The following is a 72,089-nucleotide window of genomic DNA, read 5'->3' on the forward strand; positions in this document are numbered from 1 at the left end:
TTCCTTTAATGCCATGACTTTATTTCTCTTTCTTACAGAATGCAAAATAGAAAACTGCGCTGACTGTTTCAGTCGAACATTTTGTGCAAAATGTAAGGAGGGCTTATATTCATACAGTGGCAGGTGTTACCACAGCTGCCCTGAAGGCTTAATCACTGTCAACAGCACCATGGAGTGTGTAGGTGAGTGACACTGTAATTCAAAAAGCTGACATGCATTTCTAATCCTCATGTGTATATGTATATTCCTCAGCTGGATTCAACTGATGCTCTTTAAGGGCCATGTCATTTAATTAACAAAAACTAATACAAGGACACAAGTATGCCAGGCTGAGGTGATACAGTATAAATGCCAATTGGTGGTAATCTCATATTTTAACGATTCAGTAGATTCAATCCTCCTAAACTGTGATAAATATTCTGTCCATGAAATGTTGTGGACAAATGGGATGACAGATAGTATTAGATATAGTATCACGTTCATATGAAGTGGTATTTGAGATTGGTGGACAATCAAGAAATGAAATTGCTTCCAAACATGGGGAAGGTAGACATGGATGTTATGAAAGTACACAGAATGAAATTTACTTGGGATTCTCCAGTCCTTCTTAAAAAGTATTTCCAACTTGCATTATTTTATAATATCACCTTTCCGTCACTGCAAAGCAATCATGGTATTGGCAAAAGAGGAAGCCTGGTGGAATACTCTGTTCTCCCTTTTTTCCCTGTGGTTTCTCAATCACCAGCAAACAGAACTTTGGAGAGAGGCCTGCTGGCTGATAAGGGCTATATTGATTCGTTCTGAAAATTGTTCTGTCATAAGCAAGCAAACCCAGTGCTAATAGTATTACTCTCAGAGACTGAGCTCTGGCTCCCCCAAGATGCTTGGCTTTTACATGGAGAGCTTTAATTCCTAAGGTAACATTTTGGCATCAGGCATGGCGTCTTATCTTAATCAATACTCATGAAAACCTCAGTAAGAACAAATGTTCAAATTTAGTCTGCGATTGAAAACAGCTGAAAATACAGGGAAGTCTTAACCAGAACTTGACAGTGTGTCATAAGGTTGGATAAAACGAAACCTGCCACAAATAATCATAACAAAATTTCTCCCGTTTAGTGAAGAGAAATGAGACTATGAGTGATTCTGGATATTACCAATCTGAATCTCTGCCATGAAGTCCTTAGGGTTCACTGATATGTTTTCCTCCATATTTGTTAGAAAACCCCTGACCTGGAGCTCAGGCACTGAGTCAACCTAACATTGGAATAAAAGAAATGTTTGGCTCTCAGGAACAACGCTTATATGATTCACTTTGTCCTTGTTATTCATTTTAGTGCGATGTGAGCTGGGTGAATGGAGTCCATGGGGCCCTTGCATGAAGAAAAACAAAACATGTGGTTTCAAAAAGGGCAGCCAAAGCCGTAGAAGGGAGCCTACACAGCCCCCTAGTCCGGCCACCATCAGTGGGTCTGCATCTCTTTCAATCTGCGCTCCTGAGACTGAGACGCAGAAATGCAGTGTGCCGAAGAGGATCCCCTGTGGAAAAGGTAAGCTCGAGGGAGACAGCAGGGGACCCCAGATAACATGACGATTCACACAAAAATGAAGATACAAATTCAGTTTTAAGACTTGGGCATATTTAAGACTGAGCCCTGGCTTCCCCAATCAAAGCAAATATTTGCTTTCTGAAACTCTAAGAGAGTTCAGATGTATATCTGTTAGCAGTCAGCGCGTGTAACCATGGCCACCTCCCCAAGGACCCACAAGCATCCCAAGCAAAACTCCTTTTCCATAAAATGGGATAGAGTAATAGAATATTTTTACTGCTATACTGTATAATATTTATACTGCTTGGCACATCATCCATAAGCTAATTTGAATTTGTGAATATAAGCAGTAAGCAAACTGCAATACAAATGATTGTATTGTACAAATCTTTAAGGATAAGCTTATTTTTATAGTTTTCATTTCACTGAGATCAACAATATGTTGATAAACTAGACCTAAAGGCAACTTTTTATGTAAGTGATTCCACGATTCACCTTTAAACTGATTCCTCAATTCACCTTTCTTGCATTTCAGAAGCAAAACATGTTTCAGTCATTTTCCAATAGATATCTTATTAGATATTTTTTTCCTTATAAAAGGAAAAGATATTGTGCATTTATATGAAAAAATATCACCTTTAATTGGCCAGTTTGCTGTAACACGCCAGCAGCATACGTCGGCACTTTTACAGAAGGTGCTCTGATGTCTTTGAGTTGGACCATTTATTAACTCATAACATTAGCTTGACCACTCATTAACACACAATGCACTAAACTGCAGCATTACATAAGTTTCTTACTCTTTCTTCTTGTCGGCTGAGGAGCATGTTCTTCTTCAGGGGAGAAGTGGGCTCCATGCTCTACCGGATATGACTGCACCATCTGAGAAATGAAAGGCAAATTTACATTGCATGACGCCCTCCTTGTGGAAAGAATTTCAACCTTGGGTCCACAAGAATAATTAACGGTGAAATATTATAAAGTACCCCATAAAAGTGTTACAGTGCCTGCCAAATTTCTAAACTTGGTGACTACTTTGTCGGAAAGTGAGTGGTAAGAGACAGGACCATGTTGCTCAGATGGGGCTTGACATGTGCAAAGCATTTGTTTGCAGTTATTCTTTTAAAAAAAATGTAAAGTTCAGATGTGATAATTTAGAGCTGTGTCTGTAATTTTCCTCTCCCACTTGTACTTTTTAACCCAGATTTGTAGTGTGAATGTGGGAGAAATCATTCTGTTCCGTAAATTAATGTGTAGATTTTTCATGTGTGTAAATGTGCACCATGTGTTAAATTAGCAAGGCTGTGAATACATCTGCTGCAATTGGCCGACATGGCTGCTGTAAAAATCACAGGGGGGGCAGCTCTTGTATAACATCAGTGATTTACTGGTCTGCAGATCTCACGCTTTGTGTCGATTTGGCTGAGCTCTCTCTCTTTTCCCTCCCTTTTCCTGTAGCGTAATAAATAGGTTTGCACGAAAACAGAATTTGCTGAGCGAGTCATTGCCTTTGTCAGGCACCAGTGTTTAGGTTGGATTGAGGGGAGCTGTAATCACTGCTGTCATAAATAAATAGAGCCCCATTAGTGCTTTATCAGAGGTGAGCTAATGACTGTCCTACATGCTGAGCCGGAGGCTAGGATTCCACTCCTGCTTAGTGATGGGGGCTTGCTCTCTTTAAACTCATGTTAGACCGCAAAAAATCATTATCCAAATCTAAGATGGAGGCACATTGGGAACTTATTGCTACTAAATTCCTTTCGTGAGTAGGAGTGTTTTCTACAGAGTGAACAATATTATTAAAGAGACCCTATTAAACTAGAATAAGTTATGCAAAACCACACGTACATGGCTGGAACTCTCCAGGTTAGCAAATCTGCAGGAAAGTAGCCCAAATAATCACACGCAATGTCTTATGGTTTACTTTTGTGCCAGTCCCTTGGTCATACAATCATAAGTAATTCAAATTATTATGGATTTTGTTGCAAGAGTCAAATTCCATTAAACTGCTAAATGTTTAGTATTGTGCTGCCAAACTAAGCCTTTAAAAAAGAAAACTTGATTAGACTATGCGAGTATGAGATCACTAATGTTCAGTGAAGTTCTTACCGTGAAATTAAAGAGACTACAGGTTATCATTTTTGAAATATTAGAGTCCATGTTTATGAAGATATAAAATCACACTCAGAATAATTTTATTACATTGTGTGAAAGTAATATTAATTTCACAAAACCTTGATGCTCATACAAGAAACATTTGTGTGAACATGGTGGACTATTTTCAGAGTTGGCAAATTGAGTCCAAATGTTATGTCAATATTTATGCGGGAAAAGTTACATGTATTCAGAAATGGGTTAAGCACCTGCTTAAGTCGACTATCTGGTGCGCCTTTGAGATTACGCAAATCACCTGCCAGAGTTTTATTGAGTGGAAGCGTCTGAGACGGGGCTTTTCAATAGCTTCTAGACCACCACCTTTAAACACAAGCATTTGCCTTAAAGCCTGAAAAAATCACAGATAAAAAATGCAGAGGGAAGCAGGAAATAGTGTTTTTTTCTTTGCTGTCAAATACTATTATGAGGCAACATAAAAGCAAGAGGACTGGTGTCCTAGCCAGGGTGCCCAGTGTTCCCAGGATAGGCTCTGTATCCACTATGACCCTGACTAGGAAAAAGTGGTTATTGAAGATTGAATGAATGAATGAATGATAAACGCAAGAGACAATTTAAAAATGAAAAATAAAAAAAAGATGATATATGAACGAAAACATGACAAGCATTGAAATAAACATCTAATAGGTGTCTAGTATATTGCCAGCATATTGGCAAATTCTGAAACAAAGGAAGCTGAATGTATTGATTCATGAAAGATCAGGGCATTTATAAAGACATGCATAAAAGAAGTCCATACGCATGAAATGAGAGTAGGCAATGCCCCCTTTAAAACGTGTGTTGGCTTGGGAAAACCTTCACATGGTCGAATTTTGACAATTTCTGCTATATGAAGTTCTGAAAACTGCACACTTCCCTGAACTGAGATAGCTGTGAAAATTATATTATTACAGTCTGGTTACACCTGAAAGAGAAAAAGAGAAAATTTCAGTGAATATCTAAAAGCATCTATTATTTATTGATTTCATGTGCATTTAATTTAATATGCAATAAATAATATATACAAATATTTAATGTTATATTAATTATATTAATATTAATTATATTAATTACATTATTCATGCATCGTCAGTAAACTCTTCATCCTAATTAAGGTGAAAAGGAAAAGAACATTGAGGCAGCTGAAGGGGCAGAGGATTCATCATTATGTGAGAGGCAAGCTGTATTTTTATCTAAACAGAAATTGCTGCCACTTGGGAGCAGAAATTCATTATATTTTATAAAAGGTAAATGTCAGATAATAAAACATTGTACTTATAATGAAATATGTGATAAGCATTTTGAATTTAGGACATTTTCAAACATTATTTTAGGAATTATGTGTGTGGAAGTCTGGAAAAACCCAGAATTCTGGCAGACAGCCAAAAAAGGCCTTTTAGTGCCAAAATAGAGATTTTATGCGTATAACATTCTTTGACACCTCAAGTTTAAGAAACCATAAATATATTTCTCCAAAACAACATGGAAATGTTTCTCATTTACTTTTTAATCTTGCCTGAGAAAATTTCCTACAAACATCATGTTGTGTAAGGAACCAGTTTAACATCCACATTGGTAAAGATATCTAAACCCTTGCTAAGTGTGATTTCCTCACAATTTTTGGATAGCTTTGTGCTGTAGCAAAATGGAAATAAACCTAGCCAATTTAGTTTATAATTAGATACCTGCTGTCAAAATGTCTTAAGTGTGTTTTTTTTCCCTCCCTTTTCACTTTTGGGCGTAATCAGAAATTAAAGATGCTATAACATAACTTCTAGATGAAATACATGCAAAAGGAAAGCATATGAAGTATCTAGATTTCAAAACTAATGTATAGTATAGAGTAAAAAATGGCTAAATTTGAGAATGTGAAAGGCTTTCCCACACATATCATATTCCCGTTATAGGAACTTCTATGTTACAGGGATGTAAAAAGCACAGATCTGGAATAACGACCCAAAGACATTCATGCTTCACATCCTTATCACTTTAAGAAAAGTAGATACTGTTGGTGCTTATATAATGGTTTTGTGAAAACCATTCCCCACCACCAAAGTGAGCAGACTGCTATCAAGACACAGAACAGACAAATTTTTTTGGCTATGTGCAATATAAGGTCTTAAGATGAACAGTACACTGGGTTGAGAAGTACAGAGTAGCTTTAAGGCTCATGTCATCAAACGTGGAGCAAATGCTCTCCAGCCCCGTACGAGTGTTGACTTGGTTTCCAGGAAACATCTAGAATCACAACACCAACTTCATAACAAACATCAGTCAGCACAGAGGCCCTGACTTCCCTTTACAGTAGTGCTGGTGAGGCTGGGGCCTATGCTCCTTTCCCCCGTGTATTTGATCACATTGTGACTGAAGTGATTCTTGGATCCTAACCAGCCTGGTTCAGATGTTACATTGTGCATATGAGTAGGCTTCTACATGTATGACTTCTGAGCACCATTGTAATAACATTTAAAACAGTTAATCTCAGACCTGCTGAATAACTTACGTTATCATAATCAGGCCTTTCATCTGTGACTTTTCACATTCATACTTGGTGTTATTTCTCTTTCTGACCCTATGACTCTGAAAGCCTTTCTAATGGATGTTTATACTGATGAAGTGGTTATGCACTTAAAATAAGTGACAGATGCATACACACACAAAGCTTTGTTGAAAGAGAGTGTGAGAAGAAGGACTGTTGGGAAAGCAGCTCACCTCTAGCGCAGGGTATTAGGGTGTCAGGTTCTTGATTATTATCGTCTGGGCCACGGTTATGGCTTACGGGCTGCTGTTGTACATCCGCTGTCAATTTTGAACTGTGCTGTCTTGCATCATGATGACATTTAGAATTATGCCTATATCTTTAGAAACAAAGTTGATTGAAGTTCAAATATTTTACATTTGGCAAAATGTCACAGTTAATTAGACTCATGCTTGACTAATATATAGTTGTGCTCTAAAGATATGAATTTGCTTGTTTTATTCAGGAGACAAGGGGACAACGCCTAAGAACCAAGGAACATTAAATGGCAAAAACCGTGGTCGGGACTCAAAGGAAAGTAATAAAGGGGGAGGGAAGAGGAGAAAGGCCCAAAGTCCATCTACTACTGCTCCATCAATGATAACAAGCACCATCACTTGACCTGATGGTGGCATATGGGGGCTAAAAGATGGAAAGAAGATGGTCCATCCTGAAAGGCTGCTGAGTGTTACTTAATTGTGACACTATCAGACTGATATTGAAACGGAATAATAATGCTGCTGCACATTCATGAAAATGCTCAAAAGGAACTGGAGGATTGCTGCAATAAGTAATAAAATGTGTACTGTTTTATGTTAGACATAGAGAAAAGATGTTTGTTCGTGCAATTGGAAGCACTTTGAAAGACTGCCCTTATGAAGGATCATGCTTTTGTAAACAATGTTTTGTGGGTGAAATGCATTGTATGTCCCGCTTTTACATTTGACTAAAGACGTCTATGCCCACATTATGAAAGACAAATGAGCTCTTCCTTCCGTAAGCTGACTTATGCACATTTACAACACATTAGCCTGTTGCTCTTTTCCAAATCTTACATTGATTCATTTTCTAATGTTGGCTCTGCTTTATTTTGTGAAAGATACCAATCAAAAGCAGGAATTGATAGCCTTCTTCTCTTAATATTTCTGTTGTATAATGATACCGAAGCAAATCACTGGAACTAATTTCTGTTTTTATTGTAAAACTTAGTTTTTTCTCTTTTTAAAGCAATTTTGGACAAAAATGATTCAAAACCAACTATAATAGGATGTCTAAAGATAGGACAAACTTAATCCTTGGTTCTTAGACAAAGATCCTTGGTTTCTTAGACAAAGCTTTTCACTTTTCACTTTTAGCTGTCTATGTATAACAAAAGGCTGATCAAAGAGAACAATAATCCACTCAAATAGAGTTATGAATGTATATTTGATTTGGTTGGGAGCAGTGAGCCGTGTTTGTGTTCAGACAGAATGATCAGAAGAGTTTGTAAGGAATTGCATGTAACATACACCTGTATTGGGTCAGACTATGGGTGAGTATGTGTGCATGTGTCCGTGTGTGTGTGTGTGTGTGTGTGTGTGAGAGAGACAGATAGCAGGCAAAAGGAAAATTGTACGAGCACATTATTTCACTAGCCTGTACACACAGTACAGCAATCTACATACCACATGCCTCTTCAGTTATTATACATATCTTTGCAACAGGTTCATCTATATTTAGCAAATAATCCATAAAGTTCAGAAATATCCAGCACTATCAGAGAAGGCAATGCTCTAGCACATAAGTGATGCATTTCTACTTACACTGACAGTTTTTGTAGCAAATTTTGACACAAGAATACTCGCTTCTTCAGTAGATATTGAGCGTGGACATTCCTGATGTGGTGTCTTACTGAAATGGTCTACTTCAGTGTATGTTGATCATGATTACTTAATACAATATTAATACAATATACCTTATGTTATTGTATATCTTATTATTTGAAATTCCTGCATAAAATAAAATCTAGATATTACATTTTGCAAGATCCCAGTCTTCAAGCCTACTCATTCTGCACAGCCACGTACACATCCAGTTTCCTTCTTAGCATATTCTGTTTTTTTTTTTACAATTATTTAAATTTTTTTAATATTATATTTTCAATCGTATCAGTCGATCGAAATTTAATTTTGCACTGCATGTCACTTTTAATATCAAAACAATTGATGTAAAATATTATTGCGATTATTTATGGAACAATCTGTATAGCACATAAATCAAAATCCGGGCCGAATCTACGATCAACAGAACGATTATTAATAACAATCTGTTTACTAAAGCATTCCAGAGATTGTACTCCTGTATTTCCTCAAGTTTTTATTTTATGAATGGCGACCAGGGTGGTACAGCGGAGGAGAAGTGCATCCAACTGATACATTATCACATTAAGCTCTGGTGATTTGTGTTTCCAGGGCTTGAACCTGAGCAATGGGCCGCCATCTTGGGAGGTGTGTATGTGCGTGCTGTATTAATGTAACGCAGTGGTTGCGGGTTGGAATGTACTGCACTAGTTGGAGTTGCTGCAAAAGCTGTAAAAGTAGAGACAAATAAAAACTAATGATGTGTCATCGCCAGGGGGCTGCGCCTGCGCCCTGCAATCTAGACAGCCGTTTCTCATTATGCAAGGGAGGGCAGGGCAACGGTAGAGAGTTCAACGTAAATTACACTTTCATTCCCCTTCCTGACCATAAATTCTTGAGTCGACTCCGTGGGATGCAGCTTTCCCTCCCAATCACCCTATCTTGCTGTCGTTTTCACTTCTCTTGCGTTCCTTCATGTCTCCTTCACTCACCCTTCTCGTTCTTTCTCTTTATTTCTCCCCAGTAGTCGAGTGATGGTACATCTGGTGAGGTGCCTGTCCAGGATGGACACATTTTGATATGTTATTTACTTCAACAGAGCCATTTACAGCATTCCCATTTTTAAAACATTTAATCTAATTTTATTTTACTTGTTTGATTTATGTAAGATGGACAGTCATTTTAAATGTTGATTTTACCTTAAAGGTAAATACAGGTACATACAACTTCAGTACCAACCCTTTCCAAGAAGCTACCGTTGAATAATCTATTGTTCCTCAGAATTCAAATGAAATGTGTGTCATAATTACAATTTCACATTGGAGTGTAATGGTAAGGGATAACTGAGCAGATTGTTGTACATGTTCTTCTATCCTCAAGCAATCTATTCTCTTCTATCCAAAGCAACTTACAATTCAGACAGGATGCAGTCGAGAAGGATTAAGGGTCTTGCTTAAGCAGCCAACAATGGCAGCTTGTCAGTGTTGGGAATGAACTCATAACCTTCCAATCAGCTGCCCAAAGATTTAACGACTGAGCCATCACCACTTTCATACATCACAGCTTTCATACATATCATAGATTTCCTACAGATTTTTATATATAACCCTTACAGATTTCATATAAGGCCAGCTAACAACAGAAGAACATGACTGAATTCATTCAACACTATAGGTGATCATTCTTCTGTCTCCTTTCTCCTCTTTTTTCCAGGGTCAATTGAGGCAACCAGTCTCAGGCAAATTACAGTTCTCTCTGCATGTTAACCCCTTTTAGTACTTTTTGTTTTGGCCCCCCGTTTTCCCCTTCTTCAGATCTTGAGCCATGCTGCCCCAATGTTTTTCTCCTCCATTCAAATCATAACCAAATCCAGCTCTCCTCAGATGAACTCAGGGATTCCCCCTGAGAGAAGCGTGCTCCTTGCTTTCCATCTCTCCCACTCTAAAACACAACAGCTATTCGCATGGCTCAAGATCTGAAAGAGGGGGGAAAGGGGGCCAAAAACGAATAGGTTCAAAAGGGGTGCCTCTGGAACTGTGTGATGGAGTGAAAAGGCAGGGGATTTATACACTGGCAGCATGTTTGTGTTGTCTACCATCAGACTATTCGTGCCTGTGGAGGGGATGATATCTATAATCACATCTAGAGGCTTTTATAATTTATATTCAGTAGAACCTGAATGAACTTAAATACTAGTCGTCTGTGGAATTTTCTTGACTGATAGTCCGAAAATAAGCATTTGCAAAACAAACAAAAAAAATGTGTTCCTTAAGTGACATGAGATAAATGTATGTATTTGTATGTATTTTTCTCTTCATGTTATTGGCTATCAGGTGTACTCTTTAGAGCTTCACCTGTGATAATGAAACGTGATGCCTTCCTTTAGCTTCAGCAAACTAACAGGGTCAAGAGTTGCAATACATGTACATTTACAGGTTACAGTAAGGAGACTCTGGCATACATTTTATACAAATTGACCATCATTAAACAGAGCAGTCCAATCACTGACACTTGCCTCTTATTCTTCATTTTAGGACAAGAGAAAACAAATCAAAAGAGATGGCATTACCTCTTCTGCCAGTCAACCAGTCTGCTAAAAGAAATATAGAAATGGCTGAATAAAAAGCAATCTGTCCTTAAACCAAAGTGATTAGATTTAATGTTGGCTCTGCTGTCAGTAATTTCATATGAAAGACATGAGCTTCTGGCTCAGACCAAGAATAAGCATGATACAGCAGTCATCAGGCAGCAGGTGCAAGCAGCCTGCGGGACAGATATGCATGTGAGGCCTCCAAACTGGGCCTCTCTAGTGCAGTGGCTGCCATGCACTTTGGCTCTCCCAGGCACTTTATTATGTTATTACCATGGCCAAGAAGCAGGCCAGATACAGGGAAACTGGAAGTCCCACAAGCATCTGTGTATTGCCTATTTGACTGTTTGCTAATGTTCAGAAAACATTCTTGTTAGTTAGCAATACTGAACAGTCAGAACGCTTATAGTACTTAAAGGACTCTGTTACAAATGTGATAAATTGAGTGTCAGTGGGATTCACCTGGATAAATACATAATAAATGAGGACTTAAATATACACCCTGACTCATTGGATGTAAGTGCTAATGTGTTTTCACTGTCCTGGTCAGAACGACAAAGACTTGTCATGGATTGTAGATCACAAGCTGTCTCCTCAGTAGGAAGGTAGGACGTAGAGAGAAAAGAAAATATTACATCAATAATGATTAGGAAAGAAGTATTTGTTTTATTAAATTTGACATTTGGGCATGTAGGTTGGTGTTGCAAAACACACATGCGGAAAACGCCTGTTCCAAGGCTGTTATTCATAGAGCATCTGAATGTCAGTGATGCTGATTCATTGTTTGTTTTTGGGACTCAATGATCCTGGATACAGTTTATCACTACTGAGTTGGCACTGACGTGCCATGTGTTCAGGTTTCTTTTTCTGATATATGCTGAACAGGTGAAATGCTAATTGGTGGTACGTGATTGCCACCTGCTGTGCTGGAGTGGAAATCTGAGTACTGCCTTGAACACCACAAACTACAGCATGCTAGAGATGATGAGATAGAAATAATAATTTAATCAAATCATTTCATTTTATAAAATTTGAAGATTTCTGGAGCTTTCTGGAGCAAGATGGCATGTCTTAGAATTTAATTTTTTTAAATAATTAAAAACATAGCAACCTCTTTTTATTAGAGGCAAAAAAACAAAACAAAACAAAAAAATCAGCATTGAATTTATTTGTGATGTCACATTCCACAGTAGTGGTTAATGGGTCACATGAAGGTAGACACTCAGGGCTTTAATAATTTGCAGTTTTTCGTAAGTATTTCTTTTTTTTTTTAACCTGGCCTACTAGGTTTAAATGTTAGAATTTTATTGTGGCTGTTGTATACAATATTTTACTATCAGAAAAGCTTTAGTTGTGCTATCTGTTTTATCTCTGTACCAATGTTATTGCGGAGAGGTGTGAATTGTTTGCCCAGCAGGGGGCTCACACCCTTCCCTTTTTCCATCGCCCTGCTCACCAGCTAAACACAGAGTCAAGATACTCTACTCACAGAAACCCAACTGTGTCCGGACTAATCTTATAACAGACTGGTGATGCTAAAATAATTCATTTGTTTATACTGATTAAAAATGTCTGATAAGTCAATTTCCATTCCGCTGGCAGTGTACTGCTAGAAAGGGTTAATCCAAATGACATTCTTTGAATAGTATGCAAACTAACCACAGCAAAATGTGGATGTTTATTATATATTTATTTAAAAGTTAAGCAATGCTTCTATGCACATTTGTAAGCAATGTGCAATTCCCCATGTGACTTTTGCTGAATATCATGTGATGAGATGACTGCAACCACATGCTGTTTATTAATGACTCTTTGAAATATGTTTGAAGAAACTGATGCTTTATGGATTTTTCAGCATGAATTGCCTGTTTAAGGTTTCTGAGACATCTCAGTGATCTGTATTTTGACTCAGCCTCACTGCCACATTCATGTTCTTCCTTTGGAATAATTTTGTTGACTGACTTGAACTGATTGTCTTTGTGCATGATACTTTAAATCATGGATCCTCAAGCTTATCCACAAATAGTCAGTGTGGCTGCCAAATATGAGACAGAACTATTAGAAGTTTAAAGACCAAGAACAACTAATAATACTGACCCTTTGTGGATAAGATTGGGGACCCCTGCTTTAAAAGTTAACCCCTTAAACGCTGAGCTTTTCATTCATTTCTTCATACTGAAGCACATTATAGTAATTATAGTGACTGAGAATCACAGACAGTTGATGTTTCTCAGTGATGACAGATTCTTTCACAGCAAGGCATTCCCAAAACCATGAGTCGACCTCTAATAATGATTTAAATCAAACATTTGATTTTGGTGGACAAATGTGTCTTTAAAATGGTCTGCTGTTGATTAATTTCCCCAACGAAAATTGTTCAAGAAATCCAGAGGATGAATCAGATGATTACTGGAAAGCTTCAAAAGAATATTTATGTTTTGCTTAGTTTTCAGTTTTTCCACATTGCTGCCCTTATTTCAGCTTTACTAACACATCCTGACTCATTCACTCATTTATTCACTCTCATACATGTGCATATACCCGCTCACACTCACTCACTCACTCACTCACTCACTCACTCACAATTTGTATGCATATGAAGTAAAAAGTCTGAAATACAGCCTACATGCAGACCACAGTTAATTCTGCAGCTGTTTTGTTTTTACTGATCGCAGCTAAAAATGTTCACTTGGTCAGAGTCGCTTGAAACTCACTGAACTACTGTAAGTATGTATGTTATGTTGGGCCTAAATCATTATGAGATATAGAAAAGGTTCTATGTAAGTAAAGATTGAACAGCAGATAGAATCTTATAATACCATGGTCAAAATCTTTGTCATCCGAGTGACGCCACCACTCAAATATTCAGGCCAGGCCTACATACTTACATGGCTGTGTATAGATCCACGCTACTATTTAGAGGTAATGTAAAAAAAGACCTGCCAGTGTTTTACACACTTATTAAATATTACAATAATACTAACCCAATGAAAATATATCAACGCTGAAGTCCCATGGCAGTTATTTTCAATTTATACAATAGAAATATAAACAAGAAGATGAAAAAAAAGAATCATGGTTCATCATAAAAATCAAAATTGCTAGCTTATGATTATACAAAAATCTATATAAAAAAAACCCAATATATTTTATCGTTTTGTTGTATTGTAAAACAATCAACTGACACAGCATTAGCTAAAATTAACTTAACAGTCATGACCTCACGCTAACCATAGCCAACATACATATTATAGAATATTAAAAACATTAGCTAAGAACCTAGGGCAAGTATTACAGTATTGTCTGGTCAAATCTAATATAATTTTGTAGCAGTACAAGAGTAAAATTTACATGAAAATAACAGACATTTCTTATGTTAATTATTGTAACAGACACACAAAAGCCTGTTGCATTATATGTAAATATATATATCAGCACGTCCCACAGACGCTCGATCGGATTGAGATCTGGGGAATTTGGAGGCCAAGTCAACACCTTGAACTCTTTGTCATGTTCCTCAAACCATTCCTGAACAGTTTCTGCAGTGTGGCAGGGAGCATCATCCTGCTGAAAGAGACCACTGCCATTGGGAATACCATTGCCATGAAGGAGTGTACATGATCTGCAGCAATGTTTAGGTAGGTGGTGCGTGTCAAAGTAACATCCACATGAAGGCCAGGACCCGAGGTTTCCCAGCAGAACATTGTCCAGAGCATCATACTGCCTCCACCAGCTTGCCTTCTTCCCATAGTGCATCCTGGTGCCATCTCTTCCCCAGGTATGTGACGCACACACACTCGGCCGTCCACATGATGTAAAAGAAAATGTAATTTATCGGATCAGGCCACCTTCTTCCATTGCTCCATGGTCCAGTTCTGATGATCACATGCCCATTGTAGGAGCTTTCGGCGGTGGACAGGGTCAGCATGGGCTCTCTGACCGGTCTGCAGCTACACAGCCCCATACGCAGCAAACTGTGACGCACTGTGTGTTCTGACTCCTTTCTATCAGAGCCAGCATTAACTTTTTCAGCAGTTTGTGCTACAGTAGCTCTTCTGTGGGACCAGACGGTCTAGCCTTTGCTCTCCATGCGCATCAGTGAGCCTTGGGCGCCCATGATCCTGTCGCTGGTTCACTGATTGTCCTTCCTTGGACCACTTTTGTTAGGTACTAACCACTGCATACCGGGAACACCCCACAAGACCTGCTGTTTTGGAGATGCTCTGACCCAGTTGTCTAGACATCACAATCTGGCCCTTGTCAGAATCACTCAGATCCTAATGCTTGCCCATTTTTCCTGCTTCCAACACATCAACTTTGAGAACTAACTGTTCCTGGTGTGATTCAGCTGGTTACATCGTGTGGCACAGTAAAGAGAATGAAAAAGTGAGGGGTGCATTTTCACTAGGTACGTCTTAGAAACTTGAATGAAATGGAAACTGAATGAAAACCCAAAAACCTTTACTGAGCTAATAATACCTGATTTTATATATACTGTTCAAAATGCATTCCTACTGCTAACATACATCCCTTTTCAATCTTACTTACAGTGCTCTTAGTCATCTCCTTATCACATGATCTTATAGATGAAACAAAATATACCAGTTGTCAGTCAGATTATCCATTAGTTAAAAAAATATATAAATACTATAACTTCTGTTGCATATGCATTTGACCAGTTAGTGCAGTGAGGACTGTGTCCACTTGAGAGCACTGCAGCATGTAAGATGCTTTATTACTCTTCCATATACTTCACTTACACTAACAGAGTAATGGAACTGTTCAGCAGGAGAAAATATACATTATATGTATATACAACATTTAATGTACTGTAAGTCAAGTAGTTCAGTTCCTGATATATATTTTTTCTTACATACATGTATATTTCATTATGAGATGAACAGAAGAGGAATGGATTTGCATGGACATATTTTTCCAAGAGAATAATAATATTTGTTCCAATTTTTTTATCGTTTGCAATTGACATTTTAAGTCTACTGCAATTGATTTTATTTACTATTACTACTACATAATTCCAATATTATTTCAACAACCTTTTATTATTTAGAAATTGCTTTTAGAACAAACACAGTTAGAATCTCTCTGTAATAACGGCTCATTTCCTGTGTTCCTTCACTGACAAACAATTTGTGTAGTTAAACAGCTGGTAGTGAAGATGTGAGATGTCTCTGAACATCTCTGTCTGGACTGGTGATGATAATGATATAAAACATAAAACATGTTGAAATATAAATCATAAAAATATAAAACATGATAGTATATATAATCCAGAATTCTTAGTACACTACAGGAGATTGGGCAAAATCACGGTATAAATAACAGTACACACAATAATTCAGAAGAAATGACTGACCATTCCTCTAAAAAAAACATTCTAATAAGAACTCCTACATTTAAATAATTAAAAAACATGTTATGTTAAATTATTGACAACTTTAAAGAATATTTTATTCATAAAATTCTTCATAAAATTCTCTCAGTATCCCATTGACCAAGATGATGACCATTGATGCTGATAGCAAGGTCAGCTAGGTTTTCTTTACAAAAAATAAATGACAAATCTCAACCTGGTCTTGCAGAAAATCCTACTGAAGGAGAGAAGGAGGAGTAAATAAAACATATTGTACAGTGTTTGAACACCTGAAACTCACAGGATACATGTGAGAGCAGTTAGCCATACACTTTCAATTCTAGCAGCATTAGCCACTGGCCTGTGAGTAATTTGGAAACATTCATTCTACAATACAGTTGTTTGGAATAGTGCTTTTACCTCACATGCACACAATCACATTAACAACCATTTGGCTGATTTTACATAGGTAAGTACACACATTCGTAGCAAGTTTTGTCTTGGATGGAAGCCTTGGCTGAATTGTAATTGACTTAATATTGATTTATTTAAAGATTTATTTTGGTATCAAAGCTTCAGAGCAGTAAATGTGGATAAAATGTCAATCAGTCTTGGAAGACTACATGACATTCTTGGCCTAAAACACAACAGAGAGATCCTCCATAAATTACATATTTCTAAAGTCTCATAAGTTAAGCAGACAAAGTTTTATTTAACGGATATTTGTGACAGATTTTCTTGGATTGATCTTGGGCTTACTCAAAATGTTTATTTTTTTGATGATGCTTTGCTCCTCTTTTGGCTTAAGACATTTTATGTTTGTGGCATGTTTAAACAACTTCTCTCTCTCTCTTTCTCTCTCTCTCTCTCTCTCTCACACACACACACACACACACACACACACACACACATACACACATGCACACCAGTTTGGAGGACAAAAGTGGAGACCATCTGAAACTGTTCACAGGGCTCTTGCTGCCTCACACTGATTTGATCTCAGGGACAGAGTGAGAGAGAGCGAGAAAGAGACAGGACTGGTTATGGTGAGAGCAAAGCCAAGCCACAGATATTGCTTCCAAACCTTCACAATCAAACATCAGGCCTAATGGTGATGCTGGTAGATTTAGAATGAGAACTTTGTGTTTAGTTGTGGAACTACAAAATTCTCTTATTTCACATTTCAGCCCCAAAGGTCACGTATGTGTTGACAGCATTCAGGAGTGATGAGTGTTTTTTAAAAAAAATCAGACACATTGACTACATACTTGAATTTGACACATTTTCTTCTGTAACACTCTTTTACAGTGTAGGAAAAACTCTGAACAAAATGATTGCTTAGAACCATACAACTATAAAATTTCTGGCCAATGATGTATGCAGATAAAATATTAACATTTTAAACGTTATCACCATGCCTACAAACACTTCATAGAACAGACAGAACTGTGGCTAAAGCAGTATGTCAGGTGGAGTATAGGGCTAGAGATTATTAGCCGTTCTTTATATGTGCTACCTGTTGGCACACTCTTCAGCTACTGCCCTGTCTGGAGCCGTGTTTCACAGAAGTAATGGTAGACGTTAAATTAAATATCAGATAAGTTAAATATCAGATCCCCTTTTGTCTCGCACCTACACTCCTGCCTGCCTGACATACACGACTCATCACACTCATGACTTCTTTGGTTGTTATGTAGCCACAGGTGTCACTGTGGTGGAAAAAGAGAACTGAATACCTAGCGTAGAGGAAGGGTGTTAAAGAGCTGTCCGTGTTAGAGGTCTCACCACATGTCTCAGAATCTTGAGGAATGTCATCTCTGCTGAAGTGAAGATGCAAATGACACTGCCTATTTCTGATTAATCCCTAAACCTTTTTTCATTTGGTTTAACAGTCACAGTCACTGAAACTATTTTGGACCAGTATGGAGAGATTGCCTAGGAGCTTTTTCAGAGCAGTAGTATAAGCCACCCCTGTACATATTCTGTGAGTTTGCTGAATTAATCCAGGTATTGCCCTAGTAAGCTGTAACAGAAGATACAAAAAAGCAGACTTGTCCATTATCTGAGAACTTTTAAAGATCATGGTATAATCCTATGTGCTAATAGTTGAGTGAAGGAAACATCATGTTGTCAATAAATTTAAATAAACTAAAAGAAATTGCTGTAAATGAATAAAACAAACAAACAAACAAAAAGAATATACTTTATGCATTCATCCACTGATGCTATTGGACAGGCAATTTATCAGGAGCACTTTATCAATGCCTTTATCTGTTCCCTTTAGCTAGTCATCACACTTTGCGTATAAGTCAATTTGGACAAAAGAGTTTTTATTTACAAATGAATAAACATATAAAGTTTGCTGCTTCAAGTCCTACTGTCGAAATATTGAAACAAAACTAGCATTATCAGTATTTGTGTTAAGATTCTTATAAATAAGTCCAGGGCTTCGTGCAGGCCACTTGAGTTCTTCCACTCCCACCTTAGCAAATCATGACCTCGCTTTGTGCACAGGGACATTGTCATGGTGGAACAAGGGAAATTGTAAACACTACAGCATACAAAGACATCCTATATAATTGGGTGCTTCCAACTTCCTGATAACCGTTTGGGGAAGACCCACATTTGGGTGTGATGGTCAGGTGTCCACAAACTTTTGACCATATAATGTATATACCTGTGATTTGCCTTGTAGCTGGAGCTACTATCAGAGCCATGCTGTTATAGAAACTTAATTAAAGTAGTTCTACTATACAAATGTGAATTACAGTACTAAGGAATGCCTAGTATGTGACATAAGTACTGTTACAACTGAAATTTGTAGGTTCACTGTAACATACACTGTAACGTATCTTGTATCAGTTATGCCCAGTGGTAGAAAAGTACAACAAACACAACTGAACCATTCTGTTAAACTTATTTACTTCTGTGAGGCTGATAAGGTGGCGTTTCCCTAAGGAGGGTTTTTAGAGGCTGACTGTGTGGTGCATGTGGAAACAATCTGGGGAATATGATCACAAGCCCTCTCCGCTGCTTTATAGACCTGCTTCCTGTTGAGCCAGAAGAGTCTAGCATCTGTCTGGCCCTCAAACATTATTTAGAGGGATCACTTTATTAGGCAAATAATCACTTTGTGGCACGTGCTAAAACTGCGATCCAATAATGACAAGGATGTGGTGCCATTAGTTGGAAACACGAAACACACAAACACACGCACACACACGCCGTATTGCTGTTACGGGAGTTTTCCACTGCCCTGTGTAATACTGCAGTTAAGTGGAATTGTACATCAACAATTTTAACCTGCACAATAAAATAAACTATAAATAAAATAAACATTTTCCACTGGAAATGACTGAACCAAATTACTGATAATCCTGGTGGGTTTCCGTCTTTTCCAGTGACAGACAGATTCCTGTTTCACATTGGATATGTCAGAGAGTTCAGAAAGCTCAGCTATCAGTCAAACATGAGATGAAAGGAGGACGTATGGTTTCTCATGCTATGCTTCTCTCACAAATAGGTTTGGATAAAACCATCAGATATAAACAAGGATTTAAAAACATGAGCTAATGAATGTCTCATAATGGCAGTTGCTCAAGGAATTTGTTTACAGATAACTGTATCACAGACAAAGTTTCAGACTCAAAATGACGTGAAACACTTCAGTCCAAATGAATGAACAATATGCTAATCTATGAACTCATACTAGTTTACTTTTGACTTCATGACTCATATCCTCTGAAATGAAAGCTGTAACTCTTTAATGGAGTGTATTTTTCTGTGTAATAGCTGCTAATCCTTTCTGACTGAAAGAATCATTTCCTGGACTGCCATTTTGGCGTTTTCTGTAAGCAGGCCTACTCCAGATGAGTTGTGCAATGCCTCTGTTGCTACAGTACAAAAAACAGAGTGCCAGGGAGTGCATTTGGAAAGCACATTGAATCAGTGTGTTGGCTGACTGAACATTGCACTGTGTGTTATGTGGTCACATAATGAATTTCTCTAATCTAATGTACATGTGAAAACCATTAACATCGCAAGAATGTAATAACATAATGGAAGGAATGTAATACACCACACAAACGCACCAGACACCACCAAAATCTTTTTGGTCAAATATATACACACAAGTGAATAGGTTTCTGTTCACAAATAGAGGGATCATGTGTTTCAACAGAGGAAAGCTATAAAGCTGCTTATGGGACATCCTGATACAACTGCTGCTCACTTTCTACAAGTATATCATCTGTGGACTATTTGGTGCTGCATAGTCAAAACCTAGGACACACACACACTCCTTTTTGAGTCTCGCTACACTATGTTGTATGAAAGTCACTCTCCTCTTCCTCATCAGCTCAGACTTTTTTCCCATAAGCTTCAGGGCGGTGTGTGTTTGAATGTGTAACTGACCCCCAGTAGAAGTGTGATGGAGTAGCTCCAGATGCTTCTACACTCCTGACTCCCCCAGACATGAAATGCTCTCCCACACAATCCTGCTACTTCCACCAGAAGGCCTTGTCCCCTCCCCCTCCACTAGCTCCTTCTCCATTACCTTTTTTGGTGAAAATACAGAAAGAGAGAAGGGGAGGAAGACATCTACCAATGCAGGGACGAGCGAGCAGTACGAATCTTCCTGTGTGTGTGTATGAGCTTCTAATTCTCATGAAGATGATGAAACAGCATAGTCAGCAAACTCACACATACACACATTAATCAGTCTGTGACTAAAAAAAAAACTTTCACATTTGTGATCTCAGGTAAAAAAAAAAATCTGATTTAAGCGATGAAAGGGAGATTCCATATTTGCACAATATTTTCCCCCTTTAAAAAAAACAAGGTTTCAGGTTTGTATGGATTGGAAATGCCTACCAGTGATCCTGACGTTTCCTACCACATAGTTTAGCTCCAATCCTAAATTGTCACACCTGAGACAGTTAATCACCCTCTTTGTAGCATCTGAATATTAGATACAGATGTGCAAGCTCAGGCTTGGAAATAAATAAAATAAAGGACTTCCCTTGTTTTTACAATTTTCCACATGAAATAAAGAATTTCTCTGGACCCACATTGTTGAAACATACCACTTCAAGTACCAGCAGGAAAGAGATAAACAAGTAAAGGTTTATTAACTTGCCTTTGAGTGGTTAAATGTTTTTTTAAATCTATTTATTGAGCATTACCAAAGCTAAAAGGAAATAATTTGACATTTTAATATAAAAAAATCAAAATAGAATTTGCTAATGAGCCAGCTACTTAAGTTGGGTAAGCTATTTAAAAGGGCAAAGACAAAATCAGTGTCATAAATAGGTAATGGTTCAAGTGATCAACAAACAGACTGGAATAGACAAAGAAAGCTTGGTAAAGAAAATCAGCAGGACCAAAAGCAGAGTACTGTGAATTTCATAGTACCAGCTTGGTAACTTCGCTAACCATTTGCTAGGAGCGATGTGCTGGAATGAGCTGAGGTTTGTGCTGTGTATTTGTAGTGAACATGTAACTGGGAACAGGTGTGTGATTAGTCCAGGGAGTGACAGCAGGACAACAGGGGGTGTGACAGAACAGGTGATAAGCCTTGTAGTTCATGGTTGTAGTCCTTGGAGTTTTGGTGGAGGATGGGAAATGTTAGTTGATGAGTTTATGTTGTTATAGTAAAATGTTCAGATTGCATTTTAGCACATTAAAACAAATTTCACAAACAAGGCCACTGAATTCACTCATTAAAAAAGTGCAGATTTGTACTTTTTCCTTCTCACTGGGGTTTATCTTTTGCACATTTAGTATGCATCTTTCACATGAGAAATAAACATAGTGTAGCTTTAAAACTCCTTTAACTAAACTTCTGTTGTACAACCCCAATCCTGGGGACCCACATCCCTGAAGATATTTTCCATTAACAATTACATTAACATTAACGATGCACCTTATCATCTTCATGAAATGAGGCATATTAGGAGTAGATACAAATACATATAATGACAGGAAGAACACTATTCCTGTTCTTTTTTTAATCGACAGATAAGGTTTGCAGGGCATCTGGTTGAGACTAGAGGTGTGCATTGGGACTGGGAATTGCGTGGGGCAAAGTAAAACAATTACACAAGAAGAAGGTTTTTATTTTCATGTGGGTGTGATCAGATAAGAAACTCATGGGCATGAGACAGCTGTGAAATATGAAGCTCATGGGACAAAGAAAGAATATATTGATTAAGGTGAACGTGAATGATGCATTTACAGCATTCATTCATTCGGTAGTAACTTCCTGGTCAGGGATGCAGTGGTTTAAATTAGGCTACTAGTTTGTATAGACATTTATTTAGTTGGGAAAAAATAATAGGCAGGTACAAACAAAATAACTGCGTGAGTGGGATTAAAAAACAAACAGCAGTCATATCTACATAAAAAAGCAGGGGAAAAAACACACCCACTTCAGGTTTAAATCTCAATACAGACACAGATATGAATATTTGGATCACTAAACAGATAGAGTTCGTGGAATTATGTTACACACCTAATACATACTAAAGGTACCCTTGATTATACTATCATGTACATTTTTTTATACAGTGTATGCATGCAGAGGGTTAAGAAAGTCACCTTTAAAGCTACAGAATTTATTTACAATGTCATTAAATTCTCTCAAATCAAATAAACCCACTGTGTTACAGATTTGATCAGAATTTGATAAGGACTCTTTCTGCTAATATTTTCACAGAGAAAATGATACCAAAATTGGATTAATTTATAAAATATTTATTAACAAATAACATCAACACTTAGATCAGACGGAATCTTTTTTAAACCACTTTTCCAATCTAAATGTCTGTATTACATATTTCTATAAACAATGAAAAAGCATTAGCTAACTCTGACTAGCCAGCATCAAAGCTCAAAGTGAATACATACATTTAGAAATATTTTATGGTGAAATTAGTAATATTATCTTCAGTAACAAAGCAATAAACGATAAAGACTGGAAAGGAAATTTTTTAAAAAATCATGAGAACAACATGCATACCATTCTGCTGACATATTCATATTGCAACATACATTTTCATGGGACTTGCCCAGTCATTTACTCTCAACAAATGTGAGCCTAACAGAAGTATAAAAAAAAATCACATAGTATACAAAAGATGAAAGAAAAACAAGGAAGTATTGCGCATGTGTATAGTAGGCCAAAAATTACACAAAGAATTGAGAAATAGCAAACAGTGGTTTGTATTCAGTTTAAATGCAGTGTATGCATGCGGTGTCTTTTCATTTATTATTAGTCTGTGCACAAGATATGCTTAATTCAAGCGTTAGTGCAAATGCATGAATGTTTTCTGTAAAACACATCACACTTTTTCTGTAAGAGTTACTTTTTGGTGTGATATACATACATACATACATACATACATTTATTTGGAACAACCCATTAATGCATTTTGACATACAATATGCTCAGGAACAAAACCGATGAAGAAACACATCAAAAGTGCTTAAATACTACAAACCTCAAATTAGTCACACCAACATTTTATCAACTTAACCAGCCTTGGATCATAACTTTCAGATACAATGTCTTGCCAAATATGTGTTCTCCTGGCCAATAATTTAGTCCAATACAACAAAATTAAGTCTTTTTTGGGAAATGAACGTATCTGGCCACAGAGCACTTCGATGTTTATGGAGGAATTGGTCTGAGGTGTTTTATAGGTTGTAATCATATACTCTAACTACTCATTATTAACTCTCTCTTAATGGTCAGAGAGTAGTTCTCCTGAACCAGGACAAATAAAGAATGGATGGATTATGTCTCTATAATAATTACTACATCCCTTGTTTGTAGTCCTAGGATGAGAGAGCTCTGGTGGTTTATCTAAAGCATTGCTTAAGCACTACTGTTGCTGAATGGAAAAAATGATGGACTGCTTTCCATCCCAACAAAGTAAGCAGTGCAGCTAAGGAATCTGCAGTTTGATGAATGCAGAGTGAGACACGTAGCACTCTGAGATGAGACTGTGTTCTCTGCTTTGAGGTTAAAAAGACCTACAATGATGGCATAAAGTTACATAAAGTGAAAGCACAAGGGGTAAGCAATGCTAACTAGTAAGGCACAATTCTAAGACTGATTTCTAACAAGTATGATCTTGCATTGTACCTCTTTGGCAAACAAGGAAATTCTTAGACAAACAAACTTATCTTTGACTTACACCTTATCTGCCAAAATGTTTTGTGTGTGTTTAAGAAAACCACCCTGACTGAATATCAAATGAGGATATTGTAATCACCACAGCTTTTGCTGAGCCAATCAGTATTTCAGTATTTGTGAAAACTCCATGGACTCTGTGAGTCTGTAAGCATGGAGACATGCATGTACGTACACGTGTGTGTGTGTGTGTGTGTGATTGGTAAAATGGAGAGAGGCTCTATAGATTGCTGTTGCATTCACGGCACAGGATCTCATCCCTCTCAGGAAAGAAACCAGCTCCTACAAGTGACACAGAACACCGGGTGCAGGTGAAGCAAGACTGGTGCCATTGCCGCTCCTCGAATGAAATGTACTTCCCTCCACCAAAACCTGAGAACACACACATGCATGAGCCAAGCAGTCACAACAAAAACATATATAATCATTCCATCATAAGGATGTATATTTACTCTGATGTACCTGTGATTGGTTTGCTACAGGCCTCACACTTCTTAGCATAGAGGTTTCCAAAACACTTAAGACAGTAGGGGCGGTCGTCTCGGGAGGTGAAGTGCTGGCCAGCTAGCTGCACTTTACAGCCTGCACACAAAAAGCACTCCTTATGCCACGGCTCATCGCGGTAGGTCACACCCCCTTTGGCCAAGACCTAAAACAGACAGACAAACAGACAGTTTAAATAAGATTTTGTATAAAAGGACTCATAAATTATATTTGGCATGGGACCAAATTTCTGCAGAGCAAATACTGTTTGGACCCCCTCCTCAACAAACAGTTCGAAATTGTTACATTATGTTGATTTACATTTTTAAGTTTAAAAATATTAGATCTGTGTTTCTTGTGCACTACCTGAGGTATAACATAATTGCTTTGTACACCTTATGTAGTGCACTACATACAGTTCATGCCCTGTGATATTCAGCCACTGAAATAAAGTGGTGGAAACACAGAGCTGAAAGTTTCATGGTAAAATTACATCTCTGTTTTTACAGACTTACTTGAGTAAGCTTAAAGTGTATTCCTCATTAAAACTGCTCTTACAAGCTGCTCTTATATGTACAATTTATTTTTTAAAAATGACAAATAATAGTGGTGATAAGAAAAGATAAAAAATAAAATGTAAATGCAATTTAAGGTAGTGTATCAATCTGCTGTTGATGTGACTTGGTATAGAGAGAGCGCCTCCACTTTTCACTACTCACTCTTTCACAGATGCTTACTCCCTGCTCCTTCCCCAAAACTTGTCCTAACAGCATTCGTCTTTTTCCAGTCTCATATCTAACTATTGCATTTTTGTCTGTTCACATGAATGTTTTTTGTACTGCGTCTACTCTAATGATGTCATGTGCACACACAAACAAACACTCCAGTGCAAGAGAGTATCAGCTATACTGCATGTCCTTATACAGCTTAGTAGGTCTTGTTTGTAGGACAGTGTTTAATACGTTACCCTATTTAATAGATTCTGTATAATTATGAGACATTTTCGAGTATGGGACTGGGTCAGAGCTGTGGTGAATTCAGAGTCTATTCTGGGAACACTGGGCATGAGGTGACAATACACCCTGAATGGGTAGAGCACCATGTATACACACATTCATACACTCATTCACACCAAGGGGCAATTTATAGCTGCCAATCCACCTACCAGCAAGTTTTTGAGAAGTGTGACGACATCTGAGAACCTGGAAAAAACCCATGCGGAAATATGGGATGTTACCAGAGCTCAGGATTGAACCAGGGACCCTAGAGCTGTGATGTGACAATGCTATATATTCTACCAGTGAAGGAAATTAGTCTCTTAAGCATATGTACATAACAGCAGGCTTGCTTTTCAGAAAAGGCATTAGAACATTTTTAGAAAGCTGTTAAGCATCTCAGAATCCCAGGGAACTCAGTGTGTGACAGCTGAAATCCTGAGGAGGAATTTAATTTGGGTTGATTAGGTATTAGTAATGCATGGGAAAAATTCTTGAAGCCTGGGTGCTGCTTTACTAACTACTTACTGATACTAACCTGTTTGCATCGAGTGCAGCGAGGGGCAAACTTGTTTTCATAGCAAGGAACACAGTAGTGATCATCCTTATCTGGGATAAAGGACTTGGAGCCAATAGGCTGCTTACAGCTGCTGCAAATGAAACAACCCTCGTGCCATGTGTTGCCGGCATACTCCAGCTTCCTAGTACCTGAGACAGAAAGAAAGAGTTCAGCGAGTTTATTCTAATTATCTGCACACAAAGAAAGCGGCTCTTACAATACACCAATATACTTTTAATCTAAACAAAATGGCCTCATTCCTCAGGGCTTCAAGTGCAGCAAATGCTCTTCAAAAAGCAGTTCCACTGTGATCACATAAAAAAAAAGATAAAACAAGGATTTCTAGTGACAGTATAATGACCTGATAATATTATGCTCAATAAGTGACCTTCAAAGTCTGCTAGGTGTTCACAGGTTCTACAGATGAAAAGGGCAGCTGAGGGTTTCTTCAGCAAGGCCATATGAAAGAGCTCAGTATAGCTTTTCTCTGCAAAGGGAAGATAGAGGACATAATCCTCCAGGCTTTTTTGAAGAAATATTCAGCTGGAACATGGCTTTTGACTCGGTGGGAAGAGTACAGAAGGAGTCATTTTCAGTCAAGAACCCATGGGGTGAAATTAATCTGAGAAAAGTGAATACGCTTTGGTATGCAATGTGTGTTTAAGTGAATTTCTGTAACATAGAGAGTATTGTTTCTGACTTGCTTTTCCCACATCACAGACAGAGATCCTGACCACTAACTATGTGTCTTTCTGCAAAATGAAAGCCTTGGTGTAAGATGCATGAAACAAGTTTTGCTCTGTTGGAACAAAGTAATGTCTTTATATGTTTACATTCTAGACTATTACTACAGAATTGCACAAAACTGAATGACCTGTTTTGTGTGTTTTGGAAATTAGAAAAAGGTCATAACATAGAAAACTACAGAATTCTTTTTTATTAACGAGAAAACAAAACCCTTATTTACTCATGGAACCTTTTCCTATTTTATTACTCTTTTTCCTGGATGATACAGCCTTGATGAAATAGCTTACAGGCTTATCTCCTTCTCTCATCAGATGTTTGGCAGACTGCCATGCACAAAGATTTGGCTGAGAGACAGCAAGATCGGCACACTGGCAATTACTGTCATATTTTGCCTTTATGCTGACTGCTTAAATTTTTGTCTCTCTTTCTAGAACTGGATCTTTTCCATCTCTTCCTCCTACTTGCAATTTTTTCCTTAGCCAACAGCTCTTGTTTGTGATTTTACCTGCATCACCCTGCTCATGAATGGCTGCCTCCCCTAAACAGAGGATTATGCATTTATACTCGTAAACTCAGGGTTTTTAAGGTTTGTACTCCTTGTCCCTGGGTTACTGAAAAGTGCTATGCAGATAAACGATGATGACGACGATGATGAGATTTTTATTATTATCTTTCATCTTGAGATTATTATTATTATTCATCTTCTGTTCCGCTCCACCCAGAGATAGCAGTCTATCGAAGGGCACCATGTTCACACACATTCAAAAGTGGTAATTTAGAGTAGGCAATTCACATACTAGGATGTTTTTGGAGTGTGGGAAGAACCCCGGAGAACCCGGAGAAAAGCCACACAAACATGAGTAGAACATGTGAAACTCCACAGAGATAGAGCTCAGGATTATACCAGGGACCCTGGAGTTGTGAGGTGGCAATGCTAACTGCTGCACCACTGTGCTGCCCCTTCTTCTTCTTCTTCTTCTTAATATTATTATTAAGGAAAAGTCTGCACTGCCTGAGTAGATCTGGCTGACACAAACAAAAGATCTGACTCATGTACAGACTAAGTGCTTGATGGGTTCTTACCAGGCATGACAGTCTTGTCACAAGCGACACATTTGGAAGAGAATTCGTTGCAGTAACAGTCGTTGCAGAGCAAAGCATCATCCTGGCTGGTGAAGGGCTCATCAGCCAATGAGCGGTCACAGCGGAAACAGCGGAAGCAGTGCTCATGGTAGTGCCTATCTTCATAGAACAGCTCCTGCACACAAACATGCACACACACACAAACACACACATGAATTGGGTGATGATAATATTCAAATTATGTGTCATATGTTTCATGTGTTGTAATGTTCCGTGGGTGAAAATTATTGACATACAAGCGTACTGAAATTTGCACAAAACTGGTTAACAAATGTGTTTTTTTCTAAGAGGCTAACAATAGCAGATTATTATCTAACTAAAGACATTTCCAATGACATTAAAATTTTCCAGAGATAATGTGCAAATCAGCAGCACATGGATGATTTTATTGCACCTGGTCTATGCATGTGTAAAAAATATGCAAACAGACAGGAATGTACTATAAAGACAAATATAGTTTATTGCCTCCTGTCCCTCAGTGTCATTAACTTATCAGCCTGTTCAGTGTAAGTCCAAATCTCCAGATTTCAATTTCCTCCATGACTTTAGAATCATTTCCTGACTAATGCTTACTATGCACTAAACGATCTGCTTTGGCAGATGCTCTTTTCATTTAAAAGGGATTAAACCTGTAGGTAAATTGGTTCAAGGGGATTACGCAGTTCATTTTGGTCATGGAAATGCTGCCTAATGTTTTAATCATTACTGTTTTAATCATTACTGTTTTGACTGAGGTTATTGGGGAAAAAAAAGCTAATTATAATAGATAGCTGTGATCTATTCTAGCTCAAAGAAACTGTCTGATGTTGCGGAGTCTCTGTTAATTATAGGGGCCTCCTTTGGAGGTACAAAACAGTAATTTTCAATTTGTTGTTGAAAACCCACCCTTGCGTCATGGCCTATCAGCTCCTTGCACTCATCGCAGGTGTTGGCAAACAGGCTGTCGTAGCAGGGGATGCAGTATGGATTCTCCTCTGCCTGGATGTATTTCCTTCCGTACAGGGATTCTTTGCAGTTGTCGCAATCAAATCGCTCACTCATGTTTCCCTGGTCAATGTCAGTCTCTGTAAAATATAGACACACAGATAAACAAGGTTGAGCTGTTTACAATATATGTGTAATGGAGCAGGTGGGAAGGAGAGAAAGAGCTCTCCCCCATTTGACTTTGCACATAATGCCCATTAACTTTTATAACTCTGTGATAGAAGGCCAGGTATACAGAGAGAGCTGCTGTCAAAAGGAACTGACACTCAGTAACTCTATAAAATCTCCCTTCCTTACCGTCATCACTAACTTTTGCATGAAGTTTTGAATAAAATAGTTGTAAAAAACAAAACAGCTGAATATTTCCACAGTAGAATGATAAGAAAATTAGTACCCGGCTGCTGAAGGTACAAACAATTCCTTTCCGCATGTGTAAATATTTAGAGAAAAGCATTTAGGCAGTGATGCACAGACCACCTACTGTATATAGAAGATGAGCAGATGAGTAGGAAGTATACAGACAAAGACTTTTTACATAAAACATACATACCACACATTTACACCTATTTTCACACCACAAACCATAAACTAACATGACCTTATCACAAACTAATATTGTTACAGCCTTGTATTAACAGGATCAGGTTACCAAAATATCACAAAAAAGCTGATGGAGAGCTGTATGTGAAATAATATGCTCCTTGGGCAAGGTTGTCTATTTTCTACCACCCAGTAATGATGATAATCACAGCCACAAATGAAATAAAGGAGCGGTCCTTACAGTCTGTTTGCACTGCCTGTCTTACACAAGACCTCAGGGATCATGTAATCACTAACTAGAGGATAAAAGGAAGCCAACACAGCTTCTCTGTTTCCTCTTGTCTCTTCTCAGATGACAAAATGAGTGTGTGTCTGGGTAATTCAGATAAAAAGGGTATCCCTAAGATTAATAAACAATCAGCTGACATGCTTTTTTACTACTATGACACCACTTACTCTTTCAAAAGAGGTGCTTTAAAAGCTCCTTCACACTACGGTGACCCATAAATTAGGGCACATTAGTGTTGAGCACCATAGCCTGAGGCCGCCTTTGCCTTACATCATTAAAAATCTACTAATGAAAAGCTGTGGGGCCTTTCAGGTTGTTACACTCTTCGCTAAAATCAAACCATTTTAACCAGCTTATACATAGCTAATAGCTTTGAAAAATGATTCAGCAATTCAGCAAAAAAGTAAATTATTAGAATTACTTAAATTCTTTAAGTTTTGGTTCCAGGAGGACTAGTGGTTAGGCCACAGTGCTCTCACCGCTGCGGCCCGGGTTCGATTAGCCAGGGAACCGACCCCAGCCACTGGGGTTTCATGCTACAGTGCGCTCTCAGTGCCGGTCCCAAGCCTGGATAAAATTGGGGAGGGTTGCATCAGGAAAAACTATGCCAAAATCAAATACGTGGACCAATGATCCACTGTGGCGTCCCCTGACGGGAGCAAAGCAAATTGTGGCCAAATAAAAAAAATTACTACTAATTTTTTTTCAGTGTATACATGCTTTTATTTCATCTTGTCTCAACTGTAATGCCTTGTATATAGGTGTTAATAAGTTAACATGTTTAGCCACAGAATGTAGCTATTCCACAGCCCCGGCTAAACCTCAAGGGAAACTGTGCCATTACAGTCGCTGCCCCAAGGCAGTGCAATAGCTTACTGCTGGACATTACGTCTGTGACCATGGTTACAGTTTTAAATCAAGACTTAAAACATTTTCTTTTTATGCATGTACAAAAGTGAGTGCCATCAGTTTCTCGGTGTCTCAGCCATTATAATAACTGTTGGTACGAGTGGAATCACTGATGAGATCAGAGACAGTTTCTCAGCAGCTGGGCTGCACCTGGGATTCAACCAAACAGCCATCTGGAACTCTGATCATGACTCAACGTTGTGCCGCTAATGTGGTTACCTTGAGCTTTGATACTGTCTGATCTTGTGAGCCAGTCTTATGTACTGGTTAAACTTGCATGGATGAGAAACAGGAAATGTCAATCTGTAAGAACAGAGGGATGAAGTGTTATAAATGACTGTAAATAAATGACCTAATGCATACGGGGAGTATCTTTTGCCTTTTTTGCAATTTTATAGATAGCGTAAGTAAATTTATATTGTGCTCTTAATTACTGGTGTTCAGGATGAATGCATGCTCTACAAACTCTACATTCCAACTGCAAGTATATTTATGGCCTTAGGGGACAACTAGGCTTAAGATATAATAACTTCCATCCACAAGTACACACTGGAGCTATGGGCCTGCTGATTCCAAAACCTGATATACAGATACTGTTTTGTCAAGGGTGGGGATTGTTATTACTGCACTATGGCAATTGGCAAGTACTTAAAATATTGTACAAATGGAGCAAGGCAACAAGAAGCACACAAATGAGTGGACAGTTTGGACATGAGAAATGAACCCAGGGCAGCTCAAGACTTGGTTCTCAGAAAGAAGAAGATGATGTCATCATTGACCCTGGGTCAAAACATGATTGAACCCAGAAGCTGGGAATGTGAAGTAACCACTCTGCCTGCTCTTAAAAGACGCAGGCTGGCTTTGGTTAAAAGCTAAGTGGAGGGAGTGAGACTGTGACTGAGAACGCTTCTTACCAAAGCAGCAGAGCAATACTTACTGGCTGGCCATGTTCATATTATAATTACTCTTAAAAACTATAGTGTAGAAAATCTTCATGCTTCTTTACCTTCTCTTGTGGGAGAACCGTTGTTGAGGTCATGTAGAAATCTTTCACGGTGGTTTGCTAAACCCTTACCCAAAACCTTAAACCTCTGTGTCACATCGCATTTTCATCACAGCAAGCTGATTAATGCCTTTTTATGAAAGCACAATGGTAGACTATAGTGGAAGGGAAGAGAAATTAAGACACTTCTTTCTTTTTTCATGTTAGCATGGCAATTTATAAACACCACATATTTCATGCCAAAGCATCCGGAATGGATTCTGAGGTATATTCTTAGATTACAAAAAAATTAGAAATGGTAGCTAACATTACTCCATTACCCCATCTTAAACCCTCTGGGAATTTTGTTTAAGATTGCAGGAACTGCACTTGCTCCAAAGAGATGAACTTGTGACTATGATGGATCAGCTTGTGCTTGAAAACCAAAATACTCCATAAATCAGTGCCTAAATGTTCAGGATGTTTAACTTACTGTGCAAAAACTGTGATCAACAACTGTAGACTGGAAGTTCTTTAGGATAAAAACTAACCAAAAATACATATAATACTGCTCTGCCTGAACCACTATCAAGAAAAAAATCATACTGATATTAGTGATTCCATTTCTAAACTTACAGAGACTATTCTGCCACACTCTAGTCCAGTGTCAATATGATGGACAAGCATGTGAGATACGTGAAGAAGGAAGGCTACTACAGCATGTTTTGCAAGCCACTCTGGAGGGGAGCATGTTAGTCCCACAGAAAACAGCACTAATCTCCTGACCAAACTCAGATCACGCTCTGGTTCACTTTAAACAAGCTAGTTATGCTTCTCCCTGGGAAACAGACCCGGGCTCTTCCTGTTCCTGGAGCCAACAAGGATTGAGTTGGACAAGTCTTTCATTCGGTAATAGGAAACCATGGTCTACCACATCACTAAGGATAGCTGCACATCCCCCAAACTTATTGACACAGTTGTATGCATGTATGGTAGGACTGATATGCAGTAATAGTCTTGTCACTACTTCACCTAAGTTTCTAAATCACCCAATAAACTCAAGGTGTTACAATACTGCCTCACCAAAAGCAATTGTCTTTATGATAATTTTCCCCAGAAAGTAAAAACACTCGGGCAGTATGTGGTCTACTGGACAGACTAAATTAATCACAATATATACATATACAAAAGAAGGCTTAACCCTGTGGCTGCAATAGTGGAAAAGAACTATTCCAGGAAGAAAGCTGGTAGGAATATTCTCTGTATGAGTCATTACTTTCCCTTTTAGCTTCACTGAAACTATGGAAAGTGAAGCTAACCTATCAGCATCCAACTGAGTGTGGAAATAGTGTGCTTTTCTTTTACGTGCATCTTACACACACACTACAGAACTGTTAATATAATATATAATATAATAACTGTGAATATATTTCACATTTTAAATATCTGTGTTATTATCTTTTTTTAAATATAGTTCTCAGTTATCTTACAACGATAAGCAAAAAGCAATGATCACAGAAGCCCAAACAGAAAGGCAGAGATAGAAAGAGAGCTGGGAGAAACCGTGCTTTTAATCAAACACTGTGGAGAGACACGCACCAGCACAGCATGATCAATCTGCTCACTGGAAAACAGCCAGACAATCCAAAGCTACAAGTCTGATTTATAAAAAGGAGAAAATACAGCACAACAGAACAGTGTACATCATTTAAAATAACGTAACCTGAAAATAACATAATAATGAAAATGCAAAATGGAAATGTGAATGAAATTAATAAATGATCTAATGAATCTAATTAAATCAACAAGCTAGTGTTTGTTGATATAAAGATGATTCACATTATTATATAGTTTGGAATTAAATGCTAAAATAAACTTGTGGCATAAATTATCAAAAGTGATGCCCACTCTTTTTAATGCTAATAAGAAGGGGGACATGGTGGCTTAGCAGTTGGCGCTGTTGCCTCGCGCTGCCAGGGTTGGGGGTTCAAATCCCGCCTCCGCTCCATGTGCGGAGAGCTTGCATATTCTCCCTGTGCTTTGGGGGTTTCCTCTGGGTACTCTGGTTTCCTCTCCCAGTCCAGAGACATGCATTGTATGCTGATTGGCATTTCCAAATTATAGTGTGAGAATGAGTGTCTGAGTGTGCCCGATTGTGCCCTGTGATGGGTTGGCACTCTGATCAGGGTGCCCCGAGTCGCCTGGGATAGGCTCCAGGCTCCCCTGCAGTATGGAAAATGGATGGATGGTTTTGTACACCAGAGAGCCCTAAACATCCTAGGTGAATATTTTGGTGTTTATTAAATGTTTGAAATGCTTAAGTATTTGTATATCACTGCACTAAAAGTGTGCTCTCCACAATACTATACAATGTGGTCCCCTTATTTTTAATCTATTTTTGATCCCCTTATTTATGCTAAATGATTCCTTTTCTGAGATCATATAAACTGAGCAGTAACTCTTAGATGTGAAAGTAAAAGGGATGACAAAATGCAGACAAGATCAGGAGATTGTCTGCCTCCCTTGTTGTTTTTCTGAAGTACTAGAGACGTTATCACTGAAATACAGAAAGAAAAGTGTATTCAAGAGACTGTGCATGTGCGCTTGCCATTGCCTCTGGCTTTGGCTTTCACTCTATCAGATAAGGCAAAACAGGAGAAACAGAGAGGAAAGTGAGGGAGAGAATGACTCTTATCAGAGGAAGTGAGGAGGCAACTGTGCAGAAAAGGCAGATAGCCTAAAATTTAAACATTCACACTAGTCTATTTAAACATCACTTCTACCAAAGCACTGTGAGGAAACAGACAGAAAGCTCTTTTGTTTTAATAAAGTAGTCAGAGAGTAAACTCCAGGCCATGGAATTTGTGCTGTCCTTGGATCATACTTGCGAGGCCACATCATGGCCATGCATGGAAACAAAGCCGCCTGGTCCTTGTTGTTTACTCTTCAAAATCCACACAGAGTTTGGGTTTGAACAGTGTTAGTAAACAATTTCTTCGACTTTGACCTATAGCTGACGTCTTCCACATTTTTCTTTCACACAAGGACATCAACAACCTGTTTGCTAAACCCCTCTTCACAGAGGTGTACAGAATTTAACTAAATTTCCCCTTCTATCTAAAGTGTAAATAGTTTAAAGTATAAAGGAGAAAATAGTACGTTTACAGACTACGTTTAAAATATTGCTGAAAGAAAAAAAAATACAAAAGACACTGAAAGTAGGCAATATGGACATCACTTGAAAATGTGTCCTCTAGTATAACTGATGAATTGATGTCACTACATCTCCCCTCAATTCCAATGACTTATTACTACTATTAGTACTAATCTAACTTGAGAGGCACTTGACAGCATCTGGACTCTAAAACTGTTATGACCATCTTCAGCTGACCATCTTTAATGTCAACAGTGCCTGGTCTATTTCTAATCTTCAACAGTCCAGTTGTGGTAAGCCACTGTAGCATCAGATTCGTGTCCTCGGCTGACAGGAGTGGAACCTGATGTGGTCTTCTGCTGTTGTAGCCCATCCACCTCAACGTTCACCATGTGCATTCTGAGATGCTTTTCTGCTCACTACGGTTGTAAAGCATGGTTACTTGGGATACTTTTACTTGTAAAGAGTGATTCATTGGGATATTTGTAGCCTTCCCATCAGTTAGAAGCAGTCTGGTCATTCTCCTCTGACCTCTCTGATCAACAAGGCGTTTCCACCCACAGAACTCCCGCTAACTGAATGCGTTTTTGTTTCTCTCACCATTCTGCATAAACGCTAGAGACTGTTGTGCAACCCAGGGGAGCACCAGTTTCTGAGTCACTGAGATCCCATTTTTCCCCAACCCCATTGTTGTTGATCATGCATCTGCATGATTTTATGCATTTTGCTGTTGGCACCTGACTGGCTGATTGGATAATTGCATGAAAGAGCAGGGGTATAGGTGTTCCTATTAAAGTGGCTGGTGAGTATAGGTAAGAAATTAAACATGACAAGGTATGCTGTAATAAGAAACTAATCAGTTACAGAGTGATTATACCACAGTAATTTACCAACAAATGTGTATTTATTAAAGCACCTCTTATGTGCTTATCTGTTTATAATTACATTTAATATTGTGGAATGTTTACAAAACAAGTTAGTTCCTGTTATCACTTACATTATAACAGCTATGAATAGCCATTCCCTCACTAGCCGTTTTTTTCTCTCCTGAAGTTAATAAGATTCAGCTATAAAAATACAGCTTGTCATGTTACCAAGAAACTGCTAAACCCTCTGTCTTGAAGATTTTCCTGGGTCAGAAAACTTAAAGGAACAGCCTCAGACTGATACAAAGCACTGACACTCCTTTCGAACATGCTGAATAAACATCTCCTCACAGAAAACTTCACCTACTCCATGAACAACTTCACACACCTTTTTAGTCTGTTTATGTGGCATGTCTGCCATACAAGTCCCTGTGTAAGTTAACAAATCTGAATTCAGAATTCAACAGTGCTGTGATATAAAATAATTTTAATATATACCTGCTAAACCCCATGAGCATTACCAACTCTCTTTATGGAGTTAAGAGAATAATAACAGGGTCTTTATTAGCTTTGCTGACAAATAACAGCAGCAGCCATTTTCTGGCTTAACAGCCAACTGTGCAGCCTGATATCAGAGTTGACTCTGCTATTGTGTGTTTGTGGGGTCAGGGCTGGGCAGAGTAACAGACATACACAAGGTCTAACCTGTCATTCCCCTGAGCTCTAAAAGACAGCTTATTGCTACTGGGGGTGGCACTGGGCACTCTACTGGAGGTAAATGTCGTAAACATCAAGGAACCATAATGAGTACTTGCCATGTGGGCCGTCATTGACAGCCATGTAATTTGTCATTTTCCTGGCTTTCAACAAGCACAAAGGTGTAAATGTATAGTGCCTTATACAGTCCAAGCAAACCGCAGGCTTAAACAGTGTTGCAGCAAGTCATAGATCTCCAGGCTATGGGAGATCTGTAAGATCTCATTTCATGGAGACACTGGTACTCCTTCTTTAACAAATACGGCCTGGAATGAATCTCTCCTTCCCTCTGCCTATTTCTGAGCCTGTATCGTCCATGCACATCAAACACTTACTCCAATCTCTAACCACCGCTGGTCCTGAGGGAAGGTCCTCCAACCAGAACCGTCCTGTGTCTGGTATTTTCCTTGTAATTCTTTGTAATTCTTTGTAACTAATCAGACCTCTGTAGCACTCTAGCACTTAACTATAATCCAGTATTAATGTCTAGTTTTATGACTTCTTCAGAACACTTTGTATCATTGCACCTTTTGTCGTTTGCATTTTTCTAAGTCGCGCTAAATAAACACTTCTACCAGATGACTGAATATAAATGTAAATACTCTGTACACCTTCAAAATACTAAGAAAATGATATAGACTAACTTTGCTCTGACAAGGTTGAGTGCGCTATACAATCAGACCAGAGTGAAACAAAGTGTATTAAAAGCCTCCTAGTAGGTGTTAGTTAAGCTACTTGTGTGTCCTGGAGGAGACATTACACTCCCTTATTGGGTGGTAAGGTTCAGGTATTACAGGGATTTTAGAATGACACACAAAAATGCAGCAAATCAGATAAAGAAAGAGATATTAAGATCATCCATGGAAAATGCTGGATTTGTTTTTGTGGTTTTGGATTTGCTTAGCTGATAAAAGGGGTATATCACTGTCTGGGTATTGAATGTGTACCACTAAATACAATAAAATATGTAGTCTATATTAGTCTATATGTGTGCTAAGTGGGTAAATATTTAGGAATTTGAAAACTGAGCAACCTTTGAATTTCATGATTAGAATACAATCTCTCACTGGGTAGACTCAATGGTTACCCTACATCCCAAATGAATATGTGCTTATATAGAAACAGATATTCCATATTACCCTGTTGTCACTATGAAATTGAAAATAGATGCCGTTTTAAATTCTATCTATAACAGCATAAATGATCAAAAGAGGTCTTGCCTGCATTTTTTCTCGCAGAAGAAAGAAGAAAAAAGCTGCCATACATTACAATTTCACATCTGGTTTCCATTGACAAAAGTATGCAGTCAACTTCAGTGTGCCAAAGTAGGTTTTGGAGAGTCACCGCCTAGAGAACGCAGGAAAAGCAGTCTTTTCTACACACTGCTGCGGTATTCGCCGGTAAGAGCTTAGTGTGCGAAAGGAATGCAGAAATAGGGGAGGGATGGACAGAATGAGGGGAGCACAGGGCGAGGAAAGAGTACAATGAGTTAAACTATTGATGACATGTAGAGAATCAACTGAAATGAGAGTACCGTTGAAATGAAAGAGCAGGGTGGATGAGAAGAGTAGCTGTAGGAGGTCTTCATGGTGCCGGAGGGAAGAGGGGTGTTCAGGGGCAACTGTATGACTGTAGTAGAGGTCACAAGTATATTATTCCACTCAGAATAAACAAACATGATCCTAATCCTATGAGACCACACTCTCCTCCCTTTCCCACTAACCATACAGAGCAGATTTATGACCAAACATGGCCATTGTTGTCACTGTCCTCCATTTGTCATTAACCTACCCCAAAGTAATAGGTTTGGATTTCTATCTCTAAGAACTATAAGCCCTGAAGCTTAGTGAGGTTGTCTACAAAGTCCTCAAAATCTAGCCTTGTTTTCTCAGCTCTAAAACATCTCAGCTCAATAAAGTCTTAGCTGTTGAGTGGGTTAAATTCAGGTGTGATGCTCGGGACCTCATCACAAGTTGGTAACGAGGGCTCTACTGGTGACGTCAGATGGTCTGGCACATGGATGGAGCAATGCCTGTTCACGTTCCCCAGGGTTCTTGGATTTTAGTCCTGGAGGAATGGAATCCAGTGCAATTTTCAAATCAATTCAATTTTATTTGTATAATGCTTTTAACAATGGACATTGTCACAAAGCAGCTTTACAGATTTGATGTAATATGTAAGCTGTAATATCACTCAAGCTGTGCCAGACTCCGTCCCTCAACGATTGGAATTGAGGAACTGTGTTGTAACCTATGATGGGTGGAGATGAATCGCCATGTGCTACATATACTTATTACAAAATAACTAATAACTCAAGTCAGCTTCAATGTTTGATGTACTGAAGAGTCTGACAAGTTGGAGAATGTCAGCAAGAGGGAGAAAGAAAGAAATCTTGAAGCCTATTTCAGTTGAAAAATACCTCAGTCACTACCTTTCCCACAGAAACATAATATTAAATAAAGTTTAATTGGACTAATAGTGACCTAAATGACCACTGGATCTTCTATAAGAGCTACTGAAGTGGCCAAATGTGTTTCGTGCCTGAAAGTTTCCAGTAGAGCCTGAAGAACTAAGCGTGGCACTGCAGGGGTTTGGCAGTGCTACATGTCTGATGTGTGGATCTATCCCTCTCAAACGCTGGGCACAAAATAAGTACACAGTGTAGTGGTCTGGCAAGTGTGAGGGGTATTTGTACACCATTTCCTGGAGCCAAGGGTGGGCTTCTAAATTTGAGTGGTGGTTTACTACATAATGTATTAAAGAGCTTTTTAACCCCAGAGCACTTGTCATGATGGTGTGCCTGTGCATGTCGGTAGTGGAATAAGGCTTCAACTAATGTATACAAAGTATTTCAGGAGGCAAGAAAAATAAATTGGAACAGTGAAGATGAATGATTAGTGTAATGGGCTGAGTGAATAGCTGATCTTAAGCCCAGCTTTTAGGGGTGACAATGACCTTAAGCTCTGCACGACAAGTTTAGATGGATAGAAAAACAGCATAATTGCAGGGTCAAAATATATCCACCCATGTTGAAAAATCCTGGGAAGTGCTTCAAGGAAAACAGTTTTTGCTCTTTCTCCCTGCCTTTTTCTCTCTGCCTGAAACAGAGCAAATACTAGTGCCATTCAAAGTCAAATGCTTTATTAGTAGAATTATTAGCATTAAAGAACCACTTCCTCACTCTTATAGCAGAGGAAAGTGTTTGCTGACACTATAAAGCTTTTTGTTTTTTTCTATTCATGCACACATTCCTCATCCTCCAGGTTCTCTGGTTTCCTCCCACTGTCTCCCACATGAAGCTAGCCTGATTGGTTATGCTAAATTGCCTGTAGGTGTGAATGTGTGTGTGCATGGTGCTCTGTGATGGCCTGTGTTACTTGGATAGGATGACTGAATGAATGTGCATCTAAAAGTTTTTTTCCAAGTCTAATTTTCAAATCTTTAAAAAATGGATCAACATACTAGGCCTGGAGTATTCACCTAAAATGTATAAAGGTCCAGTTACATAAACTTCAGTACTTACAAAGGTTAGATTAGCATCTAATATGGCAGAATGGTGTCAACAATTATTAATGCTTAACCATTAATGATTAGTTCATGGCTATAAATAAGACAATTTGATGTAGATTGTTTTGTTTTGCAGTGGCACTTCACATAATCACTTCTGACTAGCTTCATGGACTCTGAACAGATGAGACCTCCATTTTGAACATGAAGCAGGCAGAATAAACACATACTTCTCTGTCCATTCATCTTTGAACATTCATTTTTTTTCTCCTAACAAACATGTAACTTCACTAATCAGACTAGAAAGGGTAAAAAGAAAGTTTGTGAAAACTTCCCTTTGAATTACAAACTGTTTTTTCATATGTTGATTGCTTTGCTATAGTATTTTTTAACTAAGTGATCTGCTGAAATACTTTTCTTGGGTCTGCATCTGGACTGCAGTCCACCAATTGATGACCGCTGTACTAGACCATCACAAAGAGTGGCAACAAATATGAAACAAAGAGGTCAAAATCGGTCTAAATCTGTCATGATTCTAAACTCAAAGTGCTAAGACAGCCACAGGCACTTCGTCATCAGGCACTGTGGGATCAATCTTGATACTGATGTGTAAGCAATAATTCAGGAAGCACTAGATACCAGCCTGGAGCCAAAGGTGCAGCAGTTGCTTGGTCAGCAAATTGATCATCTGATGACGCCCACATGCACTCACATGCAACTGGAAGCAATTACCCCTGACACATTGCTGCTGGTAGAGGCTGTAGATATAGCAGGGACTGACCTTTTGGTTAAAGCACCAGAACTGCGGTAAACCTCTACTTCATCATTTATTTTTCCCTTTCTTGGTCTCCCTCTCTCCCTCCCTCAATCTCTCTCAGTGACTGTTCAATGCATCTACTCTTGAAGCTTTACTTCAACCCTAAATGGCTGTGACTCTTTTATTTTCCTGTACTGTTTTATCTGTTAGTACTGGAACAGAAAGCAGCCTCTCTTTCTACCCATTTCGAAAAATGAGCTGCCAGATAAAAAAATGATAACATATGACAGAAAAGATTGTGCCAAATGGGAAGTGACTCGGGATGAATAATCAGCAGAAGTCATTTCCAGTATTTTTCGCCTTTTTTCTCAGGTTTATGACTCTTCCCCTTGGAAACTTGTAAACAGTGCTTAGCTCCCATGGGTAATAAAATGCTGAGCAGTGACGTGTACATTCAGCATCCTTGCTTGGAGAGGTCAGAGAAACACAAATCCAGTAGACTCACAGCGCAAGCACCACACACCCACGCATACACAGAGAAGACTGGTTTTGATGTCATGTCATTTAAAATGCATAAAGTTTTCAGCTGAATTTAAAAGGAAAATTGTAATAGACAGTTAAAGCATGAACCTATAAATAAAACTTAAGGTAACATTATAGCAACAGGTAATAACTCAGTCTGTATCTTCCTGTACATTTGTAAATCAAGGATATATTTAGAAGTCACCTGGCAAAGTTCCTAGCAATATGCGATGACACCGTGATAACATTAAGGAGCCACTGTTAATAAGAACCGATATTCTTTTAGACTCATGTTCCTCACTATAACTATTTACATACGCAAAATTTAGCAGATTCTCATATCTGGAGCAACTTACAGAAGTGCTTTTCATCTACATGTAGAGCAGCCTGCAGTTAAAGATGGCAACAAACTAAAACAAGCAGAAGCAGGAGTCTGTGCTCATACAAATAAATAAGACAGGCATATTTTGTCCTACTAATTTCATGGTACATTATGAGTAATTTAAAGTAGTTAGTGAATAATATGCTTTAAGGTGAACAACTGAGTAAATAAGCCAGGGATTTAAGGGGTTTGACTACTAACTAACCTCTGCTTGACATTTATAAAACCCAATAACCCGACATCAGCTGACCTGATTTGTGAAAACACACACTCTGCTACTTCCTGTATGACCCAACACCAGAGACATCTCACACCATCTGACAAACAAATTCAGACACTGACAGATGAAAAGCCTATCTCGAATATTTAGCACTAAAATATGCACAGACAGACTCAGAGAGGAAAGACAGACATGCTCATTATTTGGTTAAAAGAAACCAAAACAAACAGTGGCGGCAGCAGCAGATCTAGAAGACAATGAAGGAGTTGTTCAGGAAGAGCCGTCACTACAACAGCTGCTTGCACCCCTCCACTAGACCCTTTGTTTATGTCTCTTAGCGATGGCTTTCTGCTGAGTCTTGCAGGAAATACACACAGCACTCTGACTCCATGTCAACCAACTTCATTTGAACTATTAACTTCATCCCAAACAGTTTTCAGCACACACTTTCCTGGAGCAATGACTATTATGCAGAGGAATGCATAATAAATTTCAATAAAAATTGTATTAAATCAATACCACCCCCTTTTCCAAATGGCTGAATGAGCTATGGTATTCAGCACATGGTTTTTCTTATAAATCAGTCTTAGGGATGCTGTCTTCCTATGAGGAGCTTCCACTGAGAACAATAACACCATGAACACCTCCTGATTACTTCCTGTTTTCTCCAGCTCCTGCTCCTGCTCCTGCTCCTCCATGGCCCCTGATCATTGTTTACAGCTGGGCCTAGTTTGTCACACCTGTGTCAAATATTTATATCCCTCTCTGTAGTCTATCCTTGTGGAAAATTGCATGTGTAGACACAGTTATTCTGATCATTGTTACTGTGTTTTTTTTTTAAAACCTGGTGTAGTTTATATTTGTGTTTTTTATGGTTTTGAACTCTGCCTGTGTTTACTCTGAGTATGGATTTGCCTGTGATGGCCTGCTTGTTCCATGATCCCTGATAAAGATTATAGCCACAGTTCTTGCATAAACTTTTGAATAGATTTTGTGCTTACATCTGACTACACAAGACTGACTCCACATCTAACTCCACATATCTACATTAGATCAGACATTTGATACAGCTGTTAAATGCTTTCACATAGGTGTGGCTGGATGCTGGTGAACAGTCAAAAAAAGAATTTAAAAAAAGGCCAAAATTGGGTTTTTCTGTTTATAGCATAAATTGAAACCTCAACTTTAAGAAACCATAAATGTATTTCATCAAAGTGATGTGAGTGCCTTTCTTCAGGGCTCATTTTTGCACATAACATGTGCCTTGTGCTCTTTCATATACTTGATTTAGCCATCATCATCATTGTACACTATTACTACATCAATACAAGTGTCCTATATAAACAAATCAGACCTTTTCAAATCATTGAGAACTAGCACAAATACTTCTGAACAGAATACCCACACAAACACAGTTATATAAACAAACGTTTCGTTTGAACATTAATCCAAGAAAAGCAGAACTGGTGTTCTCTGCCATTGCCTGCTGGTTTGGACTTAAACATGTCTCTCCTTCTCCTCTTTTATGAGTCTCAGCAGACCCATCAAAACTGGACCACCTTCCTTCTTTTCCTTCTGCCACGTTTTACTCTAATGTTCATAAGAGTACATGTAGTGCGTGGAAAAGTGAGCGTTAGAAAATCTATTAGTATCAAGTAGTAAGAATTCAGGTTGTGGTGGGGGGCCCTGATCCACAGGGGTCTTTTTTTCCATTTCGGTACTCTGGGAGCTACGTCCCAGGCTCTGAAACACAGAACGGCAAGCCTTACAGCTGGAGTGAACTCACTTCAAAGGTGCCTATAAATCAAGCTGCCATGGCCCCATCCCCCCTTAATTCCCTCTGTCGTCCCACAGTCTAAGACACAGGGCCACGCGTGTGCCAGCGAGGGGGAGAGACATTACCTCATAGACACAGTGCTCTGGCTCCTGCTTTCTCTGCCACTGTTCACTGCAGTGGGATCTCCACTACCTTCTGATTGATCCAGGCCATCTTGGGTTTAACAGCAATAAAACTGTTTTACCCAGAATAATCTCAATTACTGGCAATACCACAAACATTTATGGAAACAGACACACGCAATCCCCTTGGTGGCACATGTCTGTGCACCAAATGTGCATGTAAATAAGAGATGGTAGGATTCTGTGTTTAAACATAGTGCACTGTGTTTAAACATTATGCCAGTGTGGTGCATCTAGATGCTGTAACTATATTGATGGAATGATTTTTACTGGACAGTTCCCTTTAGTCTGTATTGATGCACTTAACTTGCTAGCTAGCAGGAAATGTGTTATTACATTACTTTATCTACTAATTCTTTCATTTAAGTTTCCTGGTAACCAAAACATGGACTGGGCAGCACATTGGACTTTTCACTTACCTGGTGAGCTAACATAATAAATTTTTCATTTTTCCCTGTAATTATATGGATTATAAATATAATATCCATAACGTATATACAGAATTATAACATCATATGTGATTTCATATGACGGAAGAGAACCTAAGCAACGAGTCAAACAACGAGGGTCCTCAACGAGCATCAAATATCATGTGTGAAACATCTCCATTGTGAAAGCTGTAACATTAACATTGTTTATTGTTGCTTAATTAGGACTTCTGAGGTGGAGCACAAGTTGGGGAAGGCTTTTTTGCCTTTTAGGGAACAACTCTACATCCATCATCTTGTTATCGCTCTGTGTCACATGGTACATTCTTTATCATTCAGCAATGCAAAACACCATTTGTCACTGGTACCACTGATAAAGTTCTTTATGTCTGAATAGTGAACAAAGATAACAAGGCTAAATTATGTACATGTCCAAGCAGAAATTACTGCTAATCAGACACAAATGCCCCCTCTCTAAGGTCACTGTATTGCCACAAAACTGCCTTAAAATGTCTTAACCCTGTTTTCCACATGTACTGTAGATTAAGTCCAGGACAGATTACACTGGAGGTTTCCTATTAATAAAAATATTTTTCGACTTCTCCCTTAATAAAACAAATCTGATTTACTTTACAAATTCCATAGTGTAGTGGTGCACAGAAGAGCAGCTTACAAATAAATGCTGACAAATACCACCACCACTACTGCTACTACTAGTACTGCTACTACTAATAAAACGAAATAGAGTCTGATCTGAGGTGGTAAGTAGCACCAGTTTCTGGAGAAAGACTTTCATCATCCAATCAAAAATTATGGATGTCTCTCATGCGTTACGATATTGAGCCTTTGTCTAGTGGCAAAGCTGAGCAATCACATTTTCCATAATCTACTTTCCTACTCATCTAACCTGACCTCTCAGCGGACCTAGGCACAGAAGAGTAATTAAATCAAACGAACAACGTGGGATATATAGACATTAGATTAGATTTTTTTTAATTTAAATATTAAAGACAGACAATTAACTTGTCTTAACATTTACTAAAACTATAATATTTTTGTCACTGATCAAACATTATAATTCTGTGAAATCTGACATTTGTTTTTGTGTAATTTGCCAAACATCACCCACTACCTAGCTCTCTCCTATCACGTTTCTGTTGAGACATCAGCCACCATATCTATTCAAACTACTACTCATGTCAGGGCAGATGAATGTACTCAGAGGGAAGCGCTAACTACCCTCTTCCACATACATGGGCTCACATGATTGGTTAGCTTCTCTCTGATTGGCATGGGAGACAGTAATGTCATCCCTTCCACCCAGAGAGCATTGGACCCTTGGCCAAAGATGGCTGTGGCATTGTTGAGGTTCAAACATGTGACGTCCCCGTGACAGAGTGAATGCTTTTCTGTTGCGCCACACAACTGATTTCAACTGATTTATAAATTATCTTAAGGCTAGTGATTTTTGGATCAAGGCAAGAAATATGTATGGAATAAAACTACATTTGAAATATACAGTATATACAGCACAGTATACAGTTAATTTGCACATAGAAATCCATGTATCCATTGCAGCAAGTAAATATAATTGCACAACTATTCATTAGCAAACAGAATTTTTTGGTACGTTTAATGGCTCTAGATTTCCAAAGGGATTCAACTTTAAACTTCTTCTTTAAAAAAAAAAAAAAGGAAACCGCTCTGTTGCAGGGCTCTACATAGTATCTTCAGGTATTCCCCTGCACATACTAACACAACACTTTTATGGTACCAGAAGGAAAAAAAAGAACCCTTTTTTTTCTGAAAGTTTGTGACAAAATGTAGTGTCGGCAGGTTTCTGCCAGAAGATCCTCTTGGCCATTTGTGACAAACGCGTAGCTTGGTGTTCAAAATTCATCAGGCTTGTGTTTGTATGGAATTGAAGATGACAACTGGTTTATCTGAGCCTGCACTACGTGTTGATGACAGGAGTACAGTGGTTTCCTCTTTCAATCCTTCTCATGCATTAATCACACATGTAGTGATTTTCTACAGATAGGTCACTAAGAAACAGATAATATCAGCATCTTGGTTAATGCAGAACCTCCTCTGCTCTCGGGCTTTAGGAGATTCATATCTCTCAATGCAGATACTGAAGGGAATGGAAAGGTTACACAGTACTAGAACTAAGGAGGCTGAAATAACAAAAAAATCACAAATAGGCATAAATATCTGATTTGATACATTATTTAATGTGGGAAATATGATTCCAGTCTCCAAATGACCACAAGATACGATATTAGCACTGTTAGAGTTATCCACTGGGGTAGGCCCTGTTGAAGCTCAGCTTTAGCCATCTGTTGATGGACATTACTTATAACACAGTAACTGCATGCTCAAGGCAAAATTGTCAACAACTCAACCCCTGGATGATTCTGCTGTCCTGGTACACAGACCTATGAAGCCCTCTCTAAAGCGCTGGCCTTCTGTTTTACATCAGATTCCCCTCACAACCCGTCGTCCTTTTATAGACACATCAAGTACACTTTCTCCCATTTATGGGCTCCTGTAAGAAGCTTGAGAGAGAATAAGTTCTATCAAGGTGTCAAAACAGAGGACACAACTACTACCTCTGCCTCTCCACAAATTAATGGCATCCTCCAAATCCCTCATCAGCAGTGCCAGCCCATGCTCAGAGATTGCCAATAAACACTCGTTCCTGTGTGTTTGAGAAGAGGTCTAGGCTCGTTCAGTACTGTTTATGGTCTAGCGAGCACTGCACAGTGGATATCTCATTCCTCTTAGCACAGCTGGGCTGGCCTGTCTGAGCCACATCACTGTGATGCACATTTATTTTACATTTATGGCATTTGGCAGACACCCTTATCCAGAGCGACTTACATTTATCTCATTTATACAACTGAGCAGTTGAGGGTTAAGGGCCTTGCTCAAGGGCCCAGCAGTAGCAGCTTGGCGGTGCTGGGGATTGAACTCATGACCGATCAGTAGTCCAACGTCTTAACCACTGAGCTACCACTGCCCTATTTATCATCTTGAGTGTGCACAGTGCATGATGTTTGCATGTCTGCAAATCAAGAAACGACATTTCTGCAGTACTATTAGGACAATTATGCACAAATGCCAAGTTATCCCTCTCTGCTGTGCACCACTCTCTGGGATGGCTGCGTTAAACGAGTCCATAAACAGCCACATTTATGACATATATCAGGTTGTCTGCTGTTAAGGTTTAGGTTTGTTTGGATCTCCAAAAGAACCCACCAAACCAAGTCAAAGCAGGCTTGCACACACACACACACACACACATACATACTCTCTCTATTACAAAATGGAAACATGTACGCACACAGTTTGTCCGATTACGCCTCATCTCCCATGATGTCACAGTCATTTGCTGTTGTGTTATACAGATGTGGAGGTTAATTAAGTGTTAGGAAGTCATCATGGCTAATAATCCTGTCCTGGCACTCATTTCAACCGAGTATTTGCAGAGGCAGGCAGATTACTCAAGACACACGACACTGATGCTAGTGCTATGGCACAAACAGCAAACTCTGTGGGATTGAATAAGACTGTTCTAACATAACAGTAAAAAAATATATGGCAGAGGCTATTTGCACCCGGTGCAGCCTCTTAGAGCTAACATTAACTACTTAGCTAACTAACTTCTAGTTACCTACCTAATAACTTCCTAGCTGGCTAACCTTGGCACTGTCTAGCTTGGTTAAAGTTGCTAATTCAGAATGTGTAATTTCTGTTAGCTGTACAATTTTTAGTCGGGTGCATTCTGAAAATAAAAATACCATGGTGCACGAAAGCAGAATTGGTGATGGTAATCATGGAAATGCTGCGATGGTGATTAGGAGTGATAGAGCTTTATTTTGAGTAGTCGCTCCTGAAATGTCATAGATGAGGAAAGGAGAAAAGCACTTGACATGTTTACTGCAGTTGAAAAGATGACATAAGGGTAAAGTCAGGTGTGGATTCATACTTTCTGGATTAATAATCAGGTAATCAGATATGCTTATACGATGCATATACCTTCACTCACTGGGTGTAAACATAAGAGGATGTTTAAAAACTCAACAGCAGACCCACCCTTGAGTAACATATTCAAAACTAACTAATGTTTAATTAATATCACCTACCTGTCTGAACATTTCATAATACAGTACGTCTAACTTCATATCTACAAAACACAATATCCAATTACTTGACATTCTTATTCACATTTAATATAACATGAACCATGCCTCTGTAATCCTGTAGCAATTTGTACTGGATTAGTCCCCATGGTATTTCAACCTCGATTATTATTTGCTTTGGCCCTCACTTTTATAGCACACTGCTGAGATACAAGGAAGGTTTTACAGACTGTTTGACAGTAGTACACATAAAAGTGGCAAGTAGGCAAATTTTGTGAGTGTTACAAGTTGGGGCCAGAAGGGCATTCGTATTCTGGTGTTGTATGCAATGTCAGGCTAGAGCGTGTCTCACTGATCATAAAATAATAATAACCATTCCTGACATTTTAAGTTGTATTGTATAGAATTTTTAAGTAAACTTTAACGCATTCATTTCACTGAGAGCAGGTACTGACACGTTAAATAAATAAACAAATAAATGCACACACATATGTATATATATACATACATACATACTTATATGCATACATTCACACATAGTGTGACAACTAAAATAGAGTCAAGGCAAGAATGGTAAAAACAAGAAGAGGAAAAAAACAAGCTTAAAACAAAAGGGAAGTGACCCAAACTCACATCCAGCCAGTAACCATATTGACATTACAGCTAGTAAGAGGAAGAGAGCAAGCAGGGATAAACAAACAGGAGATCAATGACCGAGACTAAGCAGCACACTGCCTCCTATGAGGCCCTGTTTCAGAGGATCTAATTTCACCCATTCATTCCCTCCAGCCGAGGAGGAAGCCACCGGCTGCTAAGAGCTCCACTGCAGCACCTGGAATCCCCACGAAGGAAACCTGAGGTCACTTCCCAACATTCAGTACACACACCAGGTCCTGAACCACCAGACACCACAAGTCAGGATACTGGCAAGGAAATGAGGCGGTGGCCTACAGAAGATAAAAGTCTGTTTCTTTCTTTTTTTTTTAAGGAGATTTAGCCAGTGAAATGAGCATATTCCTTACACACACATTCTCTGATTAAGTCTACATGAAGTGCACATTCAAATTATGATATATAATAAAGACAGTATAGAATTAGACTGTTAAAAGTAAACTAGACTGTTTAAACTTGAAAAAAAATGTGATTGAGGTTAATGGATTGTGAAGACAGACAATATTTGTCAAGTGGGTGCTACTGTTCACAACTGCCTCTAAATTTATTTCAAGTCTGAACCAACTTGTTCCTCACAACAAGTTGAGGTTTGCACTGATGCACTGTGGAATTCACAAGGACACAGACAAGCCGGCTGCAAGCAAGCACATTCCCAACTAGTAATATGCTTCACTGGTTGTCTTTCTCACAAGAAAACACAGAGACGCCGTCAGCACTGTGAAACACAACTCCTCACCACCTGCTAAGTCTAGACTCAGAGCGAAATATAAAAAAATAGGAAAGGGGAAGCCTGTCTGTCCAATCTACTCTCTTTTTAGTCACACCACAGATGGCAGTATTCCAGTGCCTAAGAGAGACTAACCTTAGAAAAACACACTGCTCTGAAAGAATGTGACCATTTTCAAGGCTCATTGGAGTCTCAGAGCCTCAACACTGGGCTCAGGGGGAGAGAAAATGCAAACAAATGCATTTTCAACCTCCCTCAGCCTCTGTCAGCATTCAAATACCAGACACTAAAATTACATGGGGGATAGCAGGATTGAGATTTTATAGACTTTTTGACTCATTACCCCAGTATGGAGACAGTTAGAGGAGGAAAAACAGTTTCATCGTCAAATAATAGTGTTAAAATGGCTGCCACCACAGAAAAAATAGTCAGACACTGCTTTTCTCAAACGCACACTCTGTTGGGACTAGTCTGAAAGAGATTTAATTCAGACCTAAAAGTCGCTTCACACTTGCACAGTTGGCCTAGTCACATGGCTGCCACATGTCCTGTTCCAGCAACAGTTCCAGTGTCACCCTTTACACTGTAGGAAAGAAAAGCATTTCCCAATTCACACACTGCTATTGTTTACTCCCCATAAAGTGCTTACATTTGGCTCTTACTTTATATGAAATAAAATCTTTCATACAGAAATATCACACCAAAGACAAGACCCAACACAATATAAAAAGTCTAATTTTGTGAGAATAGGGTCCTGAAGGGGGGGGCCTAAACTTTCCAGCCAGTGAGGAGACATTTATGTTTTGTGACTTAGACATCTGGTTCAGGAATTCTGTATCACGTAAAAGAAAACGCTAGAACTTACTTTCAACAGTCAACACATTTTGTCATAGTACTGAATGGCCTACAATGGGTTTCTGTACTGAAGTACTTTATTTAGCTAAACTGTAAATGCACTTAGTTAAGACAACCTTCTATTCAAAACAGAAAAACCTCCATTAGGATGTGTTCAGTGGGGAAAAGCAAGTTGTCTGGTCACCTGTGACACGCAAAGTTTGGCTTAAGTTTTGCAAAAAAAGAAGAATGAAGCCGAAAACTGAAAGCTGCTCTTCCTCTTCGTCAGCTCCAGCTAGTTCACACTCAGTGATCAGATATTACGGTTGTTATATTCTCCCTCTATGATAAGTTTATTACTTTTTCTTCTGTGCACAGGGATAACTGTTCATTAGCCCTGCCAAAAGATTTAAATTATAGGTTATAGGTGTGAATTATACTGTGCAACAAGCACCTCGTCACATTTGATTCACTGAGGTGCAGCTTACTGGTGCTCATGAGTCATGGATGAGTTGTAAAAACTTAGTGGTTCACTTCCAGGTGTGTCTTGATAAATGATCCAATCTGAACGGAACATTATTCAGTAAGCATGACTGTCCCATTTCCATTTCACTTTTGGCTGCCTTAAAGGATGTTTTAGCATGCAGTGTAAAAAAAAATTACACAAGGGTGGAAGTAAGTTGCAACACAACCAACTAATCAGTAAATCAATCAGTGACTCAGTCATACTTTCCATAGCATTCCATTCTTTAAAACTCGCCATGTTCATCAAATCGAGACATCTACAAGAACAGACATGAGATTTGATTCATATAATGTTTATTACACTGCATTTGAAATGTAATGTCATGTAATGTAATAGACATTACTCTAGATTTAGGCCTGTGACTGCAGCGACTGAGGGAATCATATGGCTGCTTTTACAGTTAGACTAATAATCACACTAGACTTCTAAGTAAGTTTTTTTTTTTATTAAAAAGGAAGTTGTTTTTCCTTTTTTATGTGCATGAAACTTTCAGCAGGTGTGTTTTGTTTTCAGCTGAACAGAATCACCATGAATAAAAAGTTTGGTCTGTAGCATTATCCCAGGCTGATGGTTTACAAACAAACAAACAAACAAACAAACAAACAAGCAGTAGGTCTATAAAACAGAAAGAATCTATAGAAAATGAGAGTAAGATGCAGAGGAAGCCAGGCTAGCTCCCAGAGAGAGACAGAGAGAGACAGAGAGAGAGAGAGACAGAGAGGTGTGCTTACCTGGAAAAAGAAGAGAAAAGCAGTGGAAGGAGAAGACGAGCCCGATGAGCCGACTCCACTCAGGCAGCTCTGATGAAGCGAACGGTGTGGTAGGAGTCCAGTGCTGCTCGCGCGGGGTGCTGGGAGGAAGCTCAGGCTTTTCCCTCAGCCATAACGCAGACGCTTCCAGCGCTCTTCAGCTGCACGCGCTACTATAAACCGACTGAGGAAGTCAGTGAGTCACAAGTTCCCGCCCTGATTCAACTGCCTCGTGGCTTCTTCCTTCCCAAACACTGCTGCAGTTAAGCGGTTTATAAAGTGCACTCCCTGCTGAAAAAGAAAAAAAACCAAACAATACAAACCCTCATAGGATTTGTAATGGTTTTAATGGGGATTGTATTGGTTTTAATGGTCCCTGTGGGTCTCTACTGGTAATCTGTTGCCTTCTACTGGTGGCATGTTATGTTAAGTGGATACCATTAAGGTATATTATACTGATAATGGTAATGGTTTTAATGGTTAGCTGATGGTTTGTAGTGGAAACCATTAGAATTTCTGTGATGGTTTCTATTGTTTTGGTGTTGTTGTTATTTGTTTGTTTGTTTGTTTGTTTTTCAGCAAGGCTGCTGCAACAACAAGCTAAAACCAGCCTACGCTGGTTGACTGGACCTTTGCTGGTTTTAGCCGGATGTAGCTGGTTTAAACTGGTCTCGCAGCCTGGCCAAGCTGGTGTTCAGCTGTTTTTTTTTTTTTCTAGTGCACTTTACAGTCCGCTTAGTGTCTATTCCCTACATAAGGGCACTAGATATGGTGTGAAATAATGACTTCTACATCCTGTGTAGGGCACTACTGTAAACCAGAATGTTGTCTTTACTTAAACAATCAAGTAATCATGACTAAACATTACTTAATCGGTTGCGTTTTGTGCCTATAAATCAAAAATCTAAGTTCGTTTAACTTGTTTACCTACAAAATACATAAACTTAAGATTTCACGTGTTGTGAACTGAAAATTATGATTTATTAAAACAGCTCACTCTGGTCTTTCTTTGACGTGAGTTCCGCCTGGCAACAAGAGAACTAATGCACTGATTGGTAGATAACTGCAGAAGGCGGTCCTCTTCGTCTGGTCTGTTGCTGGTATGGGTGTAGTGAAGTTCTAGAGATCATCATGAGTAGGAGAGACGACTCCGTGTGTGTTTACAAAGAAATGGGAATCATGTGGAGGATGTTTTGTAAATGAAGTTAAAAAGTGTTAATTTCCCCTCTGTATGGAGACTTTCGGGACACACTGTATTGAAGTACACTTGAAATGATCACTAAGTTAAGTGAACATAATTATTTCGGTACACTGCGTCCCTGGTGGACTAGCGGCTAGCATGCAGTGCTCTCACCACCGTAGCCTGGGTTCGATTCACAGTCAATAAATTATAAAGTACAATATATGAACACCAGGTTCTTTTAATTAAATTGAGGGAACGAGTTTACTCAATCACTTGAGTACAGTCAGCTTGTTAGGGTTTTCAGTGTGCACTCTGTGTGCAGTAGGAAAGCCGTTTGGACTGCTGCATTGGCTTACTGATGACTGAAGCCTACAGTTCATTTCATCGTGATAATGGAAACATTTTCTATATTGCTCAAGTAATCCATATGGATGGGTCTCACCTCACCTCACCTGAAATCTGTTTGAATGGTGGGCAAATTGAAGAAATCGATTATTCAACTTTTTTGTTGTTACAGTTGTTTTTATTCACACAGGTAAAACTTCATGCAGCGTATTAGGCATCATTTACATTCTGTGTGGCTTGAGGCAGAATTTTGATATTTTTACACACATCTGATTTTTTTTGTGCTGTCTGTTTACATATACCTAAGACTCGTCTCATATCCGATTCCTGTGTTTACATCGTATCTCCTGCCAAAAACGCACTAGGCAAATTTTTACCAGTAATTTGCATAGAGTGTATTTGAAATATGAAAAGCGGTCTTCAAAACCCCATGCGAGTTATAAATATGAGACAAAAGAAGAGGATGTCATTACTTCTGTCGACCTCAATCTTAGGAAAGGTGTGGTTGAGGCTGAGAAGTTCTGGAGTAGTGTAATAGAGTTTACACCTTTTACAAAGGAGACTGGACAAGTGGTCCTGTTGTTTCCATTGTGATTATTATGATCTGTAGCCTTGAATGTTACATTGGCACTACAGCCAGGACCATATGCTTAGTCTGCCATGGCCTGAGAAATGTCCTCGTAGACAGCTCAGTTTCTGTAGCTACCCTGCAGTTTTGGAATTAATGCATCCCCACAAGAGATGGATAAGACAGTTTATTTAATCTGAACTTTACTGATTACCCTCCATGATTCACTTGTTATTTGAGCACCAAATGATAATAAAATGAAAAATGTGTCCAATAACAATGATGATAACTTCAGAATTAATTGGAAAACTGAGCATTTACATGGGAGTCAAGTGACAGATGTCAGATATATTTTGGATTTAGAGTCTCATTTGAAAAAAAAACATTTAATATTAAAAGTCTGAAAAAATCAGAATTGTAAATGCAGCCTGAGGATGTAGAGAATACTGAGACTCAGAGTCATATTAATGAGAAATCCAAAGTTTTGGATTAATTATGGGAGACAACAAACATTGGATTGAACTCTACACTGTTGTTGTTACTCTTTCGGCTGCTCCCGTTAGGGGTCGCCACAGCGGATTGTTGGCCCGCATATTTGATTTTGGCACAGTTTTTACGCCGGACGCCCTTCCTGACGCAACCCTCTCCAATTTTATCCAGACGTGGGACCGGCTTTGGAACTTGTGCAACGCCAGTGGCTGGAGTTGGTTCCCTGGCTGGGAATCGAGCGCAGGCCGTGGCGGTGAGAACGCCAAGGCCTAACCACTAGTCCTCCAGGGACCCGGACTAAACCCTACACTAAAAAAGTCAAATCAGAATTTCAGTACAAAATAAACTTAGACTCTATTGAAGAACATTTGTTAATTAAAAATCATACATTTTTTCTTAAAATTCTTAAATAATTTTATTCTATTTCAGGCTTAGTTTGTGAATGAATTATAATTATCTTGCTAATAGCAAAGGCTGTGTTACATCAGAAGTATATACAGGATATCAGTACAATCTCTCTTTCATCATGACTCTCCGTGTTTTGCATATTTGAACAGGAAAACAGTGTGAAGTCACTGGGTCATGTGTTTTGGGATCTTGCTGTTTACACTCACAGGATGAACAAGGGAGCATTTGTTCTCTAATTTGTTTTACAGGCCTGTGAAGCCATCTCTAGACACCAAAGTGTGTAAAATTAGAATTTAATAACTGGATGATGAAACGAATGGATGCAGTGGTGGCACCACTACTCTAAAAGTGGTGGGGCAAAATTTGATGCTTTTAATGATATTTGATAAAATTTGAGCTATTAATCACATTTAAAATACATATAATGTGTAATGTTTTATTAAACAGTAAAGACCCCACAACGTCTCAGTGTTTGTTTCCTAGGAACTCAGATCTTGGGATGCTGGTCTGTCATCATCTTTTTGTCTGAGAGAAGTGGTACGTCTGTCATTTGTCTATAAAAACGTACAGACTAACTATGCATCTTGCTTTTAGCGCTATATGGAGCCAGGGTCTGATTATAATACAATAACAGGGCACAACACACCTTTTAATGAACATCAGAGTAGTTTGTTTCGACCTCACACTCTTCATTTTGTATTTTACTTGCTAATAACAGCAAAAAATTAGTTCACAAAGTTAAATAGCACTAATTCTAAAATATGTTTTAAAAATCAAAGACATGTTCACGTTGTGCAGAAGGCTGTTTGTCACTGTAGTAACTGTCTGTTTCACTAAACGTTTGTCAAGCCAAGCCTTACTTACTTTATTTGGAGAATGTTATTTGAGAAATGTTTCTATAATCGATTCAGAATACAGAATATGTGCATATGTCACTTAAAATTTTGAAACATTAGCGATACTGATTCAGTAACTTCAGTAACATGTTCATGGTCATGATGCTTGGTGTGCTTGGTGTGTCACTGGAATACACCCTGGATCACTTGTCCATGGGCTGCAGAGCACTATATACATACATTTACACACTCATTCACATGTAGGGAAAGTTTTGTGTATACTAAAAGTCATCTTTCTTGACCATATGTGATCTCAATAATATATTTCAGTTTGATTCATCCTTGTGTTTAATCATTTGTGCCACAACATTAATAAATTATTGCTTTCGTTCGCACGCTTTCATTATGCTCGAGTGCTTTGTGAAATTTGTCATGGCACACATCATGAGATGAATTAGTTCATGCTTCCAAACCTGGACACTATGATTAAGAAGGTGTGCAGCTGGATCCTGGACTTACTCAGTGGCAGCGCACAGTTTGACTCAAATTTCATCATCAGGTTTGCTGATGATGGTACTGTGTGGGACTTATCACCACCAACAACCAAACAGCTGCTAGGAATGAAGGGGAACTCCCCACAGCATGATGCACAACCGTCTGTCACTCATTGTTAGCAAAACAATGGAGATAATTGACCCCTTTAAGAGTAGGTAGTAGATAGGAAGTGTTGCTGAAATCAGCAATGTGACTCCAGTGAAAAGACGAAGTTGCTTAAAATTCCACTTAAAAGTAAACATGAGGATGTGTGCTGGGCCCAGTTTCAGTACTGATTTTAGCATACCCATGTCAGCTTGCCTAAGCCATTTCTCCTTGATTGACTCCTCATCACCAAGTACTGTTCCTGTGGCATTTTTAAAAGAAGTTTGTTGCACAACCCTCAGGTAACCTAGTAATCACGTCAACATGACAATAATTTTGAGGAGTAGAACCTGTCAGCAATACATTTCACTCAGAATTGTGCTTTATTGGCCAAGTACACAAGAGTGTGCAAAGATGACGAGAATCTGATCTGATTTCCTTTCCAAAACAGTGAAAAGCAGTAGACAAAGTGGTACCTAAGTGCAGGAAAGAGTAATAAAAACACCCAAATTTGATGAAATATATGATCCTCATCAGGGTGGAGACTGGGCACAAACTCAGCCACTCGGGTTGCGTGCAACAATGCGCTATCAGTACCGGTCCCAAGCCCGGATAAAACTGGGGAGGGTTACGTCAGGAAGGGCATCGGGCGTAAAAAAAACTGTGCCAAATAGTATAAATACGCAGACTGTGGAGGTGACCCCTAACAGGAGCAGCCGAAAGAGGAACAACAGTTACTCAACTATATTAAAGGCTTCTTACTGTTGTTATGGTCATTTTATTTACAGGCAGAAAACATATTAGCTCACGATTGGGATCAGGTGTATTTGGAGTTAGGAAAACATTAAATATGTAGAGTATGGTTTAAATGCAAGGTATAATCAGGTATGCGTGAAAGTAACTTTCAAATATACTTTGTCAACAGTATGTGGACACCTGACCATAACCTGACCATACGTGGGTCTTCTCCAAACTGTTGCCACAAAGTTGGAAGCACACAATTGTCTCCAATGTCTTTGTATGCTGTAGCATTAAGAGTTCCCTCCACTTGATGAAGGAAAGAAAAATAGATAGATTTTTTGACTTGCACTAAAGATAGAAATTCTCTGCAGCCCCAAAATATATCAAAAGATTCTGTAAATAGTTCATTAATTGCACAGCTACTCACAAACTCCGGACTGACTGGCAGGAAATGGAGATAGCAATGTGCTGACTCACTTCTATCCCAGATGTTGCAAGACCCATTACTGTTGTTTAAAATATTTCACATGATAGGTCAAGTCCTCTATTACTCCTCAAACTTTTTACCAGGTAATGAACAGTTAATATTTGTGGTACAGTAATAGAAGATTGAGGTTTTTTTTGTGTGTGTGTGGTTAACTTGCATTCATGCTAATGATATTAAGGGCCTTCTAATAATTGAATTTTTTTAAATTAATATTTTAATTTCAATATATAATTTGGTTAACAGGATTGTACTTTCAGTCAATATCACAATATCACTGAAAGAAAAGACACTTATCTTTCAAGTGATACCACATGATTTTCAGGAAACGTTGGTGATGCAACTTCTATTTCGTAGTGGTGACTGTGTTCAGATAAGTTCACGCTGAGTGAATGTTGTGGGACACAACTAAAATGTACACTTTTCACAACTTAACTTTTGGATTGACACATTAATGCAAAAACAATACAATTTATAAACTATTTTAATGATTATATTCCAAGCTAAAGTGTAGTTACAGTGGACTGAGACAGGCAAAAACATTGTAGATACGTTTTTTTAAATGTTTAAAGTTATTTATTTGAAACATGCATACAGTATATCTATATTTAAAATACCTCTGACCTTTACTTTAGATACATATTTATAAATGTGGGAAACAAACGGCACCAATCCTGGAATCACCTACATATCCTACATATCATCTCAACTCTATCCGGTTACACCAGATTAATACCAAAGACACCTTCAGTGTATTTATTTCAATAAGGCATCTATGCATAAAAATGGAAATAAGCATGAGCATATGAGTTAGAGTAACTTATTCAAAAGCCTGTTCTGCAGACTGGGAGAATGTGAGAGATGAGGCCCCTGTGATGATAATGGTCTTCCCCTCTGGGTTGGGGGCAGAAGGAACATTTCTGTGGCCAACAGATACATTCCAGTGCCATGAGCTCAGCTGCTGCCCAACAGCATTATGTCACTTGTGTTATTTTCTCAGACTTCTATTAAAGAAACCAAACAGCAATATATCTGCATTCCAGACACGCTGTCCCATCACAAGCAAATGACCCCACACACCATTATTGCTCAACACTTTGTTTAACTCATCTTTCACCTGGTTAAAAAAAAAAATACTTGTGGAAAGGCCAGCTTGTCATCCACAAGTCTTTAGACATAATGTTAACTTACACCATTGTAGCATGGCTAACCAAAGGATGGTCAACAAGGCTGTTTGGTTTCATACGTCTTAAGAAGTATTTTGGGAGTGGAAACCCCTCAAACCCCTAGTCAATCATTTATAAAACAGGCTGTCATAGGATGGAAAAAGTGACCCATTCAGGGTTTCTTTCCCCACAGAACATTCTGCATGCTGTGCAGTCCTTACAATTATAAAACAAATTCTTGTCATTTATGAAAAGTGTTGTCTGAAAAAGAGGGGAAAATCCAGAGATGAGATATGTGTATTCTTCTATTCGCTTCTTTTTGTTTTCTGGTCTAGTTATAGACACGGTTGTAAGTCAGAAGAATTGCTGTAGATCAGGGTATAACTAAAAATTGTAAAGGTCCAGCTACATAAACTTCAGTGCTTACAAAAGTCCTGATATGCACATAACATGACTGAATGGTGACAACAGTTACTTTTTAGTACTTAATCATTAATGATTTTTTCATGGCTCTTAATAAGACAATTTGAAGTGATTAGGTTTTGTTTTGTAGTGGCACTTCATGTTACCACTTGACTAATGTCATGGACTCGGAACAGATGAGAAATTAGCCTTGAATAGGCTGCAGGGAGAATAACTGCATACTTCTTTGTCCAAATTTAAACAGTGTTTTTGTCATCAGCTTTTGTAAACCTTTTCGTCAGTTTGCTAATCACACCAGAGAAGGTAAACAAAATGAAAAATCTATAAAATTCTCCCCTTTTTGACCTAGTGTCTCTAGCATTGTAGCTAGTCTCTGGTCCATTGAGCTTCAGCTTAATAATTTACATAAATGCAAGCGATTGGCCACAACAGAGTATCTGCTACAGAAGCTGCGTAAGTTCTTGTTTAGAAAAATGGAGTCGCTTAACTATGAACAGTTTTTTTTCCCCAAATGTTTATTGGCTCTGCTATTTTTCTCAGTTGCTTTACATTGCACATCCGGACGTCAGTCCACCAGGTGATGACCCCGACTGTGGATTTTTACAACTGCCATTTTTCCTGCAGCTAATTCTGCAGGATATCTGTGAAACATCTAGCTGCAATTGTTCACACTAATGAAAGAAATTTACATGGTTGGTCTTACTTTGATAAGAAAAGAAAGGACAGCTGTTGTATATATTCCTGCTAATGTACTTTTCTAGCATGTTTTGACACCAGACAATAATTTTCCATGTTTTTCTAGTCATTCCAGGAAGTGGAAGTGGAATGAATGAGCGTAGAGACCCTGAGATCCGTACAGGTGTGTGTTGTCTCTGAGGTTGCTCACACTGATACGTGCAAGCTGTCTGAATGGGAGTCGGGTTATTGGGTCGGAGCCACAGGATACAGAAAAAAGTCCTTTTGAGAAAAACAAAATTATTATATGTTAGTGTTAACCAATCTCTTTGGCAGATGTAGGCCTTCATTACTATGACCAAAGTGACTCAGGAGTGTTAACACTGCAGCCAAGACATATAAACTGAGTGGCTCAACACTCATCGTTTGTTATGGAGCGCTTCCCCAGGCTCCAGTTTATGCAACACAGCTGAGAAAGTAAATTCCTGTGATGAATGCTGCTGATCAAATTGCCATATAAAGTGAATGTGCTGGTGCATGCTTAGTGTCCGAGCGTCCTGTAGAGATGTAGACATTGGGAGAGAGATGAGTCAGAGCAGCGGCAGCAGGATTAAATCAAAATGTGCGACAGTGAGAAAGCTAAGACTTCATATACAGTTTTACTGTCCATACATGGTAGCTGTGACTCAACTAAATGAATGTATTCCCTCTTGTTCTTTAAGCATTGCATACGCATAGAGGTTTAACAAGGAGGATTATGCCCCCTGCTGTTCAGGTCATGGAAGCGCATTGCTTATCCAGACGTTAATAAATAAGATGACTGGATATGTCATCTTTCAAGGATGCATATTTCGGAAATTTTATTTTGGGAAATTGTATCTGAATAACAAACAATACAATCAATATATTTCAAAATCCCTAAGTGCCTCAGGAGCCTCATGGTTCCAGGGTCCTGGGTTTGGTCCCGTGCGGAGCGACGGTCTGTGTGGTGTTTCTGTGCAGGTTCTCCCTGTGCCTGTGTGTTTCCTCCAGGTTCTCTGGTTTCCTCCCACCTCCCAAAAACATGGCAGTAGGTGGATAGGCTAAGATAAATTCCCCTAGATGTGAATGTGAGCATGAATGACTGCATGAATGAATGCGTGCGTGAACGAGTGTGTGAATGAATGTGTACATGAATGTGTGCGTGAATGAGTGTGTGAATGAATGCATGAATGTGTGCATGAATGAGTGTGTGAATGAATGCATGAATGTGTGCGTGAATGAGTGTGTGAATGAATGCATGAATGTGTGCGTGAATGTGTGCGTGAATGAATGTGTGCATGAATGACTGCATGAATGAATGTGTGTGAATGAATGTGTGAATGAATGTGTACATGAATGTGTGCATGAATGAGTGTGTGAATGAATGCATGAATGTGTGCGTGAATGAGTGTGTGAATGAATGTGTGCGTGAATGAGTGTGTGAATGAATGCATGAATGTGTGCATGAATGCGTGAATGAATGTGTGCATGAATGTGCGCATTAATGAGTGTGTGAATGAATGTGCGCATTAATGAGTGTGTGAATGAGTGTGTGAATGAATATGTACATTAATGTGTACATGAATTAGTGTGTGAATGAATGAGTGTGTGAATAAATCTGTGCATGAATGACTGTTTGAATGACTGTGTGCATGAACGAGTGTGTGAATGAATGAATGAGTGTGTGAATGAATCTGCGCATGAATGAGTGTGTGAATGAATGAGTGTGTGTGTGAATCTGTGCATGAATGAGTGTGTGAATGAATGTGTGAATGAATGAGTGTGTGAATGAATCTGTGCATGAATGAGTGTGTGAATGAATGAGTGTGTGTGTGAATGAATGTGTGAATGAATGTGTGCATGAATGAGTGTGTGAATGAATGTGTGAATGAGGGTGTGAATGAATCTGTGAATGAATGACTGTTTGGATGACTGTGTGCATGGTGCTTTGTGCTGGATAAGTATTAACCAGTTACTCAGTAGAGTAGAGTAACACTGTGAAGTCTCTAGCCGAACCCCAGTCCACTAGGTGGCAGTAATACACCTTTGCGCTCCATGTTAACTGCTATATCCCAAAGAAGAAAGGCGGGTGTATACGCACACGTGTGTTGACACAGTCCACTGTAGAGTTGCAGTTTCTTTAGCTGTAAGCTCGTCCATTAACCCTGACAGACATGTCTTCATTTCGAAAGGCCCTGAAATCCAAACAGCGGGATCACAAAGAGCGCTCTCAGGTAACAGCGAGTCGGTTTGTTGTGTTAGCTTGCTCAGCTGGACAACATGCTAATGAAGCTAACAACATGCTAATGAAGCTAGCTTGCTAGCTGGGTAGTCTCGAGCTGCGACCAGGACATCAAGCACATATTAAACATTAAAGGATAATCTTTAATAAAGCGGTATTAGAGGTGTCTGATGTTCTCTAGCTGCTGCTATCAGCTAAACTAAACACTCTGAAGCTTGTTAAATGGATCAGAGTTAGCAGTGTATTTTTAAAGGAAAAACTCCACCCTGAAACACATGAATTGTGTTTGTATAGAAATGTGTGTGTGTTAAGGGTTCTGCTGCTAATCTGTTGGTAGCTGCTGTATTTTCATTATTTCCAGGAGAAGTTAGCAGGTGTGTGCCGTGATGACGTCACAGGGGGACATTGCTAAGGCAGTTGCAGAGCCAATCTCATACCCTGACTCTCCATCCCTAAATATTATGGATATTCAATTTGTTTTTGGGAAAAAGGACATTAATCCTTCGTCTTTTTTATTTTCCTTCCAGACTATGATGTTTAGTATGTTAAATAATGTATTTATTTTGACGTAATCTTTACTTCTCCATTGTCAATGGATAAATAAACATTATCTGTTTCAATCTAATGTAACATTTCTTTAATTCCTTAATAAGAAAAATACAAAAACAATCTCAAAACTACCTGATGCACAATCAGGTTTCACTGTTTGCTCCTAAAAACAAAAGAGCAACAGCTTCTTTTCTCATGCACCATATTACAAGGATGTTTAGTGTCATTATTAATTAACGTCACAGTAATGAGAAGTCCAGTGTAAAAGTAGGGAAGACTGTAAACATTGGACTCAAAGGTCCAGAATGCATTGCAGCTCTATTACACAGTCACATGGGGTTGACGGTGTTGGCATGAAAGCTGAACCTGCTCTGTTTGGACAGAGTGTACAGATGAGGAGGTGAAACAGCTGGACAGACGAAAGGACTAAAGCGCTGCTGCATCACTCGGTTTAGGGAGAGATGAAACAAAAGACTAAATCTCACTGAGAACACAATAGAACAGCATTGTGGGTAACGCAGGAAAACGTTAACCAAAGAGAAAACAAAGCAACATGTCAATGAAAGATGTTTGGACTGAAAAGGTCAACTCAGCATTTCATTTTAGAATAAATCCTGGGCGGCATTGTAGAGCACGGTAATAATAAAATTAATGTGGAAATCATTCAGGGGGATTTTCTCCTTTAAGCAGCTCTAATAATTTTGTACTATGCACTATACAAGTAACTGTAATGTAACTGAAGAGGATCTGTGCACTGTTACAGATGGATTACAGCAGCACATCTCTAAATACACAGATTATCCATTCAGTTTTAGCTCTTGTAATCTTGATATTTGTAACAGGAGAGCAGTTTGATCCTCAGGTTTTCAAATAAGATATTCTTTTTGACAGTATGTGCATGAACTTTGCATGAACTGTTTACTATGTTATATAGAAGTTACACTGTAAATCATTATGTTGTTGTAATTCATCTGTAACATTACAGACAGCTGCAGTAGTTACATTATAATTGCATGTGTATTGTAACTGAACAGCAATGAGCAGAACTTAATATAAAAATATACCATATAAGCTAAAAGCAAAGCTGTGTTTAAAGCATGCAGTAAATTCATTAACCATGACCCGGCTACACTGCTAATTCTGTCTCTTTTCTACGCAGCCTGTATCCAGGAAACATTTAGGACTTCTAGAGAAGAAGAAGGACTACAAACTCCGTGCAGAGTGAGGAAGCTTCGTCTGTAACTATGAATACACTATATGGCCAAACGTTTGCTGCAAAGTTAGAAACGCACAATAGCATAGAATGTGTTTGTACAGTTCTGTGCAAAAGTCTTAGGCACATGCAGAGCAATGCTGTAGAGTAAAAATGCCTTCAAAAATAATGAAATTAAATGTTTCTGCATTAAATAAATACTATAAAGAGCAGTAAACAGTAATAAATGAAACAAAGTCAATATTTGGTGTGACGATCCTTCGCTTTAAAAAAAAAATAAATCAGTATCTGAGGTGCAGTGTGTGCAGTTTTATAAGGAAATGAGCTGGAAGTGTTACTGAGCATCTTGCAGAAGCAGCCACAGTTCTTCTGGAGACTTTGACTGTCGACTCGCTTCTTATTTCTGCAGCGAAACCCAGCAGCCTTCATTATGTTTTTATCTGAAAAGTGTCTCTTATGGAATCTGCTGCTTTCTTTACTGACATACAAACATTTTTCTGTAACATTTCAGTTTGTGCTGGAAAACTAATGTTTGGAAGTTTGGAAAGTTTTTGTACTGAATCAATAATGTAGAAGTCAGAAAATAAAAATCTATAACAAAGTTTGTATTAAAAAAAATAAGGTGCCTAAGACTTTTGCACAGTCCTGTATGCTGTAGCGTTACAATTTCCCTTCACTGGAACTAAGAGGCTGAAACCTCAATGCCCTGGTGCACAAAGCGAGCTCCATGAAGACATGGTGTGTGTAATGAATAACAGAGGAATGCTGTTTTGTGCGTGTTGTTTTTATGTAGTGACTACCATCGAAAACAGAAAACCATTAATGCCTTACGCAAGAAGGCTCTGGACAAGAACCCAGATGAATTCTACTACAAAATGATAAACACTCAATTAAAGGTATTTTTTTTTAAAATCTACTTTCTAGTAGGCATATACAAGCTTGGCTATTGTTTCACATTAATACAGAAAAAGTCAAAATGACGAGTTAAATTACATTTTATTTCTATAGCTCTTTTAACAATAGACCTTGTCAGAAGGCAGCTTTACAGAAATCTAGATGTAGATTTAGATCTGTAATGAGCAAGCCAGAGGTGACAGTGCTAAGGAAAAGCTCTCTGAGATGACATGAGGAAGAAACCTTGAGAGGAACCAGACTCAACAGGGAACTCATCCTCTTGTGCATGACACTGGATAGTGGGGTTATAAATCATTACAGTATACAGGTGTAGAAAGTAAAGACAAACAGTACTGTTCCATTCATCTAATGAGAAATGTTTGTCTTCGGGAACAACAGCTCCTTCATGGATCGTTACGTCTGTGGGATGTGTGGTGTATTGTAACTCATCTTTCATTCTCTTCTGAACTCACTTTCCGCAAGTGCCAGCTGGTATAAGAAACTTGACCTAGTTTTGCGGCATTATTGTGATTAGATGTTTAAAAGCGGTATGATTTTAAGCTTTATGAAAGGATGCTAATCAGACTAATGCTGAAATGAGTATGCCTAATGCTCACTTTATCTGTTGTTAGGATGGAAAGCATGTGATTAAACAGAAGGAGGAACAGATGACAGAGGAACAGAAGAAAGTCATGAGAACTCAGGACATTGGATATGTGGAAATGAAGAGGGTGGCTGAGTCTAAGGTAAAGAAGGCACTTTATCATTATTTCAGATCAGCACACTTTAGAGTGATCAGTTGTCTACAGTTGAATACTGTATTTTACAAAAAGCTGTCAGTTTATTTTGGTGAGGCTGAATGTTTTGGAATAAAATGTTTTGGATTTTCTGCAGAAAATCGAAAGACTAAAGTCTGAACTGCATCTTCTGGACGCCGAGGGTAAACGGAAAAACTCGCACGTCTTTTTTGTGGACACCAGAAAAGAAGGTGAAACATGGGGAATGTTTGGCAGGAAAATTAAGCTTTGTACCATAAATGTTCAATATTTGACCAGCATGCTTTGTTCTTCTATAGGACAGGTTTAAGTATAACTAAAAGCATCCGTTTGTCTCTCTGACAGTGGAGAATTTTAACCTGGCTACACACCTGAACACAGTGCCTGAGCTGGTAAACAGAGCTTATAACAGACCTACACTGGACACGCTGGTGAACAAGAGCATTCTGGGTGCTGTGACCCCAGAGACTATAAAGGTTAGTACCAGGAACAAAATCTTCCAGGATTTGGAGAGAATTATTTTGGACATATCTGCATGAGATACATGTTGTTTTATCACATTGTTCTCTTGAAGATTCACTCATGTTTAATTTCAGCGCATGGACACATGATGAGAATTTGTGTGCTTTATTTTAAACTTCTGTTATAGATAGTCTTTAGTATAAGCATCGGAGGACAACTCACTAGCTTGTGTGTCCGGGACGAGATGACATTTATTCACAGTTGCTGGCAGACAAGTAGGCTCGCTAAGCTAACAGTCACCAGCATTTTTTTTTCTCCTCTTGTTCACAAACCAGAAGAAAAAAACTCTACTTGCTACTGACTTTCACACAGCAAAAGTTTTATATTTATTTATATTTAAACAATGCTTGTGTGACGTATTACAGTTTTGTAACTATAGTGCACGCTACTTGCTCTAGATCTCACCACCTGCCGCACCACACACACAAGCTTTTATTATTCCAGTTATTTAGCTTGCATGGATAACTCATGACCTTTTCAGAGTCAGGATCAAGCAGTTATATGGAAACACTGACAAAAAAGAGCAGTGGTCATAAAACTCTCTTCCTAAACTAACATAGAGAGAGTGTAACTTACAAAATTAGGCGGAATTGAATAATATTTTTTATAAGCCCTGTGAACAGAAAACACAACATCTCAATAATAATCATCTTATTATGATTATTATTATTATTTTTCTGAGGATGCAGATATAATGTCCTCCTTTAGATAAGTATAATGACTATGGCTGTGCCATCCTCTATGTGGAAATGTATATACTCATTTGTGTCTGTATTAATGCACTTAACTAATTAGCTTCTCATACTTTCTTACATTAAGGTAGCTACCGTTTTTTAGCCTGGTCAGTTAGGTTTCTGAGCAAGTCCCGAAACTGGGCAGCATGTTTTCGCCTAGACATCGACAGGCCTTTTGTCTTCATCCTACTCTTCACTGGTTTAGAGCAGGTCTTGTTAGGAGATGTAAACCATGGCTTTTGTGTAACTTATGCTTAGACTATACAATTGGATTAAAGTTTAAAATGTCGTCATATTCATGTTAAGCATTTAGAAGCATAAATATGTTGTTGAGAGTCAAGTTTGAAATGATTAGTATTGTTAGGATTGTTTGTCCTTTCCCAGCTTTTCATCGTTGCTGTTTTTAGGGCACTTGCCACTTTGAGTGGTGCACTGTATTTTTGCCACTTTTCCCACAGGGTCTGTTTGTTATACCTGTATTTGTTGCATATTTATGGTGTTCATTATTTCATATTTGGTACACTACAGAAACTGGCCAAACAGCGAAAGGTTCGATATGATGAACTGTCCCAACGTATTGACCGAGAGAGAAAAATGTTCGTCATCAGTCAGAAGATCCAGACTCGCAAAGACCTTCAGGTGAGCCCACCGTTCCACAAAGGAATTTAAATACACACATGAAGCACAGCATCATTTATCAATTAAATACATCATCATGGAATCAATTAAATATAAAGCTCTAAAATTAGCTCTCAGATTCTTAGCACCCTTGGGAAACGTGTAAGAAATGTAAGAGTTCTGCTATAATGCCTGATGAGATTGGAGAATACAGAGCAAAGAGTCTGAGACACAGAATCTCTCCAAATCCCGCAGGGTCCCAGGTACTCTCTTGTGGACTCTCCTCTTCAGCTCACACCACACGTTTCAGTGGGTTTTAGGTCAGTGGACTGGGATGGCCATGTCTAAAGCTTGATTCTGTGGTCATTGAACCGTTTTTTTGTTTGGATTTGTATGTATGATTTGGATCAGTCCCCTGCTGAAAGATCCAACAGTGACCCCAGCTTCTTTCCAGTGGGAGCTAGCTGACCCCAGAGTGTTACCATCTTCTGTAAATCTCCAGCTGTTATCCTTGGAGAAAGTTTTGCTTCATTGCAAGTCTACTTAAACTAACATACCCTAAATATGGACATTTTCAGGCATCTAACTATTATTTCATAGCCATTGCCTGATTTATGAATGTCAACACACTTTTGTTTCATTTGAATCTCTAATCTTCCCCTTGTTGATGGATTATCGAGGAAATTTGGCCTCTTATATATATGTATATTCCAGTGAAACAGGAAGTCAGGACTGCTTAAGAGCTCCTAGACACTCAAGTGAACTTGAAGTAAAATATAAATGGAAACATGCTTCAATTAAACTTTTCATTTCATTATTTACTTAGAGTTTTTTTTTTTTTTTTTTTTTATTTAAACTTTGAATAAGTTTACCTCAATGAAAGATTAGATTTCCCTCATAGAGTCAGTGTGAGATTATGCTAATTAAACACAAAACATTATTTATAACTTTTTTTTGTCCCATCTTTTACCAAGGGTGCCAATAATTCTGGAGCTGGCCCTAGTAATGACTTTCTTCACACCTTCAGTCCTAAAGGTTTTCTGATTGACATGTGGGTTGTGTTTCATTACTAATAGGACAAGAACAAGAAAGTAAAAGTGAAGAATGAGACGTCCACTGCTCCTGCCATCTACAAATTTGAGGCCAAAAGGAAAAGATAACACACTTTTCTCACACCAGTGGAAGTGTATTCCTTCCAGAAGAGACTTTCACCTGCTTAAAACAATACACAACTGAGCTTGATCCTGGACCAAAGCCTGAGATGATGTGTGCTTTTAATCTCCTGCATGTAGGCATACATATACAGGGCTTTCAGATCGAGGAGGGGAAGTGACATATCCTCTGACTGGAGATTTATTTTTGGTTACACTTCCCAACACATGCACGCAGGAATTTGGTTGCAACCTTCATTTTTGAAAAGCTGCAGTTTTGTAATGTTTGTATATATCTATGCTAATAGAACTTGTTATGGTTTGTACTGAAATAAAACCATGAGTAATAACATTGTGTAGTTATTAAAAATTATCAATAGGTGGCAGTAGTATATCTCGCTGGCATGTTAAGTGTGTCTCGATGGAGACAAATGAGAAGGGGCAACATTTCTGCCCTTTTTAAAACTTGGGTACAATATAATTTTATTGGTTCATGTCAAAATCAGAAGGTTTTTTTTCTTTTTTTCAATTTTTAAAAAATTTTTAATAAACTTATTTTGATGACTTGGAAGCACAGACCATGGAGCAAGATAAAGATGTTTCTGTAGAAATGCTGAACTGCAATTAAACGTGATTAAACTTAAATCAATATTTTTATTTGTTTATTAACTTTTTTTTTCTGATCTAGTAATAATTGATCCCAAGTAGGTGGAATTTATCCCAGCTTGCTTTGTGTGAGTCTTACGCGGTCTTAGCACTGTGACTATTTATTATTTTGTGAATTGATTGTGTTATTATTTAGTTTAATTACAAAAAGTCACATTTTATCTTGCACAAAGGTGTTTAAAAAAACATTTATTTTTGTAAATTATAATATAATATTTATTAAATCATACAATGGAAATGTTCTCTCGTAGTGAGGGGCTTTCCTGTAAGATTCATGAGTGTCTGTGTAGCCATAGGTCTTGTTTTTTATTTATTTATTTATTTAGACCTGAAGATTAAAAAAAAAAATGTAATTGTAGGAAGAATTAAATCTACTTCTGGGAGTTTTGGGACATTTTCATGCAAGCAAGTGAGTATTTTTTTTTCAAAAAAAAAAAAAACATTTCTGCAGTAATCACGCAATAAATAGCTTTGAAATCACAAAAGTGAATAGCTTTGAAAGTATAGAGGATAAGGTTTCTGCACTTGCTGGTGTTTTTAATGGTCATGAACTTCAGCTTTCTTAAAACATAAAATATTTGTGTTACTTAGACCACAAGTGCATCTATTTACATACATGTTAAATATTAAAATTGGTCCATGGGTTCTTAATTGTGGAATACGTCCTGCTAAGAACTTATGTAGAAGCTGAATTTTATTACTCGGTTTGAATCTTGTTACTCCTGCCCTTCTTTTTTTCCTTATAAATGTGCCACAAAGTTTGTTACAAAACATTCCCAAATTTATTTCTATGCTTGAAATGATCGGTGTGGCTGTGGAATGGTAAAGATGAATTTAAACTGGCCATAACCATTCCTCTGGGAGTGTGTAATTCTATTGCAATGCTCTTGTGCCGGCTTTGCGGGCTGCAGGCCGAAGGTTCAGACTGCTCTCTCCTCTGCAAGGCTTGATCGATCACACTGCTGGCAGCAGCTTCATAAACGGGCCCCATCCATCAGCCTCTCCCGGGATGGAGGAAGAGGAAAAGCCAACGACAGGGAAATGTCACCATGTTGAGGAGATGAAAGGGGCAGGAGCACTGCAAAAAGTATGTGTGCCAGAAAGTAAAAGCATTCATCTTTTCCTTGGTCTGAACTGTATTGGCTGTGTTTAACATATTAAAACAGTGAAGTTAGATCCAATAACTGATGGCTCAGTAGCTGTAGTTTTCTCATTATTTCCTGTTTTTTTGATTGGAGTAATGAATGCATGTTCAATGGAATGAGTGACAGACATGCACACACACACAGCCCTGGTGATATTTAGCACAGAGCCCCTTGGTGACACATCGATATTGACCTTGTGTGTTTGCACGATTTTCTACCCGGAGATAGCAAGACGGCCCCCTTTGGCCGTGGCCTGCTCGTGAGTGTGTACGTCACTGTGGTTCCCTCAGTGCGGGTGGAGGGGTGGGGGGGTCAAACAGCTGTGGGTGCAGTTTCACAATGCTTCCGTCCGCTGTGACAGTCACTGCACTGTTCGGGCTGAAGTCTGCCTTTCATTCATGTCCACTTGGAACAGGGAACTGTGACGGGGGGTCAGTTACCGACCCCCAGATTTTAAAGATATAGGTCAGAAACCGCTCATTGTCCTGTAATATTCTACTCATTGCTGCTGGGTAAAAAGCTTCCTGAAGGCTGAAGCCAGAGATTTGTTAAGCGCTTTGACTGAAACTACAGCTTCAGAAAATTTGTTAAACTTTTATTTTTACATAAGCTGATCTGAAGTGGGGAGGAAAACCATATTTTATTTATTATTTTAATTTTTTAAATGTTGCTCATTAATAGCTATTCATGTTCTTATTTAGTTGTTACTCATATTGAACTCCATTCATTTATACTCAGTATTGGCTTCATCGTGGTGAGGGACGCAGGGATTCCAGAGCCAAACCCGCGAACACTAGGCGTGAGGCAGGAATACAGGAACTGCACCCCAGTTGCCAATTCAGCTACCAGCATGTTTTGGCCATTAGGAGGAAACCAGAGAACCCAGAGGAACCCAGAGGAACCCACGAAACATAGGAAAAATATGCTCACCACGTAAACTCACCACAGACAGTAAGCTGAGCTCCCGATCGGGTGTAGCTGTTTAGATGGCAATACTACTTTCTGTGCTACCATACCGCCCCATTATTCATATTCAACTAATAGACCAACAGGTGACCATGTGCTACAATGTTCTATCTATCCATCTATCTATCTATCTATCTATCTGCAAAAGTCTTAGGGACCATCATTTTTTTTAAAATACATTTTTTAAAAATGTTTATTTTATGAATTCTGTATTAGGGGTCAATAAAAATAGATTTCCAAACTTTACTCTTCCAACAAAAAATGAAATGTTTGTATGGAAGTAAAGAAAGTAACATTATGTAACAGAACATTTTTCAGACAAAAATTGAATACTGATGCTGTCAGGGATTGCCTGAAAAAATAGAAGCAAGTGTGCCAGGCAGTCTCCAGATGAACGGTTCTCCAAGATGCTGAGAAAAACATACCAGCCAAATTCCCTATAAAACTACACAATACTGACCTGTGACCTCATGTCTTTTTAAAGATGAAGGATTGTCACAGCAGAAATACTGACTGTGTTAGTGCTGTTTACTGCTTTTCATAATAGTTTTTTAATGTTGCAATGTTTTGTGTTATTAATGTTTATTT

The 72,089-nt window shown here is 38.5% G+C and overlaps 3 protein-coding genes across 4 annotated transcripts in view; 2 read left to right on the plus strand and 1 right to left on the minus strand.

Annotated features, from left to right (window-relative positions):
• rspo1 (R-spondin 1) overlaps positions 1-8,245 on the plus strand; it is a 21,143-nt gene extending 12,898 nt beyond the window's left edge. For both annotated transcript variants that reach the window (XM_034298923.2, XM_026913494.3), the window contains 3 exons: positions 39-182; positions 1,338-1,550; positions 6,686-8,245. In XM_034298923.2, the coding sequence (XP_034154814.2) occupies positions 39-182; positions 1,338-1,550; positions 6,686-6,840 (512 nt within the window). In that variant the 3' untranslated portion in view covers positions 6,841-8,245. The remainder of the gene's footprint in view (positions 1-38; positions 183-1,337; positions 1,551-6,685) is intronic.
• A 14,366-nt stretch (positions 8,246-22,611) lies between these two features.
• Positions 22,612-52,278, minus strand: fhl3a (four and a half LIM domains 3a). Its single transcript, XM_026914145.3, has 6 exons — positions 52,030-52,278; positions 29,025-29,203; positions 28,080-28,254; positions 26,229-26,398; positions 24,675-24,861; positions 22,612-24,584 (listed from the first exon to the last, which is right to left on the minus strand). Exons 2-6 carry the CDS (start codon positions 29,178-29,180, stop codon positions 24,433-24,435), a joined length of 840 nt encoding a protein of 279 aa, XP_026769946.1. The 5' UTR covers positions 29,181-29,203; positions 52,030-52,278; the 3' UTR covers positions 22,612-24,432.
• A 9,803-nt stretch (positions 52,279-62,081) lies between these two features.
• utp11 (UTP11 small subunit processome component) lies at positions 62,082-69,074 on the plus strand. The gene is made up of 8 exons (XM_026913389.3): positions 62,082-62,259; positions 63,976-64,037; positions 64,823-64,925; positions 65,556-65,669; positions 65,818-65,911; positions 66,045-66,175; positions 67,484-67,594; positions 68,650-69,074. Exons 1-8 carry the CDS (start codon positions 62,200-62,202, stop codon positions 68,731-68,733), a joined length of 759 nt encoding a protein of 252 aa, XP_026769190.3. The 5' UTR covers positions 62,082-62,199; the 3' UTR covers positions 68,734-69,074.
• The last annotated feature ends 3,015 nt before the right edge of the window (positions 69,075-72,089 follow it).

Source organism: Pangasianodon hypophthalmus, chromosome 1 (genome assembly GCF_027358585.1).
Source record: "Pangasianodon hypophthalmus isolate fPanHyp1 chromosome 1, fPanHyp1.pri, whole genome shotgun sequence".
NCBI classification, from domain to species: domain Eukaryota; kingdom Metazoa; phylum Chordata; class Actinopteri; order Siluriformes; family Pangasiidae; genus Pangasianodon; species Pangasianodon hypophthalmus.

Bases quoted from the DNA above. Each gene is read 5' to 3' on its own strand.
- utp11 (XM_026913389.3), top strand. From the start codon at position 62,200: ATGTCTTCATTTCGAAAGGCCCTGAAATCCAAACAGCGGGATCACAAA. The intron at 65,670-65,817 runs GTAAAGAAGGCA...GATTTTCTGCAG, and splicing joins AGAGGGTGGCTGAGTCTAAG to AAAATCGAAAGACTAAAGTC. The intron at 67,595-68,649 runs GTGAGCCCACCG...CATTACTAATAG, and splicing joins AGACTCGCAAAGACCTTCAG to GACAAGAACAAGAAAGTAAA.
- fhl3a (XM_026914145.3), bottom strand. From the start codon at position 29,180: ATGAGTGAGCGATTTGATTGCGACAACTGCAAAGAATCCCTGTACGGA. The intron at 26,399-28,079 runs GTAAGAACCCAT...TTTCTGTCTCAG, and splicing joins TGACAAGACTGTCATGCCTG to GTACTAGGAAGCTGGAGTAT. The intron at 24,862-26,228 runs GTTAGTATCAGT...TGTCTGTTTTAG, and splicing joins GCTGCACTCGATGCAAACAG to GTCTTGGCCAAAGGGGGTGT.